Source organism: Vigna umbellata, chromosome 7 (genome assembly GCF_029865625.1).
Source record: "Vigna umbellata cultivar VRB3 chromosome 7, Vumbellata_1.0, whole genome shotgun sequence".
Lineage (NCBI taxonomy): Eukaryota > Viridiplantae > Streptophyta > Magnoliopsida > Fabales > Fabaceae > Vigna > Vigna umbellata.
Genome location: NC_142171.1, coordinates 26,109,530 through 26,166,801, shown reverse-complemented (window position 1 = coordinate 26,166,801; position 57,272 = coordinate 26,109,530). Strand labels below are relative to the sequence as shown.

The 57,272-nt window shown below is 32.1% G+C and overlaps 4 protein-coding genes and 1 pseudogene across 4 annotated transcripts in view; 4 read left to right on the top strand and 1 right to left on the bottom strand.

Moving 5' to 3' along the window:
• Positions 1-6,884: 6,884 nt before the first annotated feature.
• On the bottom strand, positions 6,885-9,717 carry LOC124834677 (transcription factor bHLH18-like). The gene is made up of 4 exons (XM_047309429.2): positions 9,585-9,717; positions 9,069-9,503; positions 8,185-8,565; positions 6,885-7,177 (listed from the first exon to the last, which is right to left on the bottom strand). The coding sequence occupies exons 1-4, from the start codon at positions 9,630-9,632 to the stop codon at positions 7,097-7,099; spliced, it is 945 nt and encodes a 314-aa protein (XP_047165385.2). The 5' UTR covers positions 9,633-9,717; the 3' UTR covers positions 6,885-7,096.
• Positions 9,718-20,192: 10,475 nt separating this feature from the next.
• LOC124834678 (transcription factor bHLH18-like) lies at positions 20,193-22,754 on the top strand. The gene is made up of 4 exons (XM_088095430.1): positions 20,193-20,320; positions 20,402-20,836; positions 21,332-21,712; positions 22,462-22,754. Exons 1-4 carry the CDS (start codon positions 20,273-20,275, stop codon positions 22,546-22,548), a joined length of 951 nt encoding a protein of 316 aa, XP_087951556.1. The 5' UTR covers positions 20,193-20,272; the 3' UTR covers positions 22,549-22,754.
• Positions 22,755-35,598: 12,844 nt separating this feature from the next.
• LOC124834676 (large ribosomal subunit protein uL16) lies at positions 35,599-37,631 on the top strand. Its single transcript, XM_047309428.2, has 4 exons — positions 35,599-35,673; positions 36,016-36,517; positions 37,102-37,183; positions 37,400-37,631. Exons 1-4 carry the CDS (start codon positions 35,664-35,666, stop codon positions 37,469-37,471), a joined length of 666 nt encoding a protein of 221 aa, XP_047165384.1. The 5' UTR covers positions 35,599-35,663; the 3' UTR covers positions 37,472-37,631.
• An 8,075-nt stretch (positions 37,632-45,706) lies between these two features.
• LOC124834672 (receptor like protein kinase S.2 pseudogene) lies at positions 45,707-48,761 on the top strand (annotated as a pseudogene).
• Positions 48,762-49,765: 1,004 nt separating this feature from the next.
• LOC124834674 (eukaryotic translation initiation factor 4G-like) overlaps positions 49,766-57,272 on the top strand; it is a 9,782-nt gene continuing 2,275 nt past the window's right edge. Inside the window, exons 1-8 of the mRNA XM_047309424.2 lie at positions 49,766-50,232; positions 52,421-52,557; positions 52,794-52,931; positions 53,026-53,096; positions 53,201-53,257; positions 53,538-54,731; positions 54,853-55,135; positions 55,428-57,272. The exon at positions 55,428-57,272 is cut by the window's right edge and continues 553 nt beyond it. Coding sequence (XP_047165380.2) covers positions 50,075-50,232; positions 52,421-52,557; positions 52,794-52,931; positions 53,026-53,096; positions 53,201-53,257; positions 53,538-54,731; positions 54,853-55,135; positions 55,428-57,272 — 3,883 coding nt within the window. The 5' untranslated portion in view covers positions 49,766-50,074. The remainder of the gene's footprint in view (positions 50,233-52,420; positions 52,558-52,793; positions 52,932-53,025; positions 53,097-53,200; positions 53,258-53,537; positions 54,732-54,852; positions 55,136-55,427) is intronic.

Sequence of the window (57,272 nt, the reverse complement as noted above, 5' to 3'; positions counted from 1 at the left end):
GTAAATAGTTGGTCCAGTATGAGTATCAGTGTATTTCGTTTAGGAAAGAATTGAGAAAATTATAGCGTTAGTATTAAAGATTAATTTTTTAAAATTTTGTCGAAATTAGATAACTTGTAACATCCCAAAAATACAGCAATATATTATATGATAGAATGATTACAATTAATAATATTTCAGTTCAGTCTTATACTAAGAGAACGTACGCTCATGGCCAAACGACCTTACAAAAGAGTTGTTATATTAAAACAATACATAAGTACGAATTTGACCGAACGGTCATACAAACAAAGATTAGAAAAATGGCGAAAGACCGCCCCATTACAAAAAGAACTACTCTACTGACCGAACGTCCTAAGGTTCGGTCTTAACTTCAACTTCGACCAAATTTTCTTCTTCCAGTGTATCTTCCAACAGCGCGTCCCCTTCTGCTCACATCCACACGGATGATCATTGCAACGACAAGACGAACATACAAGACGAGACAACACAAGAAAAACACAAGGTAATCTTATGTAATTTAATTCATACATACACATCCATTTTAAACAATCCAACACTCAAGATAAATTTCATCATACGAATCATACAAAGCCTATCACTAGACTGACTGTCCGGACTGTATGAAATCTGTGTAGCTACAGGCGTTCGTGCACCCGGGTGATGTAGTAACTGGGATGCCCTCAACAGCTGCCACCCGAGGTTAGCCCTATCTGTCCAAAGTACCCCTAAGGACTAGGACCTCATGTCGTTCCCACACATAACCTACCCTCCTCTACGTGAAGACGAGTACTCACGGAACATCAGGATGAACAACCAGCTTAGCATACCCACAGTCATACTTTACCAATTCCAATATTCATACATGAGTCGTTCCTCCCCGGAACGCTCGTCCATAAACCACAACATTTCCATATCACATTTTCTTCATCTTTCACTAATACATATCTCATTTAACCAACTCGTACAAAGATTCATGAGGATTACAAATAACGAACGTTCAACCCGAACTTAAAACTGGGCCGAACACATAGAGCGAGACCGAGAGATCTTCAAATTTGAGAGTAGATTAAGACCAAGGATTGACATCGGGTTTTAAGAAAGATAGCGAGCACAATAATATATATTCCAAGAAACGAATGGAACGAACGCCGATTTCAATGCTGAGCCAATTAGATTAACCGACTCTTGAGAACTCTATCTGAACATCAAAAGACTAGACCAAGAACGAGGACTCTAGAGTGAAACCAATGAATAAGAATATTTCAAGGCACGCAAAATAATACTTAGAATTGTCTCATATGAAGAAACCGAACGCTTATGAATACTTAGTTTAGTTGAGTTTAGTATCAAGAATCCAAGTGATAGTCAAAGACTGGACACTATAGTGAGCGATCCCTAGAGGGCTTGAACGAACGCTCATATAAGGAAATTTAGCTTAAGGAGATAGGACAAGTGCCAGGTGTGAGACCAAACACTCGCTTAGGACGAACACTTAGTATAAGACCAGGTGCTACTAACGGATATAAAAGAAACTGGATAATTATGCCAAGATACTATTGAAGTAATATTTAAGAATAACTAAAAATATTTCAAAGCAGGATATCAAGACAGAACTATGCTTGGCCGAACGTTCAAGCACAGAAGTTCGAAGTGTAGATGCTCGTCCTCAACTAGGATTCTTCCCAAATGAAAGAATCCACTACAAATCCAAATTCACTAGAAAACCGAACGGTCAAGGACCGTTCAGTAACGTACGTACACTTTCTTAGGGGAATTTCTTACCAGAATCAATATTATTCAAATTCAGTTCTTAACATATAGTTTCACACCTTTATACATTCATACCATAATCAATTTTTCATATCTCATGCCATCAAATCATAGAATTTTCATACATTTCATGCATCATAACATGCACAATCATTTTTCATATCAAATCAAGTCAACGAACGTTCATGCAACACATAGTCATATAAATTAAATTAATAAGCTTCCCTTACCTCTTAAGATAGCCGAACGTTCACAGATACAGACTAGGGTTCTCCTTCTAACAGAGGCCTTAACGTTCTACAACACTTTAACCAACATAAAACCAGAAAGATACTCAGAATGATAGGATCAACTCATGCAACCAGGAATCTGGGTTTGCATGTTACAGAAAACACACAAATGGAGGAAGGATGAACTTACCAGTTCAGAATCCTAAACTGATCGGTTCAAACGATCGTTCTACGCCGGAAGAGTAGAACTGGTGTCTGAAGGTTGATCGGAGAAGAGAAGAGGTGAGAATTTGTAGAGAGAAGGGAAAACGTTTTAGAGAGAAGGAAGAGAAAAATGAGAATTTCAGAGTTTAGGAAGAAGGGTGCATGCAGAAGAGAGTGGGACGGAAGTTTCAAAAAATCATTTTTCTTCCCACGTCAAAACGAGCGTCCACTCTTTTACTGACACTTGCATCCCACTATCTGATTTTTGATCCTCGTTGCTTGACACCTGGTGTCCGTTCAGAGGGGTTTTGAGTGCGTTTTAATGGTTCTGACAGGAGGGTTTTGGATGCGTTTTAATGAGGCTTGACATAACTAATCACATAGTTTGTAATTGGTAATTAGACTTAATTAAGTTTTAAATTTTAAATAAATTTTAATATTTTTTATTGACTTCTTATTAAATTGTTTGTGTATTAAGTACTCAATTTTTATATTTTTAAATTAAATATATGTCATTTAACTTTTTTGGTTAATCGGGTGGTGTGAGTATTATTCTCTCCCATCATTTTACTTTTTTATTATCTTCACGCGCTACGTAAAATTAGGTTTTATATTAATCGTAAATAGTATAAAATTGAAATTTAAAATATGAACTATATTTTGATGGATAGTAATGAGACCAATTTATAAACTTTATCTTACAAACCAGTTATGTGGAATTGAGTTAGGCTTAAAATTCATATTATCAGAATCAGGTTAGAATCTATTATAGTGATAATTTTTTGTTTGTTGGACATGTTGGTTTATCCATTATCGGACCGCTATTGGATCTCCCATTAATGTAGTCTCATACTCTAGATGTATATACCTCGGCGTGAGAGGATGTATTAAAGATAAAAGTTAATTTAAAGTATATAAATAAGTGTAAATCTTATCTTACAAGCTGGTTTTGTGAGATTAAGGTAGGCTTAAAATTTATTTCTTAACATATTTAAATTCAAATTAGTATTAATTTAATTATTTTTTATGTGATTTTGTTTAAGTGATGTATTATAATTTTTATTTGTATATATAAAAAAATATCATTAGAATTTTAAAACAGAAAGTAAAGAAACGATCCTTATAAGACAGAATAAATCTTACAAAATTTTATCTGTGTAATTTACAATATTTTATATCATTATTTTAGTTTTATCCAATTTTCATTTAATATTCTAATTTAAAATTTATACAATTATTTTTGTTTTGAAATATTTTACTTCGAAAATAGAAATGAAAGGAATAAAACTCGTATTGGCAGAGAAAAAATCAATGACGATCATAGTAATCTTTTCGATGGGATCATTTAACTGTGATTAACATGAATGAAACCCTAGATTTGTAAAAATAAAATATAAAGTGGATCGAAAGAAACCTCGTTCACAAAATACCTAGCTCTTCTCTAACTCATGCTTTCTTCAATCTTATTTCCAAAACCACCATATCCAAACAAACTACAAAAGTGTATGTCACTCTCTACTTTTACATGACACACCACCACCATTTGTTTTTTCTCATAACATAACACTCACAATATCATTATTTGCCACTTTTCTTTTACCCATTTCCCTTTTTTTGCATCTTTCAAGTCATATTAATCAAATCAGGTGGAAATAAGCTACCTTCTCTTTTCTCTTTCTTCAAGCTTTTCGACCATCTTTGGATTTTTTCCATGTGTTCTTTTCAACCATATGTTTTGTTGTTCATCCCATTATAATCCATGTGCTGCATATTTTATTATAACAATCAAAGCGAATAAAACAAAAATATTCTATTCATCTATGAAGAAATTAGTAGATGATTTTCTTTCTTTTACATGGAAATATATAAACTTTGAATAGGAATTAATTTACACTTTGTTTTGTTAGAAGTGTGAAACACTACTATTTTTTAGATTATTATTCGTTTTAAAAAATAATTAATCCGCTTTTAGTAGAATGTAATATTTTCTTTTCTAGTCATATCTTCTTTTAAAAATATTATCTTATATTATTTATTTATTTATTTTATTTTAGATGTAACACCCTAAAAAATAGTGTTTCTGATCATTTGTTTAAAATGGTGAGACTTTATTATTTTGATATTAAAAAATTAAAATATAAATAAAGTTTTTATAAACAACTTTCATTATTTAAAAACACATACTCTCTCTAAAACTCTTTCCTTTATATTTCTTTTCCCTTTTTCTAGGTTTTCTTATTTTTGGTTCATTTGTTTGAAGATTGAAGACCACTAGAGTGATCCTTGAGGCAAGCTCTCAACTTTTATTCGCTCAATTTCTTCAATATAGTAAGTTGATTTTTTGTCCTATTGATATTATTTCTGGGTACTTACCCTTGTCTATTGTGGTTGTAGTTCCACCTACGATGATTGTATTTGTACGGGAGTAGATAGTGTTGCAGATGAGACTGAATAGTAGCACGACAAGAGATAGGAAATAAATATTTGTCGGGATTTTGTCTTTAAAGTTTTCTTTTCGTACATTTGACTTGGAGCTTTTGTAAAGGATATATTATGGTATATTTTGGTGTTGTATGGACATTATTTAAATTGTGATTTTTGCTTCCGCGTAAAAGATTTTGAGTAAATAACGAGAACTATTTTACATATTTTGCGCCGAGTAAGATTGACTATTTCTTTACACGTGGCAGGTGTTACATTGAATGTTCAATCAATCATAAGCACATCTTTAGACTTAACAAATATTTATATGGATTGAAACCAGCCCTTAGAGCTTGGTATGAAAGGTTAAGTCTATTCTTCATTAAAAATGAATATACAAGAGGATAGGTAGACACCACATTGTTAACTATGATTTCATAATAATCCAAATATATGTTGATGATATAATCTTTAGTGCTACTAATGAAGATCTTTGTCAAGATTGCTTTAAGATGATGCATGATGAATTTGAGATGAGCATGATGGATGAACTAAAATTCTTTCTTGGACTACAAATTAAGCAAGAGACATATGCAATATACATGAAAGAGCTACTAAAGAAATTCAAAATGGATAAAATAAAGGAGATGAAGACCCCAATGCATCCAACAACTGGCCTAGGGCTAAATGAAAGCTTTAACACTATTTATTGACAAACGATAGGATCACTTTTATATCTTAACGTCTAGACCTGATATAATGTTCACTGTCTGTCTATGTGCTAGATTTCAGTTAGATCCAAGAGAAACTCATCTTAGTGTTGTTAAATGAATATTTTGTTATCTAATTATAATAACTTATCTTGGTTTGTGCTATAAAGGAAGTGAAAGTTTCAGGCTGGAAGGCTATTGTGATATTCATTAAGTTGATTATGCTGAAGGCAAAGTTGAACAAAAAAGTATAAGTGGAGGCTGCCACTTCATTGGAGGAAACCTTGTCTCATGGTTGAGAAAAAAGCAAAGAAAAATTAAGCTATCAATTGTTGAAGCAGAATACATATTTGTTGCCCATTACTTCTCATAATTACTTTGAATCAAAAATAAATTAGAAGATTATATTTACTTTGAGAGTAAGATCCTTATAATTACTTTGAATCAAAAATAAATTAGAAGATTATATTTACTTTGAGAGTAAGATCCTTATATACTGTGATAATAATGCCGCTATTAATTTGTCTAGTATTCCTACATTGTAGTCATGTGACAAACATATTAAAGTCAAACATCACTTCATACATGATCATGTAAATAAGGGTACTGTGGATTTATGATATGTAACACAGAAGATTAGGTTGTTGATATCTTCACCAAGCCATTGGTGGAAGATAAACTTCATATTCTAATTAATCACCCTTCTTGGCATGAAAAACGTCCAATGAATTAGACGCAACGTGTTATTGACCAAAGTACTAAGAAGAGGATACCATTTCTCCAAATCACAAAATTTCATTTGTAATTATTTCTATTTGGCATAATTCTATGGATCTCGTAGGAAGATTCTATGGTGGCGTTTCATTAATGTATGTATTGATATATGGATTCAGTATTGAAGAGTTATTTCGTCGCTCTAATAACAATTGTTAACTAATGATCACCTTAATAGTTGTGAGCATAATGTAGTGACAAATCAGTTCAAAATGACAGTGTTGTTATTGTATAAATATAAGGTGGTCTCGTTTGATATAAGCTTCTTCTTTTTAAGAAACTTTATTATACTTTGGATAAACGTAATATTATCTCTTAATTGTAAAGAATCGATATATATTGATATTATAGTTACTTTATATAACGGTATTAGTAATATATAAATCTTTGATTATTTATTCTTAAATTTATTATTATGCAATGCTCTATATTATTAAATGAGATATTATAGCAAAATTTAAATAGATAAATATTATTAAAAAGATAACAACATAATTGGTTATGTCTTAATATGTAATGGAATTGTGTTGAAAACATATAGTAAATCTTTGTTTTTGTTTTATTAAAAAGGTTTTTATTTTTCTTGAAATTAGTATTTTTTTTTCCAATGATTATGTGTTTCAATTTTAAACTTTCTCTTCTTTTTTTTCTTTCTTTCTGTGTCTGTGTATCCAAACACACTGACAGGGTGAATTTATTGAAGCATTTAAAATTGCAATGTAGGGTGGAGAAAGCATGCATATTCAAGATGAAAACTATACAAATATATTAATTGTAAAGTAAACAAAATCATCTTATTTTCCATAATTAAAAATAAATGTTCGTGAAGATTGCAAAAACCATAACTATCATGCACAGCAGCATTATTTCTTTCTTTAGGAGCTTCAATGATTGACAAAAATGGAAAAGATACATTCAACAGAAACGTGCTGAAGCAGCAGATAATGCATTAATTAATATTTCTTGTGTGGCTCTTTATTAATATTACAGGTTACAGCACTTGGACAAATCCTCAGTCAATGTTTTCACAAAGTTGTCAACTGTCGTGGTGAATTTAGGGTTCATCTGCAAGATAAGGCAATCATACATATATACGTATCATGGTCCATGCACAACAATATATTATTATTTTAATGTTCCATGTGATAAGCATGTAAGGCTCACAAGGATTCTAACTCTGTAAATATTCTTGTTCTTACAATCAAGATACTATTTTATTCTGTATCGTAAATGTAAGTATTGGAAAGAAGACACATTGTAATTATTCTTAGAAAATTAATATCTTATAAAATAATTAATATAATGATCTAATTGCACTTTTCATTTATATTATAAACAAATATAAATTGTAATTATGTCTTACATTTTCTAGTCGTATTTTGTATTAATGATCTTCCAGTTTTGCAACATCAAAATTGTATTTTGTGTAAATATTTGGAGGATTATGATTATGAAATTAGTGATGAAAGACATTCAAAAGATAAGAAACGAGAACTTTGATACATGCTTGATGAATTTTGAAAACTGATGAGAATGAGAATGATATAACATGTTAGGAGTATCAAGGGGGAGGTTTTTGACAGGGAAGTCAATGAGTAATGAGATACCACTGGGGAGGTTTTTGACCGGGAAGTCAATGAGTAATGAGATGTGAGTCCAACCTTATAAGTAGTTGACACCACTCTTCACCCAAAACCTTAAGGCAATGAGTTAATGTGTCTTCCCACTTATAAACCACTCTACTTTCTCATTTCTCTCCAATGTGGGACTTAAACTCACACTTGGATTCCCAACATAACAATCTCAAAAAATAGCAATCCCAAAAAGAATCACATGCATGTAAAGAAGATAAAACAAAAGAACTACTGATCATCGATTTTCACACCAGACAACTGAAATTGTTTGTCTTATTATCTCTGGAACGAGTGATGTTTTTTCTAAGTGAGAGAATAATTAAAAGTAATACTTGATTAAATTATTAGATTTTGACATATATACTTTCTTTAATGTTTAAACAAGGAAAGTGGTATGTTCATAAGATGTGTCATTATAAGAAGAGTGTAGATATATACCTCAGCAATGCTGGTAATGGTGATAGCAGAATTCCCAAAAGGCAAAACATTGCTGCTAACAACAGAGAGATTATGAGCTTCAAGCTTGGCCATTACGTTCTGCACAATGTTCCTTTGCATCTCACACGTTACTCTGATAAGTACATCTTTTCCTGCAACTCTTGCTTCAACCTTCGAACATTTCTTGCTAGCTTTGTCACCATCATTACAAGCATGAGAGATCCACGAAAAGTCGTATCCAACCATGTTGCTTTTGCTCACTTTCAAGCACCCTTCTGATTCTATCTTCCTTTTCTTATTCTCTTTCTCCAAATCTTTCACACGCTGTTCAAGACACTTCACGTATTCTATGGCCTTGTTCAGAACAGAAACCTTGTCCACCTACACACATCTTTACAGATTAGAACTTTCTTACATCCATTTTTCGACTTCATGCAAAGCAAAATCATCTTTGCACCCATTGAACAATCTACATCTGTTCAGTAATAGATGTAAAAATACACAAAACCGATGAAAAAAAAGCTGATTTGTAGTATTTGATGGCTTAAACATCAAATTATTAGAGTTGGCTTTGAGTGAAGCTGATCAAGAAAATAGTCTTCCTAATCAAATACGAGTAATAAAATACATCTTATATACAGTATTAGAAAAAGTTAATTAAATGTATTACAAGTAGGATTAGGTATATAAATAACCCTAGAAAAAAAAGAGTTAAAAAAATAAAACATAACAAAGTCAATTATAAATACATAGTTGTTATAATCAAATTTAGTATAATTCTAGAAAATCTATCCTGATAAAATTCTAATGCCAAATTCGATCTTCAGATGCTAATAAAATAGTACAAGAAATAGTGTGTAAGGAAAAACCATATGTGATCTGACCTTTTTCAAGCCAGGAATAAGAGCAGAAAGGGCAATGAACATTTTGGTGAGATTCTCTCTCCTTTTCCTCTCGGCCATTATGTGATCAAGTGTCTGAGAAGAGTTTCTTTCCCTCTTGAGGGGTTTTCTGGTTTTTTCTTGAGTCTGATTTGAGTGTTCACCAAGATGTTGGCATGTTTTCTTATCAAAAATTGGCACTGAAGTGAAATTCTCAAACGACAGAACACAAGACTTTGGTCGTGGAGAAGCATGTTGTTGTGTGACACTTGTCATGTCAAAGCCAGTGTTCTCTTCCAAAGATGGAAAATTGCTTAGAAGGGTAGTGCTGCTTTCTTTCAATGAGTGTTCTGCAGGCACCACTGAACTGTCCCCCTTAAATTCTTCTCCAGCAGAGTTCAGGTCAAAATCACGTAAAGTATGCCAATCATTTTCCTCCTGTAAACACAACAAAAGAGAACAATTTTTAGGAACAAGGTTGTGTATAAAGTTAGATACCATATTTCATATGTTACTTACCAAAATCGAAACCCATTTTTGCCATGAGTCATCATCCATTTGGTCCATCGAACTACAAAATGGCTGTAGTGCAGTTTATATATGCTTATGCTCTTGAGGGGAGATGCCGAAACTGAGCGACGTGGGACTCCTTCCCGTGCCATTATTGGTTATTGATTGATAGTGTGTGATTAGAGTATTGGTAATTTGAGAAAGACTATATATGTGGCTAAGGCTAAAGCCACGACCCTCTCACTTTTCTTCAACACGTGTTTTACAATTTGATTTTGTAATTTTGCTGTAAATCAACATAATAGCAGTAATAGAAAAAGATTCCAAAGTTTAAATGATCAGAGCAATTTGTATTAAAAAAGGTAAATTATATTTGTTATTTGCTTTTCTCTATTTCAGGCAATCAAATTGTCAAAAGGACAAATTGTTCATCCACTTTTACATCTCACTGTGTAATGAAAGAAAAAGCTTGTAAAAAAATAATAACATTGAATTTTAAAATTCTAAGCCACTTTTATAACATAAATCTAGACTCTAGGTAATTCATGTATTATAATAAACAAAAGTTCATAAGTGTATTCTTAAGTCATTTTAAAAATATATTGTTATAAAAATACATTTTTAAAATTTAATACAAGTCATAATTTTTTTTTAAAAAAAAGTGAACATAAAAAAACATATGGAACATAAAAGTGGACAAGAGCCTTTGATTGAATTTAAGAACAATCTAACCTTTATAGTGTGTAAAAATGAAAACTTCTTAACATCTCATAAACAAAAGTCAATAAAGAGGGGTAATAATGGTGATAGATAAATATATATATAAATAATTGTTCACACCTATTATACTTTTCTAAATTTAATATTAAGAAATAACAATTGCTATTGTGTAAAATTATTTATCAAAGAAAAGTTCATAATTTTTTTAAGACAATGTTAACCAAATACAAGACACTAATTAAGGAATTATAAAATTATAAAAAAAAATATTATACCCGATTTTAATTACCTTGGTATTATAGTACCTGCATTATGTACGGTGATAAGTATCAATTTTAAGTAAAACTGAATATTAGTTTTGATATTTATATCATTTTCTAAAATTAGAAATAGAAATGTTACGTTTTGATATTATTTATAGATAAATAAGAATAAATTAAAAAAATAGGTTGTGTTGGACCAGAGACACCACATCACACACAAACAAAGTACTGCTTTCTCTCACAATCTCCCAAACACAACATATACAAGAGGACAGGTATGTAGAAAGGAATGGAGGAAAAACATGAGACAAAAACTAATTTTCTCATACAGAACATTCAGAACATACAAAACGTACAGAACTGTAAAAATAAAAATAACTGCAATAAAAGAAACTGTCTAATCATAGAATAGAAACATTTTAATTTCATAAGCTCTATCCAATTTTCAAATCTCAAATAATTTAGAGGCTTGGTAAAAGCATCAATAATACGTACGATCTTCTCCTATGTATAAGTTCTATTCTTCCTTGACTTACTTGGTCATTCCAAATATATTTTTTTTTCATTGTTTTTGTTTCTGCCATGGAAAACGAGATTTTTGGAGAGACTAAATGGTAGATTTGTTATCCACCAAAACTTTCAGTGGCTTCTCATATTCTAATTTAGCTCTTGAAAGTTTCCAATCATAAGCATTGAAAAGCAGCCTTTGTCTCCAATCACATAAGCATTGAAAAGTAGCTTTTGTTGGTGGAATATATTATATTCACTATAATAATTAATTAAATTATCAACGGATAATTACATATAAATTTATATATGTGGGTAATATATATTTATTGATAGATTTATTGACAAGTTATGGTTGTTCAACTATCAACTAATAAATTTATTAGTAATGCATGTATGTGTAAATATTTATCATAAATCACCGATAAATACCTAAGTGAAATTGATTAAGGATTTGGAAAATCAGTTTTTTCTTTTTTTCGTATATTTGTCTTTTCTATTCTCTTATGGAAACCTCGTTCTCCAAAGTGTTCTTTCATTCTCCAAATTGGCATTCGCTCATTCGTAGTGCTAGAGCCTTTGTTCCTTCATTTGCAAATGTTGTCTCCCTCATTCACTTAGACCCATTCTCAAATATTCCATCGCACAGCTACGTTCGCGCATCGCTCCCTTATTTGCAAAGGCAGAGGGTCACTCCCTCATTTGTAGAGGCAGAGGGTCACTCTCTCATTCGTAGAGGCAGAGGGTTGTTCCTTTATTCGCATAGAGCCTCCCTTGCACAGCTACCTTCGGTTACTCGTCCTGTGAGAAACCTCAATTCTTTTCACCAGTTGTCGTGGTTCCCCGTTAATGTATCTGCATTCGGTAAGTCTCTCGTTCTACCATTTCGCAAATGGTCTATGTCTTGGCCTTATTTTTGTCGATTGCATTTTTGCAGGCCATTGTTGTGGTGTATCGAAGCTTCAAGCAGGCACCATTGAGAGAGCAGGTTTGCCCATTGTTCCCTTTCTCTATCGTGTAATATATTTGTTTTGATTGAGCAATTGTTTTGACCAAACCAGTAGCATGTTATTGTTCCAATACTGATTATGTTAGTTTCTCTTGGAAACCAATTTATGTGTAGACTTTATGCATTAATAGCCTATTAGTGCTAAAAAATTGTTGATAAAATGTGTAATATGGCTTATGAGGAACCCTTTGAAATTGATTCATATGTGTGTTGTTTACCTGCTTTGACTGAGAGCTTGAGATATGAATTTCATTCGCAGAACTGCTTATTCTTAAAACTATATGGATAGGGGATATACAACCAAGGTTGTACAAACTCCATAGTCTAATAAATTGACAACTATTTTCTATGCATTATGTTTTGGATCTAGGAAATGTTTTGGTGCAAAATTAGTGCATGTTGTGGTGTGTAGTGTGTTAGGTTTTGGGAGGGTGCTATTGTTGTTAATTGCACTATTGTTTGTTGTCTTGTAGGGGTAAATTAAATTTTCATTATAATCAAATTTTTGGTTTGTTATTTGGTGATTTCCAACTAATGGAAAGTGTTTTTGGGCTAAAGTGTAGTTGTCTTGAATTTTATTATAGTTGGAGTATTTTCAGTACGCTTGTTAATGAGAATAATTATGTTTATGTGTGTTAACCTTAATGCCTAAGTTTAGAGCATGAAGAGGCATTTTTAACTATTGGAATGAGTGGTATTGTGGTGAATTTTGGATGTAGGGCAATAACTACACTTACCTTGTGCAACAGAGGTGAGCTAAGTATGTCTTATTACTAGTTGGTGGGTAGTTGCAGTCATGTAATGGGAAGGGTTTTAGTGCAGAATCTCTGGGTTCATTTAGGACCTGGTCTAGTGTTACTTAAAGGAAGAACTATGAGTGGGAAAAAGTTAGGTGCATTGTTTTTTAGGGTGAATTGTGAATTAGGTGGGGGTTTAAGGTTATATCACAATAGCTAGTAAGGGGAGCTCTGTAGCAAAACAAAATTAGTTCAATTTAAGGTAAAGATATATAGGGGTTGGTCTACAACATTATAGTACTCATTTTAGAAACTATTAGTGGTCTAGTTAGCAAGGTTTCAGTGGTTGTTTTGTGTTATTAGTTGTCCAAGTTAGCTTCAATATGTGGTCATGTTCAAAGTTCATTTTTGCAGAACTAAGTATCCTAGTTTAGCTTCCAACAATAGTCCAAAATGTTCCTAACTATTAGTAATCTAGAAGCAGTTTTTACGACATGAAAAATGTTCAGTTTCATCGTGGATGGTTTGGATTCAGTGAGTTTATTCTAGGGGTTGTTTCTATAGCACTAGAATTGTCTAGTTTAACATAAAAAGAGTCCATTATGGTGAGTGAACAAGGAGTCTCTCTACAGCATTAAAACTAACCCAGACAGCAAGTGAATGCACTACTACAGAATTGTCTATAAATAACACTAAATAGATAACACTTTTCTAAATAAATGTTATCTATGCATGTACAAAATAATAGATAGCGCTTATTTAAATAAGCGTTATCTATAGTTATGACAATAGATAACACTTTTCCAAAAAAGCACTATCTATAAGTATTTAATATTATTTTTAATTCAAAATTGTATTAACATTATCAATTGAAACAAAATAGATAACACTTTTTTTTAAAAGCGTTATCTATTCTATCTATTAAAACACAATAGATAGTGCTTTTTAAGATAAGCACTCTCTATGGGTCTTAGAAAAGTCTTTTTATAACAGTTTTTGCTTCTCGTTCTCCTTTGCTAGTCGACTTTGTCTTTGTCTTTGTTCCTTCGAATTCGTTTTCTTCACCAGTGCATGTGGCATTGTATCAAGTTGTAGCGTTTCGTTCGTTTATTGGGTTTGGGTATCATGTTCCTTTGTTTCCTCCTTCTTTCTCTGTTTTTCCTTTGCCCTTTTTCATGAAAATGTGTTTTTCATCGGGTAAGGTGTTGATCGTGCCATTGCCTGAAACATTTGTTTTAGAGCTCCTATCGTGTACTATGTGTAGGATCCCCATTCGTGCACTGGTTTAGGATCTCATTCTCACTCGCGTCGTTGTTGGAGCAAACCTTGAAGGAGAATGACACTTCTCTGGTGAGTCTTCTTCCTTTGCATTCCACCAACAACTTAGTCTCTGATATATGAATACTTTGGATGTTGGCCCTGGTGTATTTTTGAACATTAGGTTGTTGAGATATGACCATAAACTAGTATTAGGTTGTTGAGGTACCGAATCTTTTCCTATTTGCCTGATTTTAAATTCGTTGTTGTGAACCCTAGGGTTTGTCGATTGTTTTCTAGCGAAGCCCCGAAGAAAAAGAGTGAATCTTACTTGGCATGAAGTGTGCTTAGCTTGTGATTGAAGATTCTTCAATGAGTTTAAAGAATTGAAATCAGTTCTTAATTTGTTTGGCAGATTATGAAAAGTTTTATTCCAAAGTAAAAAAGGAAGTTCCAAAAGGAAAATGGAAAAAATTACGATTTTAAAGGTAAATATAGAATTTTGTGTTCATCATGAATTAGGAAGATAATTGTGATAACTGGTGTAATGAGTAAAGTGGAGGGTGTATTTCTTGTAATTTTTATGTTGAACTATTTTTGTGCATAAGAGTTAAGTAGGTTTTTTGTGTTTCGGGTTGCAAATACTTAAGGGAGGTCATAGAATGCAGATAGTCAAGGCAAGATAAGTTAGGGTTCAAACTCGTTTTTATTCAATCTTTATGCTATAGTTGGTGATTCTCAATCTTTGTTATTTATATTTTGCCAATACATTGAAAATTTTGATACCCTCTACTTTATGGCGAGCAAAGGTGACAAGGAAATACAAGCTCTCTATGTGTTTGCTGCAAGTACTTCTTTCGTATTTAAGATTTTTGGACAAAGAGCAAATGATTAAGAATGAGACAAAAGCTAAGATACAGGGTATTTTTTCATTACAAGTGTTGATTTTGGTTACTATTGTGTGAGTTAATGTTTCTCACCAAACAAATGAATTTGATGTAGTAGAGACAAGATTTCTTCTTGCATGTTTGTTCCTACACAATACGATACTCACAATTTTTTTATGTCATGAAGTTGTTGGAACAAAACTTAAATTTTAGGGATTCATTAAAATTTTATTTTATTAGTTTTGGGTTTAGTAATATTTGGTTTGATTTTGATAAAGATAAAATAGATATAGGTAGTTTTGATTTTCCTTTTATTTAGAAGAGTATTATTTTATTTTATTGATATAAGATAGAGATATATTAAGTATATTTTATTTTAAGTTAGTTGATACTCTATTGTCAGTTTTTATTATTTGTAGTTGACCCAAGGTTCTATTTGCACCTATTTAAAGGTTGCCAAGGTTTTAACCCCAGTGAATTGAAGAGTATTATTATTTGTGTGGGTCAAATTTTTCCCAACAGAAGCCACACATCTCTTTGCAATGAATTCGGACTTGCAAACGAGAAAGAATTATCTGTTTTATAATAATTGATAAGCTTTAAGTTTGCCTTTCATCTTATGCTCTAGTCAGAGTTTAGTACAATTTCCATATATTTGCATTATATAATTTGCTATTAATGGTGAGATTAAAGTATTTTGTTCCCTTTAAATAACTTGATTGTTCTAGGTAAATGTGTTGACTCACATTGCTGAACTCAAATTGTAACCCGGGCATCTTAGTGCCATTGACATGTTGAAACTAAAGCACTTTGAGAAAGATCGCGATGGAGAAACTAATGTTGAGGAAGTAAAAACGAGTCCAGAAAGTGATTTGTAGTTTGTAGGGGATGGTTCAAAAGGTGCTTTGTGGGATATTTTTCAAAGGTAGGATGTACCTAAATTGTAGAAAAATGTTTTTTAACAACTTTTTTTGACAACTTTTTTACAACAGGCTATGTGGTAGTTTGTGATTGGTCCGTTTCAAATATACGGACCAATAAAATAGTGACACATAGTCTATTATCAAAAAGTTATAAAAAAAATTGTTAACTTGATCCTAAATTATAACCATATACATGTCCTTTAGAGTGGGTAAATCAATACTGGGTATTATTTTTCAGCCTGAGTCATTTGTGAAGCTTCGTTCATAACAAATAGATTTAGTGTTGATATTTATAATAATTGGAGGATTTCACCCTTGAAACGTTGGATTCTCACATTCCCTCATTTTCTTGTAATAAAATTTTCATTAAATACACGTCATTATGGATTGGGTGAATGATGGTTGTGTAATTATTTTAAAGTATCTGGTGGACAATATCTTTTGTATATGGATAATCAGCTGTGGACAATACCTTTATAAGAATTTGTGTTAATAAGATTTTCAATTTCAGCAAATAAAAAATGTGATTAGTATCAACTAACTGGGGCAGTGAGAAGCATACACGTAGTATATAAATTTGGGGTAATGATAGAACTGAATATCATGAATCTTTTGATTAAATACGAAGTATATAACATAGAAAGCTAGAAAATTTTTAAATTGTATAAAAAAACAAAATGAGTGTAAGAGAAATTTAAGTTGTACCCCATTCTGTTGTTTACTCACTGTTTAATTTTTAATGTTATATTATGATGCAAAATGAGTGTAAGAGAAATTAAAAGTGATGGTCTCCACTACCTATTTCAATAATAGATGAACTAACCAAACCATGGTTGCATGTGAAATTAATGCTTGACACATCTTTTTTTTTCGAGAAAACTAGTTTTCTTATTTTTCTCCTCGTTTTCACTTTCTCTTATTTTATTTGCATAATTTGGATGAGATAGTTTTAAGTGCATATTATCCTTTAGACTACTCAGAAAATGGTGTAGACTTTACATACTAATGGTGTAGATTCTTCATCTCTCCTTACATCTTTGATGCATTATCTCTTCTCTTCCTAGACAGGCAGACTTATCAATTGTTGTTGCCAAGAAATTTTCTGACAGTGCATATATGACATAAAAATATATATTTGGAACCATTAAGTGTTGTCTAAGTATCGGCTGAAGCATAGTGACATTTTTTCCTTATTTGAATATTGTTGTTATGTTCTAATGTTTTTTTACTTTTGGCGACAATTGACTGTGGATATTACGTGTGTCGATATGTGAAGGAAACATATTGTGAATGAGAGACAATTTCAATTTATATAAGTTATTTTCATTGTCATAATTAATTTGTAGTAAAAATTTAACTGATTAATTTTATATTATTTTTCTTTCTTGCAGTATTTTTCTAGTTACAGATGTCAATAATATCGTGACACTCAAATCATTGAAGTTAAGGAAGATCAATGTTTATATGTAATTAGTGCATGCTTATAGGTTATGTGATCACTACAGTGCTTTAACAAAAAATATAGCGTCTGAAAAGAAGCTTTGCTAAGCATGTCTAAAATATGTACTTGAGCTTAAACGGTATTACAAAACAACAGCTTAAAAGATCATATAATCTAAATGTAACATATCAAACGCTTTGCCTTTAAACAATGCTTTTATCAAAAGGTGTTGGCATGTTAAAAAATGTGTTAGAAACGCAATGTGCTTGATGATCATCAATGTTTAAAATATTTAATGTTGTACGAAAAAGATTCTCCTTGCTTGTATGCTTTGCTCTCATTTTCTGTGCAAGGAATGTAAACAATAAGCTTTATTCAGAAGCTCTACACGAAGGACAGAAAGACGTTGAGAAATAAGAAGACATTCTTAGAATGATTTCTCAAAGCATTAACACTAAAAGGCCGTACAAGCTACATATAATGACGTCGAAGAGGATATCCCCTACCAAGTTGATGAAATAGCACATGACGATGAAATTATTGAAGTTGAAAGTGTACTTGCATTGTAAGATATTGATGGTGATCTTGAAGAATTAGAAGGAGAAATACAACAAGAAGAAGATGAAGAAGAAGAATACGATGATGAAGAAAAGGAAGAGAAGGACGATGAGGAAGACAATGATGATGAGGATTATGATTATGACAATAACGATTCCAATAATGATGACAATAATGATGACAAGGACGAGGACAATAGTATAATTCGAAAATGACTTTTGTTTTGTCGAAACTCTAAATTGAAATACAAACATGTATTCCATAACAAGTAAAAAGTTATATGGATGAGCTTTAAATTCAATTTTATTTGCAATACATGTTTGCTTTACTTGATTTCAAAATATATGTGTTACTTAATCCTTTACCATGTTGTGCTTTATTTTATATATTTTCATTGCAGTATTGTCAGGAGAACAACCATGTTGTGCTGATAAAGGAAAGGCGAAGGCAAAGCCAAGGAGGCAACCTTACTACATTTTAGGGTTCCTTAATCACTATTAGCCCCAGATGCCCCAACTCTACCTAGCGTTGGGTCATCACATATGTAGCACGCTCTACTTTAGGGCCCACATCAGACCTTCCTATGGATCTCACACCATCTCCTTATCACACTCCTTTTATACCCACCTCATCGTCAATTCTATCTCTAGATATACACAACCCATTTGATGATCCTACTTTAGTTGCTGATGGAGTAGGCCCTTCTTCCCATGACCAATCATTGAACCTTATGGTTGAGGGTAATACCAAATCCTCTTTCTAACTAATTTCTATTACATGAATTGTTTACTTTTCCTTAATTATGATAACTTTTTTGTATTCATATTCAAATTTCTTCCTTTTAGAGTTGCTTCTCAAGTCATCATAAGGTCTATTAAGCAACAATTTTTCTTCCTTGACCATCATGGAGAGTAATACCTCCAGAAGAGAACTCTTCTAGCATCGATTTAAGGCAAAACATCATGTTACATAATCTCATTTTCTATTGAGTCTATCAAAAACATTTTAACATGATCCATTGTTACAGCTAAAAGTCTTTTGTGAAAACTTGAACATGAAGCTCAAATTAAGAAAAACTAATATTTTATGATGAAGAAAATTAATTAATTTCACTTAAAAAGAGACTTTCAATTGAACATACATCTTATCATAGCAACAAGCTTACGAAACAAGTAAAAAGGTTTCATATATTTTTTTATGTTCACTTTTTTTTAATTTATGACTTGTTCTATTAAATTTCAAAAATGTATTTTTATAACAATATATTTTTAAAATGAATTAAGAATACATATCTGAAATCTTGGTTATTATAATACATGAATTACCTAGAGTCTAGATTTATGCTATAAAAGTGGCTTAGAATTTTAAAATTCAATGTTATTATTTTTTTACAAGCTTTTTCTTTCATTACACAGTGAGATGTAAAAGTGGATGAATAATTTGTCCTTTGACAATTTGATTGCCTGAAATAGAGAAAAGCAAATAACAAATATAATTTACCTTTTGTTAAGGCTCATAACCAACTGAACGGTAAAGGTGTAGAGGAGTCTCTAAGTTATTGAGCTCGTAGCCGACCGATGATACCGCCTAGGCAAATGAACCGAGCGGACAAACAGTTAACCGTTCGGTAAAATGGGCTCGTAGCCGATCGAGCGGTAAAGGTGTAGAAGAGTCGGCCGACCGATGATACCTCTCATGCCAATGAACCGATCGGTAAAAACAGCCGTTAAGGTAATCAATAGTAATAACGATCGGGGAGTTAATGAAAATAATTGTCATTTATTGACAATTAATATTGTCATTCATTGGTGATTATAATGAGTCAGACCTAACGGTAAGCTCATTATAATTTATAAATATTCGTGAGGATAGGTAACTTGGACTGAACTTGAACTGAACTTTGAATTCTAACAACTAAATTTTGATTACAAGATTATTACGCAAAGTCACTGATTTGAGCGTCGGAGTGTCTTTTGTAGGCACCCTCTCCCGCAGCTTGGACAAGGAGAAGAGAGTAGACAGTACAACTGGACATCGGAACTGACAACTTTGAATGTTTTGGATTAAGGTTCTAAATCCTCCTGAAACAACTTTTTTAATACAAATTGCTCTGATCATTTAAACTTTGAAATCTTTTTCTGTTACTGCTATTATGTTGATTTACAGCATAATTACAAAATCAAATTGTAAAACACGTGTTGGAGAAAAGTGAGAGGGTCGTGGCTTTAGCCTCAGCCACATGTATAGTCTTTCTCAAATTACCAATACTCTAATCACACACTATCAATCAATAACCAATAATGGCACGGGAAGGAGTCCCACGTCGCTCAGTTTCGGCATCTCCCCTCAAGAGCATAAGCATATATAAACTGCACTACAGCCATTTTGTAGTTCGATGGACCAAATGGATGATGACTCATGGCAAAAATGGGTTTCGATTTTGGTAAGTAACATATGAAATATGGTATCTAACTTTATACACAACCTTGTTCCTAAAAATTGTTCTCTTTTGTTGTGTTTACAGGAGGAAAATGATTGGCATACTATAAGTGATTTTGACCTGCACTCTGCTGGAGAAGAATTTAAGAGGGACAGTTCAGTGGTGCCTGCAGAAGAGTCATTGAAAGAAAGCAGCACTACCCTTCTAAGCAATTTTCCATCTTTGGAAAAGAACACTGGCTTTGACATGACCAGTCTCACACAACAACATGATTCTCCACGACCAAAGTCTTGTGTTCTGTCGTTTGAGAATTTCACTTCAGTGCCAATTTTTGATAAGAAAACGTGCCAACATCTTGGTGAACACTCAAATCAGACCCAAGAAAAAACCAGAAAACCCCTCAAGAGGGAAAGAAACTCTTCTCAGACACTTGATCACATAATGGCTGAGAGAAAAAGGAGAGAGAATCTCACCAAAATGTTCATTGCCCTTTCTGCTCTTATTCCTGGCTTGAAAAAGGTTAGATCACATATGGTTTTTCCTTACACACTATTTCTTGTACTATTTTATTAACATCTGAAGATGGAATTTGGCATTAGAATTTTATCAGGATAGATTTTCTAGAATTATACTAAATTTTATTATAACAACTATGTATTTGTAATTGACTTTGTTATGTTTTATTTTTTTTTTTCTAGGGTTATTTATATACCTAATCCTACTTGTAATACATTTAATTAACTTTTTCTAATACTGTATATAAGATGTATTTTATTACTTATATTTGATTAGGAAGACTATTTTCTTGATCGGCTTCGCTCAAAGCCAACTCTAATAATTTGATGTTTAAGCCATCAAATACTACAAATCAGCTTTTTTTTTCATCGGTTTTGTGTATTTTTACATCTATTACTGAACAGATGTAGATTTTTCAATGGGTGCAAAGATGATTTTGCTTTGCATGAAGTCAAAAAATGGATGTAAGAAAGTTCTAATCTGTAAAGATGTGTGTAGGTGGACAAGGTTTCTGTTCTGAACAAGGCCATAGAATACGTGAAGTGTCTTGAGCAGCGTGTGAAAGATTTGGAGAAAGAGAATAAGAAAAGGAAGATAGAATCAAAAGGGTGCTTGAAAGTGAGCAAAAGCAACATGGTTGGATATGACTTTTCGTGGACCTCTCATGCTTGTAATGATGGTGACAAAGCTAGCAAGAAATGTTCGAAGGTTGAAGCAAGAGTTGCAGGAAAAGATGTACTTATCAGAGTAACGTGTGAGATGCAAAGGAACATTGTGCAGAACGTAATGGCCAAGCTTGAAGCTCATAATCTCTCTGTTGTTAGCAGCAATGTTTTGCCTTTTGGGAATTCTGCTATCACCATTACCAGCATTGCTCAGGTATATATATCTACACTCTTCTTATAATGACACATCTTATGAACATACCACTTTCCTTGTTTAAACATTAAATAAAGTATATATGTCAAAATCTAATAATTTAATCAAGTATTACTTTTAATTATTCTCTCACTTAGAAAAAACATCACTCGTTCCAGAGATAATAAGACAAACAATTTCAGTTGTCTGGTGTGAAAATCGATGATCAGTAGTTCTTTTGTTTTATCTTCTTTACATGCATGTGATTCTTTTTGGGATTGCTATTTTTTGAGATTGTTATATCATTCTCATTCTCATCAGTTTTCAAAATTCATCAAGCATGTATCAAAGTTCTCGTTTATTATCTTTTGAATGTCTTTCATCACTAATTTCATAATCATAATCCTCCAAATATTTACACAAAATACAATTTTGATGTTGCAAAACTGGAAGATCATTAATACAAAATACGACTAGAAAATGTAAGACATAATTACAATTTATATTTGTTTATAATATAAATGAAAAGTGCAATTAGATCATTATATTAATTATTTTATAGGATATTAATTTTCTAAGAATAATTGCAATTTCCAAGACTTACATGTACGATATAGAATAAAATAGTATGTCGTTTGTAAGAATAAGATCATAGTTACCCAGTTAGTATCTTTGTGAGCTTGCACGCTTATCACATGGAGCATTAAAATAATAATATATTGTTGTGCATGGACCATGATACGTATATGTATGATTGCCCTATCTTGCAGATGAACCCTAAATTCACCACGACAGTTGACAACTTTGTGAAAACGTTGACTGAGGATTTGTCCAAGTGCTGTGACCTGCATTATTAATAAGGAGCCACACAATAAATATTAATTAATGCATAATCTTCAGCTTCAACACGTTACTGCTGAACCTGTCTTTTCAAATTTTGTCAATCATAGAAGCTCCTAAAGAAAGAAATAGTGCTGCTGTGTATGATAGTTATGGTTTTGGCCATCTTCACGAATATTCATTTTTAATTATGGAAAATAAGATGATTTTGTTTACTTTACAATTAATATATTTCTATAGTTTTCATCTTGTATATGCATGCTTTCTCCACCCTACATTGCAAAATGCTTCAATAAATTCACCCTTTCAGTGTGTTTGGATACACAGACACAGAAAGAAAGAAAAAAGAATAGAAAGTTTGACACACATAATCATTGCAAAAAAAATACAAGTTTCAAGAAAAATAATAACCATTTTAATAAAAAAGGAAAGATTTACGATATGTTTTCAACATAATTCAATTACGTATTACAAGTTATATATACTTTTCATATTAAGATATATAACCAGTAGCTATCTTTTTAATAATATTAATGTATTTATGTGATTACATATCATTTAATAATATACAACTATCAAAAAAAAAATTTAAAAAGAACAAACTTATACAAAACAAGACCACCTTAATCTATACTATATAATATAATTTTGATGAAAAGTATAATAAAGTTTTTCAGAAAAAAAAACTAATACAAAACAAAAATCACCCTAGATCTATACTGAAACATCACCACATCTTGAATTGTATTTGTGACTACATTATCCTTTCTTCACATTGTTAAAGTAATCATTGCAAATAAAGAGAATACAACAGACAAACAATATAGAAAAAAAAAAGGTAAGCTAATGTAAGAAAAAGTACATTATTAAGATCACTGATCAATATAGACTATTATAGAAGATGATCAATATAGACTATTATAGAAGATTCAAATACTACATGTGAACTAAGATGATTCACATGCACAAAGAAATCATACAAACCAAGATAAGGGATATAAAATTAACTTACTTTAATTAAGAAACTAATTAAACAAAAGTGAAGATTACCTCAACTATCATTATAGAAGTCTCCAATCTTCAAACAAATAAATAAAAAATAAGAAAACTTAGAGAGAAGAAAGAAATAAAAAAAGATTTTTAGAGAGATAATATATTTTTAAATAATAAAACTCGTTTATAACAGTTTTATTTATACTTAAACTTTTAATATCAAAATAATTCAGTCTCACTGTTTTAAACAAATTATCAATTCTAAAACACTATGTTTTAGGCTCTTACATCTATAATAAAATAAATAAATCAATAATCTAATATTATTAAAACAAAAAATAAAAATGATTTTTTTTAAAATCAATATGTATGTAGTATAAACTTTATTGTGCTTAAATATATTAACTTTTTTTTAATTTAAATAACTTCATTTTTTTTTCTCTGTTTTTTTCTTTCCCTTTTACACTTCACATATATTCAAACAAAGTCTTAATTAGTCCTTTTCCAAAATTTATTAACTTCGTTTTAGTTCAGAATATATATTTGGATTAATTTCTTAAATGAAAAATAAAAAAACTCTATATTTGAAATTATTTTAGTACGTCTAATTTGAATATTGTGATTAACTGTTCAGAGCATTATATAGTAGCTCTTAACTTAATGTGAGAAACCATATATTATAATTGGTGAATTATAACATTGTTTCTCACTTTAATTATAGTTTTGGAGGTTGAAATATATTTTTCAGTGTGATGGGTGATCAGAAAGTTAATACACAAAAACTTTGCAAAATGAAAAGAAAAGAAAAAAAAATCATTCAAGATTAAACATATTTAAGTAGCTCAGAGAAAATAAAGGAGTGGGTCATGAAATTGAATGATGAAGATCCAAATGTCCTCAGCATCGAAAACAACTGTCTTTATTTATTCTGACTTTATAAAGGTTTGCCAGTCTGTGACACATAATTTTCGAATTTAAATTGATATATTTGTAGTATATCACACTTCTAACAACAATAAAAAAAAATGTTTAAACTTATATACTTTATTCCACTGTTTGCCACTTTTTTTGACCAAACAAACCTGTAAATTAATTCCTATTCTATATAATTCCACGTAAAAGAAACAAAATCATCTACTAATTTCTTCATGAATGGATAGAATATTTTTGTTTTATTCGCTTTCATTGTTATAATTAAATATGCAGCACATGGATTAGAATGGGATGAACAACGAAACATATGGTGGAAAAGAACACAGAAAAAAAATCCAAACATGGCGAAAAAGCTTGAAGAAAGAGAAAAAAGAAGGTAGTCTATTTCCACCTGATTTGATTAATATGACTTGAAAGATGCAAACAAGGGAAAATGGGTAATAGAAAAATGCCAAATAGTGATATTGTGATGAGTGTTATGTTATGAGAAAAAACAAATGGTGGTGGTGTGTCATGTAAAAGTAGAGAGTGACATACACTTTTGTAGTTTGTTTGGAAACGGTGGTTTTGGAAATACGATTGAAGAAAACATGAGAGTTAGAGAAGAAGGTGGTTGCTTGTGACATTAAGGTTTGAGTAATGATTATTTCACACCCCTAATTTTTTTACATTCATACATTTTCTTACATTTCACTCTCTTCTTTTTTAAAAAATACAAAAATTTACATTTTTATGATCATTTTACTTTTGTGCTCTGAATCAAATGAATGTAAAATTGTGTCATAATACCATTACTCTCAAGGTTTATGCATTTAGCCTCTGTTCACTTGAGCGGATTCTCCTATAGCCCAAGATTTAAGAGGATGAAAGTAGAAAACTTTTTTTGTTCATTTGAGATGAAATGCGGGTGATGCTGCAAATGGAATTGCAGGATGGGGTATTACTCTCATGTCTCATAATAAGAGAGATTTGAAAGGAATTAGTAAATTTTACAATATCACCCTTGTAGTAATAATAGTAATAATAATAATAATAATAATAATAATAATAATAATAATAATAAAATTAATAATAATTAATATTAATTTTTTATTTTTTATAAACATTTTTACAATTAAATATAATACTAACAATTATCATTTTATATTACTTTAATAATTAGGGACATTTTGGTAATCTTTAATTTTTATCCATTAAACAATTTGTTTATCTGTCACATTAATCAAATCCTACACTAATTCTCACAAATTTTACTTCTAAATTGACTCTCATTTACCTCCCAATTCACTCAAATAAACAACAAAAAATTTATCCTTAAATCCATTCGCTCACTCTCCCCCAAATCATCTTCTCCAAGGCTTTGTTCACTTGAATGGATTTGGGGGAGAGTGATTGAGGGGATTTGAGAGGATTTGAAGATAATTTTTTTGTTGTTTATTTGAGTGAATTTGGAGGTAAATGAGAGTAGATTTAGAAGTACATTTTTTTAATTTATCACATCAATCAAATCGTACACTAATTCTCGCAAACTTTACTACTAAATTTACTCTCACTTACCTTCAAATTCACTCAAATAAACAACAAAATTTACTTTCAAATCCTCTCAAATCCCTTCAATCACTCTTTTTCAAATCCATTCAAGTAAACAAGGTCTAAAAGAGAGTAAATGGTAGGGCAAAGAACTAGGTATTTTGTGAACGAGGTTTGCTTCTATCCACTTTATATTTTATTTTGACAATTCCAGGGTTTCATTGATGTTGATCTCAATTAAATGATTCCATCAAAGATTACTATGATCGTGATTGATTGTTTGTTTCTCCACGAGCGGCCAATACGACTTTTATTTCTTTTATTTCTATTTTCCAAATTACATCCTATCTCTATCCTTATATTTACTAACTAGCATAAATACGATATCTATTCTTGAACTCGTATTCGCTTTATTACGGTTTTAATGTTATAAATTATTTTTTATATAAAAAATAAAAATTCCTATAAATAAAATATAATGTTACTAAATATTCAATATAAAACAAAGTATTCTCATTTTTTTAATATCCAATATTTCAAAACAAATTATAATTGTATAAATTTTAAATTAAAATACTAAATAGAAATTGGATAAATGTGAAAGAATAATATAAAATATTCTAAATTGAATAAATAAAATTTCATGACATTCAATGTGAGGGCCTGGGAAAATTATAAGGCCATTGAGCCCTATGTGGGGCAGCCAGACCCATCAGACTAAGGTCAACCTAACTGTAGGAAGGGCTTCTCAGAATTTTCATTTCCCCTGAGCTCTTTTCTCTCTCTCTCTAAGACTCCTTGCCCTAACTTTCTCTGCCTTCTCTCTACCAAAGCTTGAAATTTGACCGGTGCATTGTCATTTAGGTGGTGATTCTGCGTTTCCGGAGTCGAGAGCTTCAACTTAAACCGATCGATTTCGCGTTCTATAGCGGGTAAGTGGTTTTGCCCTTTTCCTCCACTGTTCTTGAAAATAGGGCATGCGATTTTGCTCTTGCATGTGCCTTGTGTATTCTTCTTTTCATTCCTTGCCCTATTCTAGCTCTAAGAGTTGTTGGTTGTCACCAATGCGGTGATCTGTAGGTCCTGTTTGGTTCTCCGCTGTGTGGGGTCCTGTTTAAAGTATTCTAGCAAGTTGTACTGCTCAACTTACAGGTAAGGGGAGCTAAATCTTTTTCTATGGGTTGAAATTGTATTTTGATATTTGCTGCATGAATTGTATGCTGGAAATTTGTGACTGTGAATGTGATTGGGCTGAGATGATATTTGAGATTGGTATGTTGATGTATGTATTCTGTTGGAGGGGTGATCAAATGGAAGGTAAAGAAAGTATACACTGTTTTGAATAAGCTGATAGAGTCTTGAGTCACTTTGAGAGGAAGTGAGGTAGTGATTTTGGGAAGTAAGGATTTTGAGTACATTTGGGCTGTTGGGATATCTTAGGTACGTCATTTGTGACTTGTTAGAGTCATCAAACTGATCAAAACAGGTGCAAAATGGTTGTTGTCAACTGGTATGGGGTTGGACGACTTCTGGTTTGCGCCCGGCGCCCCCTGGTGGCGCCCAGGCGCGAGAGTCTCGCAAAAGTCGCGCCCAGCGCCCCTACTGTGGCGCCCGGGCGCGAGGTGTTCGTAGAAAGTGGCTTTGTCTTTGTTTTTGATAGTTTTTGGGGTTTCGGATGTCCGTTTTGGACATTTCTTAAGTCGATTTGGAGGTTTTGAACCCTTCCGGAACTGTTGGTGATGGTTTCAAAGCCATTTTCTTTGTCTAAGTATGAGTTACGGGGTTTTGTGTTGTTATTGTGTGGTAATGTGTATTGGATTGATTAATGTTGTTTGCTTAACAGATTGTCATGTATGTGGGATGTTTGGAATGCATAGTATGATGAGATTTATGTGGAAAGTATATGAATGTATGATTAATATTGTTTGCTTAACAGATTTTCATGTACATTATGTATGGGGTATGAGTGGTTGGAAATAATGTGGTTGTGAACTATAATGATGTATGTGAGTATGAATTGGACATCTCAGGGTGAGATGACTAAAAGTGGTTATGTGGGATGTTGTTGTTGTTCTGTATAACTGTATGGAGCTTTGAACTGGTAGGTCTATCCCTACGCTCAAAGCATTGTTCATGCTCAAATAGAGAAGAACAATATAAGTGGTGAGAGTAGAGGGAGGTCCTCGTCTATAGTCTTTGAGTTTAGACATAGACAAATTGGGGGATTTACCTTGCTAGTGTTGGGGAGGGCCAGCTGAACTATGTAAGTGCAAAGACGACCAATAGTTCGACAGTTATACAAATCCGGATGAGTCGTGTGAGTGTTTGAGTCATGTTTTTAAAGGGTATGTTGTTAGTCGTTCTTTTATATGTGATTTAGCATGATGACATCAATTAATTGTACTATATGTATAACATGTTTTTTATATCTAGCTCACCCTTGCTTCTGTGTTGTGTGCTGCTTGGGTATGTTTCTTTGGCGATGATCATCCACTTGGATGGGAGCAGATGTTGTCGAGGAGGTTCCCTTGGAGCAGGAGTTGGAGGATGCTGATGTTGTGGTATAGTCTTTTAGGATTTCTAATTTAAGTTAGTGTTATCTTAAAATACTCTAAACTGTTTAAGTTTTAAAACTCTGTATTATATTTTGGATGACTGTAATTCCGTATTTAATTGCAAGTCATACTCTAACTGTTCTCTTTATTGGAATGATGACGTCCTTTTTATACATGAATAAAGATTATAATACATATATTAAATAAAAATACACAAAGAAAAAAATTAAATTAATACTAATTTAAATTTAGATATAGATTTTTCATCTCTTAAAGTTCAATCTATATTGTTTATAATTAATATAAAGCCTCCTTGGAGATAAAGAAGCAACATGATAAGACAAGATAGTACTCATGCCACCCAATTAACCAAAAATGTTAAAAGACATATATTCAACTTAAAAATATTAAAATTAAGTTGTCAATATAATAAAACAATTCAATAGAAAGTCAATTGAAAATATTAAAAATGATTTAGAACTTAAAACTTAGTTAAGTTTAATTACCAATGACCAACTATGTCATCAATTATCTAGTTTCAAACAAAATTTTAAAAAAAAATTATATTTAAGACTATATTTTTTCTGTTATTGTACTTAAAAACGAAAGACCTTGTTACTCATCTCACTAAACCAACTATTTATTTTAATAAATTTAAATTTTACATTAAAAGTATTATCTCATTTAAAAATATGATCGAATTATAATATAAATACGATATAAAATAATTAAAAAAATTATCTTAAATAAAATCTTTAAACTTATGATACATTCAATATCTTTCACATCAACGAATAATTCGTGTCTCTCATCTAGCAGCCATGGCACTCCATACACATCACCAGCCACAATCACCACCAGCTGTTTCCAACAGCAAGTTCATGATTCATAAATTATTAGAAATTATAATTGTTTCAGTTTTTTTAGAAAAAAAAATCATTTCATTGTCAAAATTTAAGTCTCCTTTTATTAGAAAATGTTAAAAATAATACATTTTTTAATTTGTAAAAAGGTCTCCAGCTAATGAAGCTTTTCTGGGAGGCTTTTGCAGATATTCCACTAGGAAAATATTGTTTTAATAAATTTTTTTAACAATTATTTAATAATGTAGTGAGGGGTGATTGCTTAGTTTTAAATATATTTTTAAAAATAAATTTAAACGAACCAATAAACAGTGACACGTATTTTATTATTAAAAATTTATTAAAATAAGTTGTTAAATACATTCTTCACGTGTTTTAATTGTACAATAATTAAAAGGTTGTCATATTTTACACGACTTAGACCCATCATATATATAATTGCAAACTTCACACGTGCGACGGAGTATATGGTCCTCATTCCAGCACTTGTTTCTACGCATTTACACTTTGCATCATTTTAAACATAGCAAAATGGACCATGCATTCCAAATATAGAAAGACATAAAAATTAATGTATATAGATAAATTGTTAGCTAATATAATATTTATTTTAAAACTTATACAACAGATTGGTTGTGTACATAAAACATTCTTACAATATTAATGTTTTATTATTAAACTCCCTCAAATATAGTAATCACGTATATATACTAGCATTTGCCCATTTGAAATTATAACAACGATTTCAAAACTAAGATATATATTGAAATAAGGTAAAAAGACGAAACTTTTCATCTTGATTTAAAAAATCAAAACAAAAGGGTCATAATTTTATCCAAATTAAAAAAAAATGAAACAGTAAACTAAACCAAAAAAAAATTTATTGTCTCGGTTCTTTAAGCAATCGCGACATAATTCCTTAAAATTAATTAATTTAAGAAGTTTATTGTCCCAATTCTAATTCTAATTGAGATCGTAGACCCTTAAAATTAATTAATTAGAGGGTCTATAGCCTCAGTTGGATTTAGAACTGAGACAAAAAAAAAACTGTCTCAATTTTCACCATAACCATTGTTTAAAGTCCATTTTTTATTAAAAAAAGATTATCGCTCTGTTTCTGTAAACATTCCATATCATAGAAGCAGTAAATCACAAAAATAGAATTGCATATAAAAACAAATATCCACAACACAAAAATATAGTCATGCATATAACTATTTACTTGTAATTTTTGGTTTTGATAGCTATAATTATTATTTTTTATTGAAAAAGAATTTCACCACTCTTTGGAACTCCTATTTTAGCGAAAAAATCCCATGAGTCCTTATTTTGGGTGAATCCAAAGTTTAAAAATTATTTGGATTGCACATCTTTAAATTACCTAACTTTTGCTTTGGTTGACAATTTTGACATTATTATTATATATTGATTTGGGTATAAAAATTTTTTAATACTGTTGTAGCTCGCGTAGCTAGCTAATCCTACTACATTTTTCAAGAAAGGCAGTTTTCTATTTTTCGTCAATTTATTTTGTTTTTTTTAACTTTGCAAAAATATTTAAAATAGTTAGACTCTAAATTTTGAGTTGAAATTTTGTGTGAGGAGTTTTCATGATTTTTTGTTCCTTCCAACAAATTTTCAGATTATTTCGAGTTTGTTTAAGCATATTCTCAGTTTTACTTTATGGTTTGACGTGTGAAGTGGTTTATGTGTCACCATAGTCAACCAAAACCCTTAAACCAATGCACTTTATTGGAAGTTCCTCTGTACAAGTAGTGAATTTCAAATCTCAGACTACCTAATTCATAATGGCATGAAAAGCAACAAGGATCATTGTTTATCGCATAAATGGGAAACTGATACGCATACTTCTAACCAATCAACATTACATATAATTAAAATCAAGGTGAACCCATCAATGTGGAATGTATTTAGAATCTACTAAAGGCAAAAAAAAAGCATGAAAAAAATGAAATTCAGGTTTAAACGAAAGGCACTATAATTTTCTATCCACACCATAAAAGCGAATTTTAACTTTAGGAATTCACTGTTAAATGTAAAAAAACAGTGGTAGACAAGCTAATTCTCATTAATGTGCCCCTTCAAGTGCTAGAGGGAGGAAATAGAAGATTCAAAGTTAATCACACATGTAAAAAGAAAAAAAAAAGTACGAAAACTCCAACAATAAAAATATATCATCTTGTATCACTGTATAGGGATCCTGATCTTCGCAAATGTTTCCATTAAACATATATAAGAAAAATTAGTAATTTACGAAAAAAAATCGTATATAACTCAATTTTATATATTTATAGGTAAAATAGTATGTAATGCCACATTATTTATGAATTCAAATCCTATGTAAATTTAGATAAATAAATCATATTTTTCTTATACGAGATAAAACTTGGTGTTTGACTAACCTATTAGCAGGAAAGAGGGTGTTGTAGAACAAGTGGGTGTTTAGGATCAAGAAAGTGAAAACACAAGAAAACACTAAAGAGAAGTGAATAATGTTCTTAAAATTCTTTTCATAAATGGCGTCTGATGGATTTTTAAAAGATTAGTATACAAGAGTACATTCAAACGATGATGTTTCAAGAGACTTTCTAAAGTCTTTTAAGAAAGAAAACAATAAAGTACAATTTTTATACTTGTTTACTCAACATGAGCTACGTCCAGTTCTGTCTTAAGAATTCTTGAATGATTCCACTAATATTTTCCAAGATTATATAAGTTTTACCTCTCCATGTTTACACAAAGTATTCTCACCACTCTTGGTTTCTTAGTCAACACGACTAGTCTGAGTTTAATCACTTTTAGTTTACAACAAGTATTCTTACTATTCCTAGTTCCCTAGTCAACACAATTAATCCGAGTTTAACCACTCCTAGTTTATAACAAGTATTCTTACCACTCCTATCTTACAACAAGTATTCCTACCACTCCTATCTTACAACAAGTATACTTAGCACTCTTGGTTTCAAACCTAGACAAAACGTTTAGAAAAGTGTTTTAATTCTCTTCAGAATTTACAACACAAGCAGTGTTAAGACAAAGATACATATGATAACTCTTAAGGAAAGGATATAAACAAATTTTTCTATTATTTTTCTCTCAAAAGATATTTTGCTTCATATATTTTTCTATGATCTTTCTATATAATTCTCTTTACGTTGCTATTCTTCTTGTCTTCTCTTCAGGCTTTCTTACATATAGCTTCTCTTGAAAGATGATCATTAGACAGAGAAGTTGATTTCAGGGGAGTAAGTAGCCTTTAGGCGGAAAGTCAAACTTTAATCTACTTTGTAGGAATTAGAGCTTTTTCTCATAGCCTTACATGAAATTGAGCTTGTATAATGTGACATAGTATAGGGTTTCAAGAGAAACATTTCCAAAATGTTCTCCTTCTCTCACAACGTCTTTTTCTTGGGTGCAGTGGTTATGATCATATCTTTTTGCTTCATTGATATGCACGAATATCAAGAAACAAAGTATACAAGCATCAAAGTAATTTATCATACAAACATTAAAAGTTTTGAACGTCGATAAGTGCTAGACAGTGTTGTGTGTTCAAAACATTTTATCATTTGTCATTTCATTCATAAATGTATCATTTAGTAAGACATACAACATGTATAATCATCATATGGTATCAACATATGATGCTTTTTCAAAGGCTATAGCATTTAATGGTCATTCATCAGACGATGCTTTCTTTTAAAAAGTTTTGCTTGATATAGAACTATATTGAATAAAAACTTCTTTTAACCTTAGTGTTATATAAGAGATAGACTTTTGTTTTCATGAAATGCTAGCTTGTTTTGCTTATATAGTCTATTAGATTATTTCAAAGAGATACTTTCTTTTAGAGGTTGTTTATGATTTTCTAAATCATTTAGACAACTTGGTCTAGAAAACGTTATTTATAAGCTTGACTTCAAACATTATAAAGTATTTCTTCTTTAGACGTTATTGCTTTAAACAACTTTCATACACAACAATATTTCGGTTAATGCTTTTTGTTAAATTTCAAAACTTGGGTTGATTAGACGGTATATTCTCTAAACGATTTTATCTTAACAATCTCCCTATTTTTTATGTTTAACAAATATATCAAAGAATGACTATTTTTGTAATAGGTATCAACATAAGTGTGTGATTTTCAAAAATTCCTTCAAAGCATTTTTATGTCAAAATTAATATTAGAGCTATAAGGTGTAAATATCAAACCATTGCATCAGAGCATGATTACGTTTTAGCGAGAAAGTATTAGAGCATAACATGATTATTAGATATCATCAATTTTTCATGTATCAGAGTTATCGTCTAATCATTTTTAGAATAGAATATTATTAGAGCATATGAGATATATATCATCAGACGATTATCAGAGGGTTTCGATGTGGCAGGGAAAGAGAACTTGGTTTGCATGTTAACCAAGAGTTTGTATGGCTTGAGGCAAGCACCAAGATAATGGTACTTGAAGTTTGACAATGAATAGGAAAAGGTACAAGAAGTGCCATGGATCAATGTTGTTATATGAAATATTTTGGTTTATCATATATTATATTATTATTGTATGTTGATGACATGTTAGTTGTCAGCTCTAATATGAATGAAATTAATATATTGAAGGCACAAGAAGAGTTTGAGATGAATGATTTGGGTGTTGCAAATAAGATTTTGAACATGAACATTAGTAGGAACATATATGATGGTTCTCTGATACTATGTCAATAGTATGCAGGATGCCAAGATTGTAAGTACACCTTTGGAAGTTCAATTTAATCTCACCAAAGCACAATCACCTAAAATAGACGAAGACAGGGAATAAATGGCCAAGATTCCTTATGCATCTCCAGTTAGTAGCTTAATGTATACAAAGATATGCACTAAACCAGACATTGCTTATGTATTGAGAGTTGTTAGTAGATTCATATCTAGTCCAAGAAGGAAGCATTGAGAAGTTGTTTACTGAAAAGATACTTCTAAAACTTCATTATGTTTTAGTAAGAATGATGTTATTTTGGAAGGATATTCTAATGCATATTTGGGAGGTTATTTAGACACAAGGGATATTAATACAAGACTTGTTTTCATAGTAGGTTCCACAATAGTTAATTTGATGTCTCGACTTCAAAGAAGCATTGCACTTTCAACCACAAAAGCAAAGTACATGGTTTTTCGAAAGAATGTAAGGAGATTGTTTGATTGAAGAATTTTATTGAGGAAGTCTGACAATGCTTTATATTGTGATAGTCAAAGAAGTTGAAACTTTGTGTAGCTTCAATTGTCCTTCATGGTTAATTGTTGAAAAGGCATGACACTGATTTAAATGTGTTATAGTTTTGAGGTTTACTAGATTTACTTTGAAGTGCAATTGATGTAGTCATTCTTCAAGTGAGAGATTTTTTAGTATGTTGAGTCTAAAGGGTTTATTAGGTCTGACCTAATACTTTTCTTCTTTTATAAATACACAAATAATTGTAAACTTAATTTATCAATCAAAAATATCATTTAGTGTAGTTGTAGACATAGGTATTTTGTCTGAACTACGTAAATCTTTAATATTCTTATTATTTACTTTTGTTTTGTAATTGCTTGTTTGTGTGTGTTTGTGATCTCCAATAGGTTTCGCTCCCACACTTGTTCCAAAGACCACCATTTTCAAAACAAACAGTTAGAGAAAAATTAAGTATATTTATTCATTAAAAACATTATTTACACAAAATCTTTACCATTTAGCCATAATTCTTAACCATTTTAATTAATGTATCCTACATTGAATAATTCATATAAGTACTAAAGACTACTAAAAGGTATATTTTTAAATTGTTTAGTCGTTAATAATATCCCATACTTACTATTTGCACCCATATAATTTTTAAACTCTTCATTCTACAATATTTATTCCATAAACATTGTGGAGCAAGCTTTTTAATATATATATATATATATATATATATATATATATATATATATATATATATATATATATATATATATATATATATATATATTAAATATTTAATTTGAAATATTTTCAAAATTTTTAACGCAATAAATGTTCTAAATTGGATAATATAGTAATTATGGAGGTGCAAGAAGTAAAACGTGAGCGTAAATAGAAAGCCCAATTTTAATTTTATTAAAAATATAACACTAAGCCCATTTTTGCTTTTGTATAAAATAAATAAAACCCTCTTTCTTCTTCGTTTTCTAGGGTTAGTTTCTGCCTCAACCCAAAGCGTAGCCATGGGTAGAAGTAAGCGCTCACTGCCTAACCTTTTCCTTTCATGCAATTTTTTGTATTTTCGTTCACTTCGCTTAATGAAATTTTGGATTTTTTTTCCTAAGAAAATGGATTATATTTCTTATGTGATGTCAACTTGTGGGTTCTGCAAATTGAATGCAAATCCAAGTTGTTTTTTTTTACGCATTAGAATTAACCTTAGAATGTGTGAATTCATTGTATTGGAACATTAGTTTTCTGTTCTGTCTCAAGATGTGTTTCAAGTTTTGTTTTGAATGTGTGCATTTGTTTTTGTATTGTAATTTCGGAACTAGATGTGATAATCATGAATGGTTGTTTTGTTGCTTTATTCAGGACCAGCAAGATGCTATCGTCAAATTAAGAACAAACCCTACCCAAAATCGCGGTTTTGCCGTGGTGTTCCTGATCCTAAGATCAGGATTTACGATGTTGGCATGAAGAAAAAAGGTGTTGATGAATTTCCCTTCTGTGTGCATTTGGTTAGTTGGGAGAAGGAGAATGTTTCAAGTGAGGCCCTTGAGGCTGCTAGGATTGCGTGCAACAAGTACATGGCGAAATTTGCTGGGAAGGATGCATTCCACTTGAGGGTTAGGGTTCATCCCTTCCATGTTCTTAGGATCAACAAAATGCTTTCGTGTGCCGGAGCTGATAGGCTCCAGACCGGCATGAGAGGTGCCTTTGGAAAGCCACAGGGTACTTGTGCTAGAGTGGCTATTGGCCAGGTCCTGCTCTCTGTCCGCTGCAAGGACAGCAACAGTCACCATGCACAAGAGGCCCTCCGCCGTGCTAAATTCAAGTTCCCCGGCCGCCAAAAGATTATAGTTAGCAGGAAGTGGTATGTATCTGGAGACATGGCTGCTGACTTATTAACATTTGTTGAATTTGAATTGTGAAAAGTATAGTTATCGGAATCCTCTGATTGACAAATGAATGAAATTTGGCTACCTGCTAATTTATATCATAGTATGAATCTTGAATGAATTTGTATTGTGCAGTACTTGGATGAATCTCTGATTTGTATACAATTCACTTGATTCATTTACTTTTATAAATTGCCATGAAAAAAATATGAAGAAAGGTCAGCTTATAAATTGTGAAACGAAAAGGAAGTGAAAGAACACTGGTGAATGTATCCTGTTTGATTGTTCCACCACTTCCTTTTGTTTCCCATTTATTGCATGTTCTCTATTTATCTATTTTAATCACATTGATCTTATTCTTTAAAGATAGGGGTTTTACAAACTCAAACATGACTAATAGTTCTGTATGACTTCTGCTTAAATTGCTTTTGTCTATTTCTAGTTTACATTGGACATTATATATAATCTATATGGATATATCTGAAGTAATTATTTTATTGTTATCAACAATTCACAATTTGAGTATCACTTTAACTCTAGGTTTTAAATTCTTGTTTAGGGGGTTCACCAAGTTTAACCGCACAGACTATTTGAAGTTCAAGTCAGAGAACAGGATTATGCCTGATGGTGTCAATGCCAAGGTAATGTGAAGTCGCTTGATAATGCAATGTGCTGTGATTGACACTGTATATCTGGTAGATTTTATCATGCTGAGAATGTTATTGCATGATTACTTTGATCTTAGGGATTGTGTCGAATTGTGTTTCTGAATGAGATTTTCCTTGTATCTTAAATTAGTTATTATTAGTGTAGGCAATGTCCTTCTGAGTTAAATGTTCTGTTTTGTGATTTTGCAGCTTCTTGGGTGCCATGGACCATTGGCTAATCGCCAACCAGGAAGAGCCTTTTTGTCCAGTGCTACTGCCTAGACTGTTTGTTACTCAGAAATAGTACTCTTTGAATCATATTTGTTTTGCAATAGTGGATTTGTGTGTGTTTTCTGCACATTATTTTAAACCAACTTTAATTTTTGTTTTGCTTGAACTACCTTAAATTGATACTATTAATATTATATTTTGTTGTGGTCCATGTTCTATTCCTACTCTTGTGATAAAATAGATCAAAGTAAAGTTCGACATCTTGGGCCTAGGGACATTTTCAATCAGTAATCCAGCTTTCACCGTTCACACTTAAGACTTAAAAGTTCAAAATAAGTGATTAAGTCATCTCATTATTGAATTCAAGATCACTTCTAGGCTGACCTAGGTTGATTTATAAGTGTATATTCATACCAATTCTAAATAGATACTTAGCTCCCAAAAGAACAAGTGTTTAACACAGAGATTGCCTCTAGGCTGACCTAGGTCGATCTAAAAACCATGCCAATTCTCAGAAGACATTTGTTTATGAAAAGAATAAGGGTTTAACAGAGTTAAAAGAAATTCTATTTTCTAGTATTCAGAGCTCTTTGTTCAAGAAGTTTGTTTTTCACTACCCAGTATTTCATCATGGGAGAATTTCCTGAAATTCCTTATAAAATACAAGGTCGTTCTGACCTAGGAAGGAAACATGAATACACTAATTCGAGATTACTTAAACTTTGAGACAGAACATTTGAAAAACAAGAATCCAAAAATCATGAAACAAAGGATCAATGCTATTCATTCTATTATTATCTTTCATGAACTATTTGTTATTGAACTATTCTTATCAAGAACTGTTTGTCATGCTTGAGTTATTCAGAGTAATTAGGTATTGATTCAGTTATTCAGAGGACTTAGTTATTGTTATCAAATTTCGGTGCTTTGGTTCATAGCAAAAAGAACTTGTTTGACAAAAGAACCAAATTGGGATATTTAGAATGTTATAGGAAATGAATTTCAAAATCATGCATGGATAACCGTTATAGGAAAAATAATAATAAATAAGTTTAAATTGGTTTGTTTATGAATTTATCTTGCCCGTAGAGATTTTTCACGAGGTAAGATATCATTTCGGATTAATATTGTTTCGTTGGAAGATAAGTAAAACATTGTAAAGAATTGAATTGAATTCAAGCATTGTCTGAATTTTGAATTCGACCAATAACTTCTTGTGTCCGACTTTGCACGGAAAATAGTTATCTTTCATTGTCTTCGTCTTTCCATAGAAGTAGTTTTCTATGAAAACCACATTAAATCATCATTGTCTTCCCATTGAATAGTAGTAGTAACTTTCTATCATTGTCATTATAGTAAATAAGTTATGAAAATATCCCGAATCAAGTTATCTTAAGTACAGTTGTTAGGAAACATTTGTGGTTTAAGATTTGTATTAAGAAAAAGAACAAATGAATAAAGAAATAACACCAAGAACTTTTAATATAAAAAAACGGAAAAATTGTATTTCCTCATAATTCAAAATTAAAGCTTCATTTCATGTATCATCATTAATCCCCATTTGCTTTTAATTAAGTTTTATTTTTCTTGTAAATTTAGGTATTTGCAATTAAGTCTTTATTAAAGTTTTAGTTACTTTCAATTAATTCTTTACTAAAAAATTTCTTTATTGGGTATTTGAAATTTTTATGTTTTTCAATTATCTATCTGTCATTTATTTATTTTCTTTTGTTATTTGGGTGTCACTTTCTTAATTGTGTTTACATATTAATAAATGCGAGATTTTTATATTAATTACAAAATATCCGTTTTTTTAATAAAAATGAATATTATATAACAAGATAATGATCATATAAACAATAGAAACTTAATTGGAAAGTATAAGTATTCGATAGAAAAAAAATTAAAAAGTATTAGATTTGTAAAATATCCAAATTTATTAAAAAACTTAAAATTAATTAAACCTTTTAAATATTATGATATGTTTATGTTTGATCATTCTTATGAGATGTGTAAAAAGGCACTCGAGGGACAACATAAATGAAAGACTACTACATAGGAAAAATATTTCTTTTATGATTACTTTATGATATAAACTCTTTCATCTCTCATTTTCTTAATGTATGACTGTATTGTGGTTGAAATTTCAGTTGGTGGAAGCAGGTTAAGTAAACTAAACTGCTAGTTGTGGTGGTTTGGTTGGAGATTTTCCATGGTTGGTTGGTATGATTCTATTCTGATATTATATTAGGTAAGTGTGTACTCAGGTTGGCCTAAGTTCACTGATCAAAGAAGTTGGCCTAAATTCAACCAAATGATTCTATACTTGTACTTCTTTTTCTCTCTTCTGTTCAATTCACAGCAATTAAATAAAATTTTTGTAAGCATTAGCTAGGTTTAAACAAATATTATTTCCTTTTCATATCTTTATTTTATTTTTATTTATTTATCCCAAAATTATTGGTCCTTATAACTTCAAATCTTTATATATATTATTTTTTTTTAAATTTTAGTATATTTTATATATTTGGTATTTTTAAAATTTTTTTGTACATTTATAAAGAAGTTTTGTTAATTCAAAAATATTTGTTGAAGATTAAACTAGACCTAGGTGAGCTTAACTTGGTTGGTTTACCTAATACTAATAAAAATATTTAATCTTTATTTTTTTTATCATTTATCTCTTAATTTATACCCTTAACCCTAATTTAAATATTTAAAAATATTTTGATAAAACATCTCAAAACATGAAAAAAAGTACTTTTATTTTATTGTTTTAGCAATGTTATCCATGCACAAGCACACAAAAGAAAAACCCTAGTTAAATATTTTGTAACACAATAAAAGTAAAAATACGTGTGATAAAATAGATGACATAAAGCAACAACATAAAAGAATGAGTAACACAAACGTTAATCTCTATTAATGAATATCGTATTTATATGTATACACAAAAACATGCATAAAGGCTTTTTATTTCCATAAATAATTTAAGGTTTAATAGGTTCGGAAGTCCCTATATTTGTGGGTTAATTTCAATTGGGTCCTTCAATTTTGGAAGTGATCAATTGAGTCCCTCTTTTGATAAAATTGAATCAATAATGTCCTTGTCGTTAATCTTAGTAAACGGTGTTAACTTTCTAGCGAGGTGGCATGCTGAGGTGGCTTTTAATTAGCACGTGGCACGTTATGTGAAACCTTCTCCCCTTCCCCTTTCCCCTTCTCCCCTTCCCCTTCCCCTTTCCCGAAACCTTCTCCCTTCCCCTTCCCCTTCCTCTCCAACTCCAACCTTACCTTCTCCCATCTTTTGGAAACTTTCTTCTTGCCCTCCCACACCCACCTCTTCAACATCTACATTCACGCCCATCCCCCAATCCAACCGTCAAGCGCACCTCCCTTGCCTCCACATCTCTCATTGTCGGTTGTCGTCTCATTACTGCCGCACTCCTCCACAACCCCCTCAACCTCTACTTCGCCCTCCGCCGTCGTTTCGGAGTTGCGGTGGCGCACCAATGTCTACGGTTCAGGTTCGTGATAGAATCAACATATCTGATACCGAGAGAAGCATCTTTGATAGGCTTCTTGCCACTCTTCACCACTTTGATCTTAGCTCTATGTCGCGGGTGGCTGGGTTCGCGACAAGGTCACACACTCCATTCATTTTTAGCCCTAATTCCTTCCTTGTTATTCTTTTTGTCCACTTTTTATTTGTTCGGTTCTGCAGCTTCTGGGAATAGAGTGTTATGACATCGATATTGCTCTCTTGGAATCAAATATATGCAATGTTGGTGTTATTTGTTGTAATGTCTGACAGTGATTTGAGAAAAATAAAAATAATATGGAGGTGCTGCCAAGTGCCATATTCAGGAGGAATCTGGCCGGAGAAAAAGTTGTCGCCGAGGTAGAGGTGGCGGAGGAGGGGCGCGGCGGCGACAGGGAGATAGCGTGGGTGTGGGAGGGCGAGAAGAAAGTTTCCCAAAGATGGGAGAAGGTGAAGTTGGAGGGGAAGGGGAAGGGGAAGGGGAGAAGGTTTCGGGAAGGGGAAAGGGAAGGGGAAAGGGAAGGGGAGAAGGTTTCGGGAAAAGGGGAAGGGGAAGGGGAGAAGATTTTGGGAAAGGGGAAGGGGAGAAGGTTTCGGGAAAGGGGAAGGGGAAGGGGAGAAGGTTTTCACACAACGTGCCACGTGCTAATTAAAAGCCACCTCAGCATGCTACCTCGCTAGAAAGTTAACACCGTTTACTAAGATTAACGGCAAGAACATTATTGATTCAATTTTACAAAAACAGGGACTCAATTGATCACTTCCAAAATTGAAGGATCCAATTGAAACTAACCCGCAAATATAGGGACTTCCGAAGCTATTAAACCATAATTTAAAGAGTAGAAATTCTCTACTAGTTTTTTTTTTCTATTGAACATTAAAAGTACACATGTTAATATATATAATTATTTTTAGGATTAAATATGTTTTTGTCATTTAACTTTAAGTAAAAACTAGAATTAGTCTCTTTTCGAAATTTTAGACTAATTTAAATAAATTTAATAAAATTTGGTTAAAAGAACTAAATCCACACATTTTTAAAGTTAAAGGACTAAATTGGGTCAAAGTTTCAAAGAGGAACTAATTTCAATTTTCACTTAAAGTTAAGGGACCAAAAACATATTTAACCATTATTTAACATATTTTAAAACATCAAAATTAGTGTTCATCAGTATATTTTGAAAACAGTCACTAGATAATCTAAATTCGACAAACTCTGACATTTTTTAGTTTGTTATATTTTCAAAATTTTCAACTTCAAGCTAAATTATTGTCACAATAGTTTATTTTAGTATTTGACACAAATAAAATAAAAAATAATGATTAAAACTAAACCATGACTAACCTAGATGTAGCATCTCATTTTAGTAGCTTATGACTGATAAAATAAGAATTATACTATAGATAAAACAAAACAAATTGTCTCAATATATATATATATATATATATATATATATATATATATATAAAGTTTTGAAGTTTAACAAACAACACTTAACGAAATATCCTTTAGAGAAGAATAACGTTTGGACTTTGTGAACATCAAAACATTCCTATTAAACGCTTACCAGAGAGACCATGACATGTCACATATAAAAGATTAAATAACATTTGTCAAAAGCACATTTAGAGAAAGAAGTCATAAATGATATATATCTTATCAATTGTCTCTATTTGAAAAAGCTCGGACTTGCAGTAAAAGTTTATTAAACGTAACATGCTTCAACACTCTATCAACGGATAGATCATTAAATGCATGTATGTACTATACCTTCTTTTTTGCTCTACTTTTTCTCTCTTTATCTTTGCAAATATCAACAATATCAAGATATACTCAAAAGCATTGCACGAGTATTAGAAAGACGTTGTGAGATAAGAAGACATTCTTGGAATGTTTCCTAAAGCTTATGTCCTACTATAGTCGTACAAGGTCTAACTATGAAAGCAATGTTGTTATTCCTAAGACGTAGAAAAATACATATCTTTGTAACATAAGCCATTTACTCTCAACAAAGTCAACTATCTATGAGTAATAGTCGTATCTCGAAGGAAGCTATAAAAGAAGGGCTCACATAAGAGAATACAAGAAATTTTGCTATCATTGTATTGTTATGTTGTTATTCTCTCAATAAGCTTACCTCGTTTGAGTCTGTTCATAGAACAAAAGAAAGAATTTCACAAGTTCTCAGATGTCTTTGTATTGTATTTATCCTCTCACTAATAGTTATATGAATCTGTACTTGTAAACCAACACTGATTGTGTTTGGAAATTCTAAAGAAAATTAAAACACTTGTAGCGCAGGAGAGTTAAACGTTCTAGACAGTTGTCTAGGGTTCATACCAAGATTGGTTAGAATACTTAGATATCAAGAATGGTTAAACTTAGACTAGTCAAGATTGACTAGGGGGACCAAGAGTGGTTAGAATACTCGGTGTATATCAAGAGTGATTTGTACTTGGTTTTAATCTTGGATAAAATTAATGGAACCTCTTAAGAGTTCTTGAAGAAAACTAGAGCTAGCTCAGAATTGAATGAACCAATATAAAATATTTGTATTATTGTGTTTCTTGCTTAAAACGTTGTCCTAACAATTTCTTAATGTCTAACAATTATTGTAGTGTAACCCTACAATAATTATTAAGCGTTAGTTTACAAAAGGTTTTAGAAACACTATTCATACCACCCAGAACCCCCCCCCCCCCCCCCCCCCACCCAACCCCCTCTCCTTCTAGTGTTTTCCTATGATTAATATCAACACTTGTATTTTGTGATTTTTAGGGAACTTGTATTTGTTCAATTGTTCAAATTGGTACTCCTTTCTTAAGTGCATCAGTTTGAAATAATTTTAACATGGAAACTCGTATCAATTTTCCCATTTGCTCATATCATAAACTCTCTCAATCACACAAAACCAAGTCAAAACTAGTGAAATTCATGAATCAAACATTCAAACCATACAAGTCAAATCAATCATGCTCACCACAAATCCAATTCATCAAAAATAGCTACAGTTCATTTCCAATATGAAATCAATCACTAACATGCATTCATCAAATTAGCAAGAACACTACGAAAGAATTATGAACTAACTTCGCTTACCTGACCGAATAATTCACAAGACCTTACAAGAATGATCAGGACATACCTTATGATCACTAATTAGTATAAATTCATATAGATGACTAAAAAACACATGCAAGTAGAAGAAGACTCACATGCAATAGATAATATTAAAAAATCAAGAAAAATGGTTGAAACTCAACTAATTGGTCCAAATTAAAGAATTCATCGCAAGAATTAATCCTACAGTCCCGGTTCTTCAATCAAACTAGAAAAAACTCTTACAAAATATTAAAAAAAACACTCTAGAAAAATTATTTATATATATATATATATTAAAATAATAAAATTAATTAATAACAAAATTATTTATGTTAAAACCTTTTAATATTAAAACAATGAAGACTCACAGTATTTAAACCATTATTATTTTAAGAAAAAATTATTCTTTACACTATCATCTTTGTCCTATATCATGTCTATATTATAAAAAAAAGTCAACATGAAATTGATCTCTTTCAATAAGTTTCCTTTCGTATGTACACTTAAGAATTAAATTATTGTAAACATAATCACATATAAGAAATAGTTATGTACCAACTACATTGATATGCTTAGGGTTTTTGTTTTGATATCAAAATAATGAACCTAGTTTTTCTTTTATATATATATATATATATATATATATATATATATATATATATATGACAAAAGCATAGTTTTTCATTTGATTGAAGCATTCTTTGGCATGTAGCCAACATCGTTGATTTTCATTCATATTATTCAATTTTCATGGTTTCTAGTTACTTTTACTTTTACCAAGGAATATCTTTCTTCTTGGGTAAGAGAAGAGCACGTTATCATCTAGAATAATAATTTTTAATGATTAAATTGAAGAAAAGATGATTAACCATTAAGTTAGTGAGTTATCTTTTCCATGCTAACCATTAAGTTATGCATTTATTTACTTTCGACACGTAAAAGTGATCGCATCATATTTTGATTTTCTTAGTAAACCAAAACAACATGGAAAAAAAAGTACTTAATTAAATTAATTTGCTTTAAAAATATATTTTTCTCAAAACACTTCAGAAAAACAACTATTTTCCTTAATTTAAAACAGACACATATATACGACAGCTTAGTTTTTCCAACAATTACGCAAACGAGTTCGACAGTTTCAATGAAAAACTAAACGTGAAAGCAGATATCTCAACAACCTCGAGTTTTTAACTGAAACAAAGACTCAAAGTACGATATTTCTTTTTAACTTTTTATTATTTATTTATTGCTGTATTTTTTATTTAATATATGGGAAATAAAAAAGCTTCTGTACTTGTTTTTTTGTGAAGAATTGACAATGACTTTCGTTGACATAAAGCCAAAACTATGTTAGTTTTTTCTGTTGCTTCATCATTTTCATAGGAAGTTTTCTTTCTCCTTTTTATCAACTTTTACTTTTCACATGAATTTGCATGTTAAAAACCTTCTACCTTTGTCACAGATCACATTGCTTCATCGTTAATCAAGTGTTCCAAAAACCGTTCAACTCAGTTTGATCTACTTGTTAAATAAGCTTTAATCCCTGCATGATTCTTCAAGAACTTGAATTTTAACTTTTAAACTATAGAAACTAAAACTTAATATGAATAACACATGAAGTGGACAGTGATAATACAAAAGAATAATGATTTTGGAGACGTCATGTCAGAGGTGGTGGTAGGTTCCAATTTGGCAAATGGTTGCACTCAATTCAACCGTGCAAACTTAACGCGTTGAATAAATCCATTAACAATGGCATTGCCATCATCGTCAAATACCCAAACTTCAACATCCTTTTCCACGCAGCATTAGCACTAATGCCATTCATTGCAATCTCCATGTCCTAGCTAATTGCTTATGCTTTCAACATCCATATTCTCACAACAAACACAACACAAGCTATGCAGCTTACACACCTGTGCCTTGTCATGCCCTCAGACTATGATAAACTAGAGCCACTTCATGCAACCCCACCAAAACATAAAGGGACACAGAAAAAAGTTAAGGCCAAAAAGGACTTCAAAGGGGCATGTGGAGGCCATGTTGTTGCTACCCTTCAAGGTTCCTTAACGAGGTTGTGTGAGTCAAAGTGGTGGAGTCTATGCCAAGATGGTGCAAGAGAAAGCAAGCAGATCAAGGCTTCATCTTGTGTGTTTCATGATATTGAGGGTGTGCAGCTCTCTTCAAAGATTGGAAGGGACAGCAACAATCCAAGGATTTTCAGCTACGCTGAGCTGTACATAGGGTCAAGGGGTTTTTCTGAGGAGGAGGTTCTTGGAAGTGGAGGTTTTGGCAAAGTGTACAAAGCTGTTATGCCTAGTGATGGAACAGTGGTGGCTGTGAAGTGTTGCTTGGCAGGGAAAGGTGGCCAGTTTGAGAAGACTTTTGCGGCAGAACTAGCAGCAGTGGCACACCTTCGCCACAAGAACCTTGTTCCCTTGAGGGGTTGGTGTGTTTTTGAGGATCAACTTTACCTTGTGTATGACTACATGCCTAATCTCAGCCTTGACCGGGTGCTGTTTCGGAAGAACTTGAAGGAGGAGCCACTTGGGTGGGTGAGGCGTGGCAAAATTGTGAAGGGTTTGGCATGTGCGTTGCACTATCTTCATGAGCAGTTGGAGACTCAGATCATTCACAGGGATGTGAAGACCAGCAATGTGATGCTTGATTCCCACTACAATGCTAGGTTGGGGGACTTTGGCTTGGCAAGGTGGCTTGAGCATGAGCTTGAGTACGAGTATGAGACTAGGAAAGAAGCATCAACATCAAGCAAGTTTGAGAATTTCAGGTTGAGTGAGACCACAAGGATTGGTGGCACAATTGGGTACTTGCCCCCTGAGAGCTTCCAGAGAAGGAGTGTTGCAACCTCAAAATCTGATGTTTTCAGCTTTGGAATCGTTGTGTTAGAGGTGGTGTCTGGAAGGAGGGCCATCGATCTCACATACCCTGATGAGAAAATCATCTTGGTTGATTGGATCAGAAGGCTCAGTGATGAAGGGAGAGTCGTTGATGCTGGGGATACAAGGCTGATATACGGTTCCTACAAGGCTTTTGAGATGGAGCATTTGATTCACATAGGCCTTTTGTGCACACTCCATGACCCTTTGTTGAGACCAAGCATGAAGTGGATTGTAGAAGCACTTTCTGATATGTCAAATAAGTTGCCAACACTCCCTTCGTTTCACTCCCATCCTATGTACATCTCTTTGTCTTCTTCATCTGAGACTAGTCCAAGCAGCTCAAAAGGGACTGGCTCAGGCACAGGAACAGAAAGTTCTAGCAATCATTCTAGTTCCATTTCAAAATATGTCACTGCCACAGGAGATACCATATATGTAACAGCTGAAGCTGAACAGAGAAACGGTGGAACTAACTCTTGTAAGAGTAGCAAGAGAACGATGCATAAGCAGACATCATTTTCTGTGGTTCAAACACCTAGGGAGATACCATTCAAGGAGATTGTTTCAGCCACAGAGAACTTCTCAGAGTCCAAAAGGGTGGCCGAGTTAGACTTTGGAACTGCTTACCATGGCATCCTAGATGGCCACTGCCATGTCATGGTGAAACGCCTTGGCTTGAAGACATGCCCTGCACTGCGCCAAAGATTTTCCAATGAGCTAAGAAACCTTGCAAAACTTCGCCACAGGAACTTGGTGCAGCTCAGAGGATGGTGCACTGAGCAAGGAGAGATGCTTGTGGTGTATGATTACTCAGCCAGAAGATTTCTCAGCCACCAACTTCACCATCATATCAATGGTACTAAAAAGGGTTATTCTGTTCTGAAATGGCATCATAGGTATTACATAGCGAAATCACTTGCATCTGCACTTCTCTATCTGCATGAGGAATGGGATGAACAGGTCATTCACAGGAACATAACCTCTTCAGCAGTGACTCTTGAACCTGACATGACCCCAAGACTAGGTAGTTTTGCTCTGGCTGAGTTTCTTTCAAGGAATGAGCATGGCCATCATGTGATCACCACCAGGAACAAGTCTGTTTGTGGGATTTACGGCTACATGTCACCAGAATATGTGGAATCAGGAGAAGCAACGGTGGCTGCTGATGTTTATAGTTTTGGTGTGGTGGTGCTTGAGATTGTGAGTGGACTTAAGGCTGTGGATTTTAGGCAACCTGAGGTGCTTTTGGTGAAGAAGGTTCATGAATTTGAGATGAGAAAAAGATCACTTGAGGCACTAGCAGATACAAGACTAAATGGAGAATACAATCACAAGGAGCTAATGAGATTGGTGAGGTTAGGAGTTGCATGCACCCGTTCTGACCCAAAACTAAGACCAAGCACAAGACAGATAGTGAGCATCCTTGATGGAAATGAGAAATTAATCATGGGGGAGAACATGGAGAGCAGGGAAGATTGGAGAGAAAGAAACGCTTGTTCTCTGTCTCTGGTCAAGAGAATCCAAGCTCTAGGAATACAATGAAAAGTTGCACAAGAAAATGAAGGAACAAAATGGACAATGATGATTTGTAACATAGAAAGCTTGTCTGTAACATAGAGTTGTTTTTAACATTGTATATTTGTATTTCTTGGAAGCACATATTAATAAGATCACTTTATATATATAATAGATATAAACTTTACTGGTTTTAAAATAGAGTTAAGCTTAAATTCACTTTATGATATCAGATTCTTGACTTAGAGTCTATCTGAGTAAAATTTATTGGTTATTGTTTCATCCACTATTAGATCGCTATTTAACCATTCATCTCGAAGTTCAAGTCAAAACATTGAGTACAATATAGGACTATTATCTCTTGATTGTATAACAGAGATAATGAATGCATCAGCATATATTTATGCTAAAGCAGGATTTATTCTATACTTTTTCAGTTTCAAGAACATATTGTATACGATTTTGTTATGATAACAATTTCAACAGAGTGAAGGAAAACATTCTGATTTTGTCTAGTTCAAGGCAATACACAGTGAATGAACACAATGTAATATCAAACACTCTTTCTTAAGTTGTAAAATTGTCATGTTTTCCTTTTATTTTCCTTCATCGAAAATGTGATATAAATGGGCTTAGTCCAATTTGTTTTATTTGCTAAATGTCACACCACTCAATTCTTTGGTCCAAAATTATTTAATTAATTAGGGACCTTTTTGCAATATTACAAATTAGTTAGGGACTAAAATGTAATTATTAAAAATATTCAGGAATTACATTGCAAATAAAAAAGGTTAAGTAGGAACCAATTTGCATATAAAGTATTTAGGGACTAATTTCAATTTAAAAAGTTTCAGGAAGTTATATACAGTTACAAAAAATCTTTGAGAAATGAATAGAAAAACACTCAATTTCTTATAAGAGTAATATTTTATTAGTTTCTCACTTTCAAACAGTTTAAATGTTTTTGTATTATTATTTTAGTGATTCATTTTCATAATTATGTCCAAATACATAGTAATATATTTAATAAACATTTGAAGAAATGTAAATTTATTAATGTAAAGGTGATGAAACATTAATGTTATACTAGTATAAAACTCTTGTATAAATATAAGATTATCAAACTCACACTCACCAAACTAAACTACACAAATTTCATTATGAAAAAAAAATAGATCCACATTTATATAAAAACAAGAATAAATATGATTTAATAATAAAGTAAAGAAAAAGAGAGAAAAATAAGGGAGTGTGAGTAAAAGGTGTCAAAAAATCCGCAACTCATTGGAATTGTGTGTATTTGTGTGAGATGATCTCCTAAAAAGGCTATTTCTTCTTTTGACCCTTCCCTCACTCCACACTGTAAGCTATTTGTTTGGGTTTTTCTCTTCTCTTTCTTTTTTTATTTTTATTTTTATTTTTTTTATATTTTTTATATTTTTTTTCTCTAACGAAACAAAATCATACGCACACTACACTCTTTCTCACTCTGTTTTTCTCATTCGTTTTTCGACGATTCGGTTTTCTCTGCGTTTTTTCTCTTTCCTTGTGGAAGAAACTGCATTGCTGTGAGGTGTTCGAAGGGGTTGGGATATATGTCCTTCAATCAATCAAAGGTGGAAAAGAACGACGTCGTTTACAGAAGAAACGGACGATCATCCACCTTTAACCAGCAAAGAGGTTCCTACGGCAAAGCTGCTGGCGATGGCGGTGGAATCGCGCCGTCAAACAATTCATTATCCACTGCCCGAAGGTGAGTTTAGGCTTGCCATTCACATTTTGCATGTGTTGTCTTTCGTCGTTAAATTTTGATTGATCTTGTAGTAATAATGTCGCCAATGTGGATGTGTTTTAGAGTGTGAAGTGCACTGTTGTAATGGATAAAAAAGAATGAACATTGTGATTGTTATATAATTATATGATATATACGTATATATAATATGGTGTGTAACACTGTTTGCTGATAATAAAAAAAATGGTGTGTAACACTGTAGTTAATTGTTTTTCTGTGATTAATGATGAAGGATGTGGATTGAGATTTTATTTTTGGAATTTAGATGCATTATAGAGTGTGAAGTGTAATGATATAAATAAGTGTTGACATTGTGATTTTGATAAAAAAAAAAAGTGAGAATCATAATTTATATTTAGTTGTTTGTAGATTAGTTTTGAAGGATGTAGATTCGGGATTTTCTTTTTAATCTGGATAAGTTTTAAACTGGGAATAGTAATTTTGTAATTTTTGAGAATAGTTTAGTGTTGACGTTGTCATTGAGATATAATATGCAACAAATTGTAATGATACTGTAATTGATTGTTTGTAAAATAGTATTGAAGATGTTGATTGAGACTTAATTTGTTGATTTTGTGAATTTTTTTTTTAGTGTTTGAAGGTAGGTAGAATAAAGTTGGTTTTGGAGATTTGGATTTTGTTTTTATCTATACTTTATATGAAGGGGATAAAACATTTTTTTTTCAGTTTTGGTGTCATTATTCAACAAGACTATTTACCCTTTATTGAATGAATATAATTTTATTGTTTGATAAAATACATAACAGACACGCATAGGTGGGAATGGATGTGTTTACACGAGTTGTTTGAATGCGGTTTACAGTGTATTAAGTGTAACAGCAATGTGTTTTAATTGATAAAAGGAATTAATGAAATTGTAACATTGTGATTGAGATAACATATGTGATCAAATATAATCAATTATTGTATGTGAAATAATATTAAAGGATCTGGATTGATGTTTATTCATCAACTTGGTTGTGTTTTAGAGTTTAAAGTGTGTTAATTTGAATGAAAAAAATTAAGTTCTGACATTATGCTTGTGATAAAATATGAAACAAATTGTAATTGTTTTTAAAATAGTTGAAGGGTGTGGGTTGATTTTTTATTTTTTTTGAATTTAGATGTAGAGGGTAAAATTTAATGTTAAAATATATAAAAAGAATTAAGCGATACTATGTAACAAATTAATAACATGTTTGTAGAGGGGTGATGAAGGGTGTAGATTGGGATTTTTTTTTTAATTTAGATACATTTTTTGAGTGCAAGGTATGATGTTATGATTGATGAAAACTATTAAATGCTGTGATTGTGATAAAATATTTAACAGACTGTAACTAATCATTGTTTGCTTAATTTATACGGTTGGAGGGTGTAGATTAGCTCTAGTTTTTTCTAGTGAAATTTGGTTGCATTTTAGATGTCTTGTTATGATGGATGAAAAGAATTAAATATTGATATTATTGTTACGATAAGAGTATATAATTAATCCTATTATGATGGTTATGATTGAGATTTCCTTTTCTTGCTTTTTTTTTGTGAAATTGGAATGTGATTTAGAGTTCAAAATGTATGTAAATTAGGATTTTATTTTGTTGACTTTGTAGAATTTGTTGTGTTTTAATCTATGAAGTGTAATATTATAATGGATGAAAAAATTCGAGTTTTATATTGTTAATATGTATGTGCGTGTGTGTTATAAATTATATATTATGACTATGATTAATTGTTATTAGTAGAATAGTGTTTTAAGGTGTATATTGAGATTTTTCTGGAATTTGGATCTGTTTTAGTACGCAAAGTGCAATGTTATTCGGGTGAAAGGAATTAAACACTGACATTGTGATAATATATGTACCGAAGTATGTATAACATTTATTCAATAGTGTTGAAAAGTATAGATTAGGATTCTTTTGTGGAATTTAGATGTGTTTTTGTGTGTAATAGGTAGTGTTAAATGAATGGAAAAGTTAAATGTATGTACATTGTATGTGATTAATTATAAAGTTGTGAAAACCTTCTATTTTCTCTTTTTTGTGACATGTGGTTTGATGATTCGTTACTTAAACTATTTTTTCCACACCATTATGATTTGTGTATTTTTTTTTCTTCATTATTGGTTATTGATTATGCATGTTGATTGTTATAGTTTTAACAAGAAGTCTAATAATGCACAAGGTGGACAATCTAGGCTAAATCCTTCCCAGGGAAATTCAACAGAATCAAATAATGCATCTGCTGCTCGGAACATTAGTAATGGTATCCATGGACAGTCCCACTTACATGGTAAGATTTAGGAGTAATATTTATTTATTTCTGGGAAAAAATGTAATTCTTGTCTTCATTGATTTTTAGTGTCAGGTTACGTTCCTCTGTAGAATTTTTCTGAAGAATTATTTTTGAAACATCCTTCCCTCTTTTTTTAATAGGATAATCTTCCGATGTTGTTGAGGTGATTAAGTGTTTTATAAAAATTGATTTTTTTTTTTGTATGTAATTCATGCATTTGTGTGGCATTATAGGTGCACCAGATGGGCCAATTACAAAGTCATCTGAATCATCAGCTGGGCATAAGAGCACTGGAATTGTTCCAAAGGCTGAAACTGCTACATTGCCCCCTTTAATTTCTGATCCAGTACTTCCCACAAGCCTTGCTAAGGGTATGTTAGTCTTGTAAGATTTTGTTGTGTACATTAGCAGTTAGTTATGTTGTGTGTGAGATTTGTGAAATATCAATACACATGTCTGTACCAGGAGATGATGAGTCTAAGGCATTCCCTTTTCAATTTGGATCCATTGTTCCTGGCGTCATTAATGGGATGGCAGTAAGTTTCTTCTACATTAATTGATTAGAATATGGTGCATTACACATTTTGTGGATTTTTGACATAAGTAGAGTAATTGATCATGTTACTGTTCTTTTGTACAGATTCCTGCTCGTACAAGTTCAGCTCCTCCTAGTTTTGATAAGCAGAAGCCTGATCAGGTATGCATTTTTTTTTCACTTCCTTTCCTTAATTTTTGTACTATCATTCAAAGAGTTACTATCCCCTCTCCATTCAAAAGTGAAGAGCATTTCTTTTAGATTTTATCCTACAAAGATGATCTGATTTATATTTTATACATGAAATAAGATCCTTATTCTTTTCGTATGTCTAATTGAAGTTGACATTACTAGTGATATTAGTATTCAATAATTGAAGATGAACTTTTTCTATGTCTTTCCATACTAAGGAATGTTGGAGGTATAATTCCTTGACTTTCAGGCTCTTGATGACTCTGACAAATCTGTGTCTTCGGATCCAATTCCTCCTGTTCCAAAGCAGCAGAAATCACACGAGAAAGATGCTGGTGTCAATGAGCAATCTAACGTTGAGATTAAGGACAACAAGGATTCTGAGGTGTCAATTTTAACCTCAGTAAATCAGATGTCAAAACCCTTTGTTGCTCCTGTAACTGGGATTTCAGTCTCAACTTCATATCACCAATCACAGGCTCCTTTACAGTTTGGAGGTGCTAAACCACAGATTCAATCTCATGGCATGACAACAACGTCCATCCAAATGCCTATACCGATGCCTTTACCAATTGGTAATGCTACACAAGTGCAACAGCCGGTTTTTATTCCAGGTCTTCAACCTCATCCAATGCATCCTCAAGGGATCATGCATCAAGGCCAAAACATTAGTTATTCTCCTCAAATGGGTAATCAATTAGGCAACATGGGCATTGGCATAGGTTGTCAATATCCACAGCAGAAAGGAGGAAAATTTGCAAGTCCTCGGAAAACTACCCATGTAAAGATAACTCATCCTGAGACACATGAAGAGTTAAGACTTGATAAAAGGATGGATGCATTCTCAAATGGTGGGTCATCTTGTGTTAGACCACATCCTAACATACCTTCTCAATCCCAGCCTGTTAAATCTTTTCCGGCTTCTCATCCTATGAACTATTTTCCATCCAACTCGTATAATACAAATTCTCCTTATTATCCACCTAATTCTCTCCCATTAACAAGTAGCCCAATGACTCCTAATTGTCAACCAACAACATTTAATTTTCCTCTGCACCATGGTCCCCAAGGTGTGAGTTTTATGAATTCATCTTCACATGGTTCCTCGCCTACTAATAAAACTAGCACTCCAGCAGGGATTACATCTATGACCATTAAGCCTAATGGTACAACTTCTATAGTGGACTCCTCCTTGTCGAATTCCTGTATTGCTGATGTTCAAAATGGAGAATCCCCTGGTTCAACAATATCTTGTGATGTTAGCTCCTCTGTGCTGCAAAAAGGATCAGAAACCTGTTCAGAAGTTTCTCCACAACAATCTAAGTTTTCTAGTGATTTTGTCACAAATGTGTCTAATAATGAAGGTGGAAGGGAATCTCTCGCTATCTCCAACTCTTTGAAGGATAAAAAACCAGGGAAGAAAGATCAAATAACACAAAATCAGGTATATGCGTGAAGAATTATTCATGCACACAAATGCACACTTGAATGTAAAGGATGTACTTTTCAGTATTATGTGATCTTGGTGTGCTTGAATATAAGGTGTACTGTGTCTTTTGCCACAGGTTTCTGTACTATCTCCCACAATGGACTCTATACGTTCTGGAGTTGTTGATCAAAATATATCTGATATTGGAGTACCCGATGCTTTAGGAACTAAAAAAAATTATTCTGCAGCAATTACTATTGAAGATCTTCCAGGATCTGATACAATTTCAACTGGTGTTGAAGTGGAGACCAATGGGTCTGTAGACGCTTCTGCTTATGTTTCAGTGGAAGGATGTGGTGCACAAACTATTGACAAAGTTCACAATCAGATGCCTGATAAGACATATAAATTAGTTGAAGGTAAAAAAAAATAAAAAAATTAAAGCCTTATGATAAAAGTGATGTGTCATCTCCTAAAGTATACAAACAATATTAAATTTAATGGAACAAAAATTAAAGTAATAAAAGATCTTGCAAATTTGAGCATTTTGAGAATTCTATTACAATAAGATGAATTTGCAAATTTTAATAAACAATATGATAGAGTCAGTGATAATTTAGGCACGTCTGCCCTGGCTGCATCGAGTTATTTATTCTAGAGATGTCTCTTTTATTAGAAATGGTAGATTAGTTACAAATTATTTTGATTCAGGAAACTTTGGCTCATCAGATCTGCAGTCTACTGATCTTCCAAAAACAACACTAAAGCATTTTAAGAACGATTCAGAGAATGTTGATGTTGAGTCAGGTACCAAGGATAGACCAATTATAGAACCAAATAAGGTGAAAAACCAATCTAAAGGAAAGAAGAAGAGAAGAGAGATACTTCAGAAAGCAGATGCCGCTGGGTCAACTTCTGATCTTTATAATGCATACAAGGGACCTGGGGAAAAGAGAGATGTCTTAAGTTCTGAGAGCAAGGAAAGTGTTACTAGTCCTCTAAGCTTGAAACAATTTGATGTTGGTCAGTCTGATATTAAAGCCAGTGAGAAATGTGATCATAATAAAGTTGAGCTTGATGATTGGGAGGATGTTGCTGACATGTCTACCCCTAAACTGGAGGTTCATGACATATCTCAAAAAGTAGGTGAAGGACATGGAAGTACAACCAAAAAATATTCACGTGATTTCCTTCTGAAATTTGTAGAGCAGTGCATTGATCTTCCTGAAGGTTTTGAAATCACTGCAGACATTGGAGCTTTGATGAATGCCAATATTGGCGGCTCTCATATTTTTGAGCGTGATTCACATCCTAATCCTGGAAGAGCTGTAGGTGGGTTGTCTCGGATGGATCGTCGTGGCGATGTGATTATGGAGGACGATAGATGGAACAGAGTTTCTGGTTCTTTTCGTTCTGGACGTGGTCCAGAAGGCACCGGAGGAAATTCAGGATTTCGATATGGCCATGGAGGCAACTTTGGTGTTTTAAGGAATCCTCGTGCACAAACACCTCTACAATACGGTGGAGGGATCCTTTTTGGGCCAATGCAATCTGGGGGAAATCAAGGTGGAAGAAATATCCCTAATGGGGAGAGATGGCAGCGATCTGCTAGCTTCCAGCAGAGGGGTTTAATTCCTTCTCCAAACCAAACTCCTTTACAAATAATGCACAAAGCTGAGAATAAGTACGAAGTGGGTAAAGTGACAGATGTGGAAGAGGTAAAACAGAGGCAGTTGAAAGCTATCTTAAACAAACTAACACCACAAAATTTTGACAAACTCTTTGAAAAGGTGAAAGAAGTTAATATTGACAATGCAATCACCCTCATCGGTGTCATTTCACAAATATTTGAGAAAGCTCTTATGGAACCTACCTTTTGTGAAATGTATGCCAACTTTTGTTTACATTTGGCTTCTGAGTTGCCTGATTTTAGTGAGGACAATGAAAAAATAACTTTTAAAAGGTTATTATTGAACAAGTGCCAAGAGGAATTTGAGAGGGGTGAAAGGGAAGAAGAAGAAGCAAATAAGGCTGATGAGGGTGAGGTTAAGCAGTCTACTGAGGAAAGGGGAGAAAGAAGAGTTAAGGCAAGAAGACGAATGTTGGGAAACATTAGATTGATTGGAGAACTATATAAGAAGAAAATGTTGACAGAGAGGATAATGCATGAGTGTATCAAGAAGTTACTGGGTCAATATCAAGATCCAGATGAAGAAAACATTGAAGCTTTGTGCAAGCTAATGAGTACTATTGGGGAGATGATTGACCATCCAAAAGCCAAGGAACATATGGATGCATATTTTGAAAGGATGAAGTTATTATCAATCAACATGAATTTATCTTCTAGGGTGAGGTTCATGTTGAAGGATGCCATTGATTTGAGAAAGAATAAATGGCAACAAAGGAGGAAAGTAGAAGGTCCCAAAAAGATTGAGGAGGTACATAGGGATGCTGCTCAGGAAAGGCAATCCCATGCTGGTAGGTCAAATCGTGGTCCTGGTAACAATCAATCAAGTAGAAGGAATCCCATTGATTTTAGTCCAAGAGTGTCGTCTT

What these genes read in the sequence shown, in the direction of transcription:
- LOC124834677 (XM_047309429.2), bottom strand. Translation starts at nt 9,632, where the DNA reads ATGGACCAAATGGATGATGACTCATGGCAAAAATGGGTTTCGATTTTG. An exon ending in AAAAATGGGTTTCGATTTTG is followed by an intron (nt 9,504 to 9,584) that starts GTAAGTAACATA and finishes TTGTGTTTACAG; the next exon opens with GAGGAAAATGATTGGCATAC. An exon ending in CCATTACCAGCATTGCTGAG is followed by an intron (nt 7,178 to 8,184) that starts GTATATATCTAC and finishes CTTATCTTGCAG; the next exon opens with ATGAACCCTAAATTCACCAC.
- LOC124834678 (XM_088095430.1), top strand. Translation starts at nt 20,273, where the DNA reads ATGGACCAAATGGATGATGACTCATGGCAAAAATGGGTTTCGATTTTG. An exon ending in AAAAATGGGTTTCGATTTTG is followed by an intron (nt 20,321 to 20,401) that starts GTAAGTAACATA and finishes TTGTGTTTACAG; the next exon opens with GAGGAAAATGATTGGCATAC. An exon ending in CCATTACCAGCATTGCTCAG is followed by an intron (nt 21,713 to 22,461) that starts GTATATATATCT and finishes CCTATCTTGCAG; the next exon opens with ATGAACCCTAAATTCACCAC.
- LOC124834676 (XM_047309428.2), top strand. An exon ending in ATTATAGTTAGCAGGAAGTG is followed by an intron (nt 36,518 to 37,101) that starts GTATGTATCTGG and finishes ATTCTTGTTTAG; the next exon opens with GGGGTTCACCAAGTTTAACC. An exon ending in CTGATGGTGTCAATGCCAAG is followed by an intron (nt 37,184 to 37,399) that starts GTAATGTGAAGT and finishes GTGATTTTGCAG; the next exon opens with CTTCTTGGGTGCCATGGACC.